The 72,089-nt window shown below is 38.4% G+C and overlaps 2 protein-coding genes across 3 annotated transcripts; one reads left to right on the top strand and one right to left on the bottom strand.

Annotated features, from left to right (window-relative positions):
• The first annotated feature begins 27,755 nt into the window (after positions 1–27,755).
• CCND1 (cyclin D1) lies at positions 27,756–47,867 on the top strand. The gene is made up of 5 exons (XM_034417291.3): positions 27,756–28,575; positions 30,179–30,394; positions 31,253–31,412; positions 37,661–37,809; positions 46,959–47,867. Exons 1-5 carry the CDS (start codon positions 28,378–28,380, stop codon positions 47,112–47,114), a joined length of 879 nt encoding a protein of 292 aa, XP_034273182.1. The 5' UTR covers positions 27,756–28,377; the 3' UTR covers positions 47,115–47,867.
• LTO1 (LTO1 maturation factor of ABCE1) lies at positions 42,171–65,868 on the bottom strand. Of its 2 annotated transcripts, none has more exons than XM_034417293.3 (5): positions 65,662–65,868; positions 63,949–64,054; positions 63,691–63,761; positions 60,529–60,646; positions 42,171–44,931 (listed from the first exon to the last, which is right to left on the bottom strand). In XM_034417293.3, exons 1-5 carry the CDS (start codon positions 65,814–65,816, stop codon positions 44,905–44,907), a joined length of 477 nt encoding a protein of 158 aa, XP_034273184.2. In that variant the 5' UTR covers positions 65,817–65,868; the 3' UTR covers positions 42,171–44,904. The 2 variants fall into 2 exon arrangements, with proteins under 2 accessions (XP_034273184.2, XP_034273183.2); XM_034417292.3 differs by lacking the exon at positions 42,171–44,931 and adding an exon at positions 56,779–60,382.
• Positions 65,869–72,089: the final 6,221 nt, after the last annotated feature.

Genomic DNA, 72,089 nt, shown 5'->3' with positions numbered 1-72,089 from the left:
ATAAATGAGAAAGCCTAACTATATTAAATGAGATACTGAGATACTAATATACTGAGATACTAATATACTAAATGAGATACTATATACTGAGATACAGTATATATACTATTGTTGTTGTTAGTTGCGAAGTCGTTTCCGACCCATCGCGACTTCATGGACAACGTTCTTCCAGGCCTTCCTGTCCTCTACAATCCTCTGGAGTCCATTTAAGCTCACGCCTACTGCTTCAGTGACTCCATCCAGCCATCTCATTCTCTGTCATCCCCTTCTTCTTTTGCCCTTAATATTTCCCAGCATTAGGCTCTTCTCCAGTGAGTCCTTCCTTCTCATTAGGTGGCCAAAGTATTTGAGTTTCATCTTCAGGATCTGATCTTCTAAAGAGCAGTCAGGGTTGATCACCTATAGGCAGGGGTGGATTCTACTTACCTTTACTACCGGTTCGCATGTGCCCATGTGCTCTCTTCTGCGCATGCACAGATCAACTTTGATGACGCCCGGATCAGTGTCAGAACCTCCCACCAGTTTTACTACCGGTTCTTGCGAACCTGTCTGAACCGGGGGCAACCCACCACTGCCTCTAGGACTGACCGGTTTGATCACCTTGCAGTCCAAGGGATTCGCAGGAGTCTTCTCCAGCACCATAGTTCAAAGGGCTCAATTCTTTGGCGCTCAGCCTTTCTTATGATCCAACTTTCACAGCCATACCTTGCAACTGGGAAAACTTGACTATACGCACTTTTGTTGGCAGGGTGATGTCTCTGCTTTTTAGTATGCTGTCTAGATTTGCCAGAGATCTGCCAAAGATTTACCATCATGAAATAATAGCATCAATCCTTAACACCTTTAGTATAGTATATATATACTATGCTAAAGGTGTTTAGGATTGATGCCGTTATTTCATGATGGTAATTAAAAAGAGACTGTGGCAAAGTGTTTGATACTGTTGTACTGGATGACATTATTTTCCATTACTTCATTCATACTCACTGCCATTAATATCCTTTGAAGTCAAGGTATGGAATGATCAATCAGTTAAAGTCTTAGAAAAGCTTGCCATAATACACTAAGCCTGTGTGTGCCACAATGGCTGAGAACAAGGCAACGGTTCCTTTCTAGATGGTCAGAAGATGGCAAAAGATGATCACATGAATACAGGCCAGCTGCCAAGTGTCCAAATTTTGATCAAGGGATTCTGCAACAGTCATGTGAAGAACAGTCATAAGTCACTTTTTTTTCAGTGCTCTTGTAACTTTGAATGATCACTAAATGAATAAGTCAAGGACTACCTATATCAGATCTACTTTGTGTGCCGATGGAAAGGAACTATCCAATCAAACTGCTCATTTCATTCCATCCTGTATCTTCAGCAAGATATAAGATAACCCTGCTAGGAATAAGAATGACCTTACTCATAGGAGGATTGCAAGAGGAAACATGTAACGAAAACTGTAAAGTATTAGTCAAAAAGAAAATACTGCATAAATTATTAAAGTACAATACAGTACCATTATTCCTCTATGTAATATTTGCCTAAGGCTATTCAATTATAATCTGAACAGTGTATAAAACTATGCATGAGAAAGCATTCTCATGGGAAAATTGCTGATATATGCTTGGAAATAATATACATTTGGGGTAGGTCAATAACATATACCTGCATGTGGCTAGTAAGTAAAACTAGTCCCAAACTTTAGCTGATAAACATTTTAAGACAGTCCAGAAACAGGAGAAAATTCTTTGATTCCCCTAGTTATTCCAATGTCCTTGGCAATCAGATAACCATAGTCCACAAAATGTGAAATATGTCATCAAAACTTTATTTTACTGCGTGATGTGCTTTGACTCTGTTGCTTCTCTCAGACTTTGCTCACCCGTGCAATATCTGCTAGAGACAATACAAGCAAAACCAAAGTCAACAAGAATTAGAGGTATCTAAACTGGAAAAAATTGAAAGAGATGTACTGTGAAAGATAAATGGTTCTTGATTCAACTTAATATTCTAAAATTGGATAATCCAAACACGTGTTTAGCCAAATGTTTTGAAGTCATCCTTCTGGGAGCACACCAAACCAAAAACAAGATACTGTTTAGCCATCAATCTGGAAAGGCACAGAGGTTCTGGAGGATTTGGGATAGGCAGACTTCTCATTAAGGTACTTGATATGGGAGGGGATAGAAGTAGTCTTGTAAAAATGAATGAATGAATGAATGAATGAATGAATGAATGAATGAATGAATATCAATTGAATAATGGAGGTTCCGTTACCAAGAATGATCAGCGCAAGATGTTTACTTTGGAATCATGGATTTTTCTAACTCATGTTTTGGAGGGCATTCATATTATATCAAATAGTTGATTTACTATGTTATTCATGGTCTAAAAGATGAATGAATTTGTACCTTAAAATAATAATCTTTTTCCCCCATGAGAGATACATTTTGATTATTGTACAATTATGTCAGATATAAGAATATATTTATTCTTTGATAAAACAAACAACTAATCCAATTGTAATGCTAGATTGATATTCCAGAGCCTTTTTAAATCCATTTCTCAAAATGTACCTTTCTTCAACTTTAGCAACATGTCTTTTTTTACTTAGAAAAATTGATTCCAATTTTAAGGTCTCAATGCAGTTTTGAGAAGCTGCAGTAATCAGTTTTTTTATGGCCCATGAGAAATGACTTACAGATCCTACTACAGGGAAGCACATAGCTTAAATACATTCCTTCTACTTCTTGAACAATGTGCTTAGTCAACAATCTGATATTTCCAGAACCTCGTATTACTAGTTGTGGCACATTCTGGGAGATTGCACCTTTTGTGTAGTGTGAGAATTTTTACTTAGGAATTGTTTATTAGAAAATACAGATACAGCTTTCAGTTTCCATTTTAAAAAATTCCCAAAAAAGTTTACAACAAAATTATACAAAAATGTTTTTTTTCAATTGTCGGCACACTGGAAATTCACTGGATCACAACAGCAAAATCAATCCACATGGTACCCTTGGTAGAAAGTGAATGGGAAAAATGATGACATCAGAAACTTAAGCAAGAGTACTAATATTATTTATTATAATCTTAAACATTTTGTTCCTTTTTCCATTATAATTGTGACTATTGGATTGGATTCAGTTGTAGTTTAGTTTCTCTAGTTGGTTCATACACTGCACCATGCTGTAACACTATTTTTTTTATTTTGCCTTCCATGCTGTACAGTCCCAAGTGTCATAGTGGCACAGTGGTTAGAATGCAGTATTACAGGCTAATTCTGTCAACTGCCAGCAGTTCGATCCTGACTGGTTCAAGGTTGATTCAGCCTTCCAACCTTTCAAAGTCAATAAAATGAGGAACCAGATTGTTGGAGCCAATATGCTGACTATGTAAACGATGAGAGCACTGTAAAGTATTGTAAAGTGGTATACAAGTCTACGTGCTATTGGAATATTACTATTCTAGTTACTGTGATTTATAAATTATGCATTATAGTTGGACAATTTGTATGGCTAATTGTAGTAACCCATGGTTAACCAAAATTGTATCTTAACAAAAGCATATGAGCTCAGACTCTGGCTTGATCTTGAACAAGTCACAATTTCATAACATAATATATGTCACAAGGTTGCTTTGCGTTAAATGGGGAAAGAATGAGATAGAACAGAAAAGTATTAATTTGTATGGATCTCCATATATTTCCCCCGCATTACTACTGGATGGTCTTGCTCTTACTCCAATAGTTCTTAACCTTGGAGGCTCTGGAGAGATTTCAGAGGATCCAGGACAGTGATGGCTAACCTTTTTTTCCTTGAGTGCCAAAAGTGAGCGTGCTCGCACGATAGCATGCACGTGCGTGCCCACACCCATAATGCAATACCCCCCATACATGCCCTGTCCTCCTGCACAGGCGCATGTGACCCCCCATGCTGCCCCACCCCCCTGCACAGGTGCAAATGTGCCCCCCTCTGTTTTCCCAACCCCCCGCATGCACGCATGACCCCCTTGCGACCTGTTTTGGGCTTAGCAGGCCTGAAGCCTCCAGAGGCCAGAAATTGTCCGTTTCCGGACTTCCAGTAGGCCCATTTTTCACCCTCCCAGAGCCTCTGCGCAAGCTCTGTACTTACCTGGCATTCAAAACAGGTTGCGTGAAGACTCCTGGGAGAGGCGGGGCAACATCGGCATGCACACGCGTCTCCCGCATGCATGGCAGAGACCCGAAAATCAGCTGACTGGTGGAAGGCACCTGCGTACATGCACAGTGGAGCTGACTTAGGGCGACAGCTTTCCTTTGTAATAAAATCTATTAACAGACAGATTTTCTCCAGGACAATGTTCCCATTCTAGTCTTTCAAGTCTTCCAGTCTGCATTCAGTTCAATACAGTCTCTGACTTATGACTGTTCATTTAATTATGGTTCAAAGTTATGACAGCAGTGGAAAAAGTGCTTATTTACCTGAACTCGCACTTACAACCAATGCACACTCCTGTAGTAATGTGATCGCAATTTGGACGCTTGAAATTTATGACCGGTTGCAGGATCTTGCAGTCATGTGATCGTGATTTACAGCTTTTGGATAGCAAAATACATCTATTTGAATTCGCTTAACAACTATGTGATTTGTTTATGACTATGATGACTCACTTTATGACCATGGTAAAAATGGTCATAAAATTCCATCCAGTCACATGATAACTTGACTTATGACCACACCAACTGATGACCAAAATCCTAGTCCTAACTGCGGTTATGGATGGAGAAGTATTTGTAAAACACATTTGTATATATGTTTTATTTAATGCATTTAAATTCATTTTTTCTAAAAAGGGGTCCATGGATTTCATCAGACTCTCAAAGGGATCCATCACTTAAAAAATGTTTTATTCTATGAAATCCATGGCCATCAGTTTCTTCCAGTGTCTGATAAAATTCAAACTTGCTCAGTTTCGGCAAAGTCCTTACAGTACTGTGTTTTACGATAGCTAGATCCTAAACAGTTTGTTTAGTTAATTCATATTTTAACTAAACACATTTGACAAGGCTTCATGACTTTTTCCCACATCAGTTCCTATTAGATTTTTTTAAGTTCCACCTTTCTCTCTCTCTCCTTAGGGCATATTAAGATATTCAAGCTTGGAAAATTCAGGCCCCACCATCACCATGGGATTCTTTGTGACTGAGTTATCTGCATTCTCTCATGAAAGAAAATTGCTTTACAAACACATTGAAACAAGTTGCCTGAACTCTAGATGATTGTAATTCCATTATAAGGTAAAGACAGATCTAGCATCTACTCAAAACTATTTCAAATCTTTATATGCTCATTCAAAAGGAGTGCAACCCAGGGGTGAAATGCTCCTGGTTTGGACCGGATCACCCGATCCAGTAGTGATGGCGGTGGGTGATTCAGAGAACCAGTAGCAAAATCCCTGCCCCCCCACCATGCCCAGCTGAGCTGCGCGATCATCAGAAGCTTTTTTTTTTTACTTTTAAAAGCATTTTTTCTTTGGCCGAAAAAATGCTTTTAAAATTATTTTTTAAAAAGCCTCTGATGATCGTGCGGCTCAGCTGGGATCGTCAGAGCCTTTTAAAAGCATTTTTTTTACAACCTCTTCGGCCAAAGAGGTTGTTAAAAAAATGCTTTTAAAAGGCTCTGACGATCCCAGCTGAGCTGCCTGATCATCAGAGGCTCTTTTTTCTTTTAAAAGCAAAAAAAAAAATGCTTTTAAAAGAAAACAAAAGCCTTTGACGATCAGGCAACTCAGCTGGGATCGTCAGAGCCTTTTAAAAGCATTTTTTTAACAACCTCTTCGGCCGAAAAGTTTGTAGAAAAAATGCTTTTAAAAGTAAAAAAAAAAAAAGTTGGCCATGCTCACCCAATCACATTACCCCCCACCAAGCCACACCCACAGAACCAGTAGTAACAAATTTTACATTTCACCACTGGTCCAACCTATATCAAATCTCAGGATAAGCAAACTGCCTGAGCTTTCAAAATACCTGATGAACTTTTCTATCTTGTAACTTTACTATCTTGTAAAGGACTACGCCAGCTTCTTTACAGATATGTCAATAAAAGAAACCTTGAACAGGTAGTTCTCAGCTTACAACCATAATTAAGGCCAAAATTTATGTTGCTAAATGAGAAATTTGTTAAGTGAATCACTGCAGTTGTTAAATTAGTAACGTGGTTGTTAAGTGAATCTGGCTTCCTCATTGACTTTGCTTGTCAGAATGTCACAAAAGGTGATCACATGACCCTGGGACACTGAAATAAATATTTTTGTACTTTCCAGAGGAGTTGGACTTTAACTTCTTCAATCAGCATGGCCAACATATCTACCTTATCAGGGGCCCAACAATGGCATTGATATTGGCATTGGTGGTTAACATATATATATGTTTGTGTTAACTTTCTAAGCAGTTCAGAGAACCGGTTATTGGAAGAAATCTTATTTTGTTTTTTTCCACTTTACAGGGCTAATCCTGTAAGGAAGGCAGGAAGGAAACATTCTGGTGTTGTTTCTAGCCTAATCTTTATTGCCTTGCTTACAGAAACTGCCTCTCTGGCTAACCCTTATTACATTGTAACAGCTAAGGCAAAGCGCCCATCGACATGAGTGACATTGAGTTGGCCATGCCCACATAGTCACATGACCACCGAGCCACACCTACCCAGCTGGTAATTAGGGCAGAGAACCGGTTGTTAAATTATTTGAATCCCACCACTATATATATCTCACCTCAGTCTACCCCAAGGTAAGATGGTTTTCTGCCTCAAATGATACCTAAAATTTAGGATACCTAAAATTTGCATACAATATATATGTTAAAAGTGTGTACACAAGCACAATTAAAGAAGCCCAAATCAAAATCATAAAGATGGAATAAGTCCCTAGAGCTTGCTACTGTTGACAGGCATATCAGCAGTGGCATGATTATTTTAAATAAGCAAATTGTGAAGAATTCAAGCTTAGATGGTATGAGAAGAACACAGTATGTACAGATAAAAAAAAAAAAGCCTCATGTTCTAACCTTCACCTGTCAAAAAAGAGATGAATTACAGTACTGTCAATACAAATTGATTTATGAGCCAAGCACTGAAGAAACAATTAGGTAATTGCTTTGTGCTCTACCAGTCACAGATCAAATCTTACTGCTGAACTACTTTGGTGCTTTGGGTTCTCTGACAGGTTAACCATCCATCAAAGTATATGATAATCTATGTTTCATGATTTTTGTCCAAACTGTTGTGCCCCCCCAAAAAAGCATCATTTTTGTTTTCAATAACTCACTGATATTCCCAAAGATCATCTTCTTCTTCTTCTTCTTCTTCTTCTTCTTCTTCTTCTTCTTCTTCTTCTCCTTCTCCTTCTCCTTCTTCTTCCTCCTCCTCCTCCTCCTCTTCTTCTTCTTCTTCCTCTTTCTCTTCCTCTTCTTCTTCTTCTTCCTCCTTCTCTTCCTCTTCTTCTTCTTCTTCCTCCTCCTCCTCTTCCTCTTCTTCTTTTTCTTCTTCCTCCTCCTCCTCTTCCTCTTCTTGAAAATGATTCATTTCTCATCCAGGAAAATTCAAGGAATTCTCAAGGAAATCCAATGAATTTTCAAGGAAAAAAAGCAAGAAAGTCCAGTTGCCTTTTGAAAAGCACCTTTGGAACAACCATTAGCTGGATGATTGAGGATCTCCATAGACAACTGACTGATCCAATAAATATAAAAATTGCACCTACATATAGAAGTTACAACATTAGCCAAAATAGCATTTTAAAACCTTTATAAGATCTGTTTTTTGTTATTAGGGCGGGGGTTGTTTTGTTTTGTTTATGGCATTATTATTATTATTATTATTATTATTATTAATATTATTTCAATTTATATGCCACCTTTCTCCGGAGACTCAGGGCGGCTACAATATCTTCTTTTCTGTTTTTTTCTCCCTGATCCTTCGTTCAGTAACTGCAGTAATTTCTCCATTTTTTTCCCTAACCAGAAATATCCCACAGGTTAAGACTATAAATCCGACCAATATAGTAAACAAGCTAATTCCAAATGAAAATTACTCAACAAAACCAATTCAATTAAGCTAAGCAGGAGGCCATTATCATACTTTACATTCCCTGCTGTCATGGCCAAATGACCAGCAAAACTCCCCAGATTGGGAAACAAAACATATCCAAGGACTGAAATGCTTGCACAACAAAAGTAGATGAAACATATAGCAACACAAAATGCACTCTTTGTGACTAGATATATTTCTGCAGAAATTCTGGTGACTGTAGATTGATCTCAGGAAAGACAGTATGGAAATAGATTGCATGGACCGGCCCTTTGCTTTTTCTGATGGATGCTAAGCTCCTTCAAATTACTTATTTCATTTGTATGCCAGTCTTTCTTCAAGAAGAGGAACAACCACATTGTTTCCAGGCACTAAATTGAACCAAACTTGATGCATCCAGTACCTTCAGGCACTGAGAAGGTGACCTGGCACCTTCTAGATATTTTGGACATCTCCATAATTCCTATTTTATAACTGGCCATGTTGATTGAGATTTGTGGCTTTATTGCTTTTTATTGTTTTTATATTGGGTTTTTTAAAACCTTTGTAAGATGTCCAGAGTCATTGAGAGTGACTAGGTGGGTGGTCAAATAAATGTTCTTAAAAGAATAAATAAGTTTCTTGTACTTTTCAGAGGTGTTGGACTTTAATTTCTTCTATCAGCATATCTGAATATTATCAATGGGAAAGCCTTTCTTACCCATTTTCTTATTCACCCTTTCAAGATTCCATCCATAGATCAAACCATGGTTATTGACAGAATAGCTCTTTAATGCCCAGCAAACCTTTTTTAAAAGGCATTCTTTTGCAAAATGGGGAGCATTTAAACTATAAAAACAAAGAAGAAAATGCCAAAAGCAAGCTCTGCATTCATGTATCTTAACAGAATGAGGCTTGGTGGTAGAAGGCTATATAAGAAAATACCTAGTTCCCAACAGATGCTGAAGAATCTTTTTTTCCATGCTCTATTATTGATACCAAAAAACCAAAACTTTCCAACTAAGCATCTGAAAACTCTTCTATAAACAGTCCCGCAGTGGCATTGCAGTACTTATTCGAAGAGATTAGCATAAAGGGAATGAGAAGAATAAAGAATCAAAGGGTACTTGATAAGACGCTGCTCTATCATGAATGGGACAACATCCAAGAACAAAGCCAAATCTAAGTTATTTATTTATACACAGTTTTTCTTCATGGCAATCCCAATCTTATCACAGTCTGATCCTCCAGAAAGTTTGCTTCTAATACAAGGCGCTGTATCCTACTCTACAAGTCATAAGTGTTTCTCACAGGAATGTAAATCCAATTTCTTATCATAACTAACAGAGGAAAATAGCATTTAAATGAAACTTGGAATTTCCCATTCATATCATGTGGATCCAACAAATTTTAAATGATAAAACATAGCCAAAGGAATGCTAAGGTGACTTCTGATGGGAATTGACATTTAAAAAATAACAGCAGTCATAATATCATAATATATTCATAATATATTCCAGCATCCTATAGTATTCTCCATAATGGCCAGGACAGTGTTTTTGAAAGACATAAAATTAATAGATCTTATCCAACCAATGGGTCAAGAGACACAAATTCACACTATGTTCTGCTGGAACAGAAGCGACAAAAGCGTGTGAGAAATTCAGAAATATCAACAATTCACAATCTTCCAGACACAGGAATAGATATAGAATGGCCCAAACTATAGGTTTTTTCTATTGAATAATGTTATTTAATCCACCCCATGCTTAGATAACTTGTCCAAGAGCAAAGTCATGATGATATGTGACACAGCAACTTTGCTGAATTTGTGAGTACCCTACCTAGAGCTCCGAGAGGAAAGTTAGGACATAAATCTACATAAATAAATTTGAAGCAAGCTCAATATTATTTTTATTTATTTATTATTTTTAACCTGTTTATTATTTTTATAAAGAACTCAAGGTGGCAACATGTACAATACTCCTTCCTTCTCCTATTTTTCCCACAGTAACCTTTTGAGGTGGATTGGGCTGAGAGAAAGTGACTGGCTCCAAAGTCACCCAGCCAACTTTCATCTCTAAGGTGAGACTAGAACTCACAGGTCTCCTGGCTTTTATGCCAGCACCTTTACCACTATACCAAACTGGCTGAATATTATTACTGTGTAAGTCCTAAAAGCCATGTATGTCTGCCTTAAGCCATATCAAACTAAGATGTAACACACATTTTAAAATATACTTAAATAGACAGCCAGTTAACCTGACCTATCAAAGCACATTTCTTTCAAAGATGAAGAAAAAACAGCATTGGAAAGAAAATGGGATGAGCAGAAGTGCAAAAAATTGTACCCTGACATTACAGTTCTCTGGAGTGCTAAACACCATAACCGTACAGTGTTGAGGAAGATAATAAATTATGATTCAGCATGGTGGGAATGCCACCAATTTCTCAGCCTTGGAATAAACAAAGTCTATGTCCCTTGGCAGATAGAACCAGGCAAGTTGTCAGATTTTTCACAGATCCTGTGCACATCCTCTCACAACAATGCCTGAAATCCGAACAATTATGATCAAGAGAAATTACTGGAACAAAGATAACAGCCTTTCGTTTTATCATAGCAAGCACCTTTGCCTCTAAAGTGTTTCCAGCTATTTAAACATTTTATAGACTAAAAATAAATATCCAGAAAAGTATCAAACTGCTTCGTCCTTTAATCCCAATACATTTTGTAAGCAACATTACCAACTAAACAGATCTGAAATCAGAGAAATCTTTATTGCATACAAGTAAATTTTATAATGCCGTCTTGGACCCCATTCAGTTACTTCAAGAGCTATAGTATATCATCTGTCGAGGCTGCTATTGATTATTACTATATTAGATGTTTATCAGATACTTTTCCAAAGATGTCTAAACAGATTTTATGATTTTCTAAGCCGAGTTAATCCTTATAAATATATCCCTATAAACCTATTTTAGGAGCAAGTTAGGGAATCACTTAAGGTTGTAGAAAAGATCTCATTGCTGAATGGGTATTTTAAATTGGGATTTCCTTGACCTCGTCAAGCACTTTCAAGTAATTTTCAAACCTAGAGGCTAGATTCAGATAAAACAGGATGCCAAACCAAGTAAACCACATTGTGATTTTAGAACATGTGTGAACCAGATCAAAGGGGCAGGAAAAAAAATATCTGTATTAAGCAGCACATTTCAAACTCTGATTGGATTAAGGAAGGGTGTTGTTCCTGTTATCTATGGCATTCCATCATATTCACGTGTTAATATTTCTTTCATTCTTTAGGGCAAAAAATGATTCTCCCTATCACTTGTAGAAGGAGCTTATAGTCTAAATAAGACCTTTATCAATCTAGATGAAGCCAAAACTTTGTTTTCTTCATTCAAATAAATGTGAGTTTGAAGTGTTCTTCAGAAGATAACAAAACCAAAGGCATTTTCCACTGTGATGTCCTTGAATGTGAGTAAGGAGTCCCTTTAACTATTAACATCCTGGCCCACATTTGTTGTTATTTACATTTGGGAGTCACAATGCAATTAATGACTCTGCAATGATGTCCAAATGCCTTCTCCTATAAAAGGCATGTCTGTCTTTTGATGCATTCATATGCTAAAGGCCTTAGCAAAAAGTGACTATTGTTCCTTTTTGGCCTGCCTTCATCTCCACTCACGCTAGTCTATTTAAATGACAACATTCAAAAGGTTAACCAAACCACCCAAGTGCCTTTCAAAAAAAGAGAGAGAGGAGGAGGAGAAAAGGAAAAAAGAAGAGGAAATACAAGTCTAGTAAAAGTAATAAAAAAAAAGCAAAGTAAATTGTAGCTGGATAAATGCCAAATAAAAATTAAGAGAGAAAATTTAAGAATTATGTGCAGCAAAGGGTTATTTTGTTTATTACTTAGAAAAAACAGGACATAACTAAAGTGTGGAGAGATGTTTTGGGGTTAGATCTACAACTATTCAAAATCTTTTTCAGAGAATAATACATTTCAATCAATTCTTTACAAATAAATATGGAACTTATCATGCATCATGTTTATTGTGATATTACTGGGAAGGATTAAAAATATGTTCTTGGAAAAAACACAGTTAAGCCATTAAAACATTGAATGGAATCTGGAAAAAAGCAGCTGAATTTACGAATGCGAAATTAAAATTACGCATTTTAATTTACGTTTAAATTAAAATGCGGTCCATTATAATTTGCAGCGACCTTGTCAGCATTCTGCTAAATTTGCTACAATGATCCATTTCTAAGGGAAAACTTACAAAGAAACAAATTGTGTTCTATGTTATATGTTCCGCATGTTGAGAGGATTCAATCTTATATACTTGTTTTGATATTGCGAGTAAAAAAAACCTACACCTACACCCAAAAAAACCTAGGATCTAGATCAGGGTATCAAACTTGCAACAACACGTTGTCGTCAGGTGACATATCGCAACTCCCCCCCCCATTCGCTAGAACGGGAGTGGGAGTGGCCAGCATGTGACCCATCTGGCCCACGAGTTTACACTCCTGATCTAGATCAAGCACATGGAAAATACATTTTGTTACAATTTTTTTCTTTAATTAAAAAATATTTTGTTTCTTATATTTTAGCTTATCCAAAAGAGCCCAGGGTCAGAATTAAATTAAGCAACTTCACATGTATTGAAATCTGACTTCTCAAAAGTTTTTTCTTCTGTGAAACAGGCTTTCCTTTACATTTTCATTATGTTTGAAATTTTATTTTGAATTGGTGGTGGTGGTGGTGGTGGTGGTGATACTACTACAGTGATGGTGGTGATGATTGTGTCTTTGAGTCAGTGTTGATTCCTGGAGATTGTCTGGAGTAATTCCTGCAGTTTTCTTGGCGAGGTTTTTTGGAAGTAGTTTGCCAGGTGAAAGATCAACCAGCTGGCTTTGTGCCTAAAAGGTAGGACTAGAACTCACTCACAATACTAGCCTGATGTCTTAACCACCACACCACACTGCTCTCAATGAAGTCTTTGAGCTAACTTTATTAAGTATTGGAAGTAGCAGGAGCATCTGAAAATGTTTCCAAACTGAACAAGCTTAATGAGAGGCGTTTACTCAGATTCTCTTCCATTGGGATTTGAGGGAAGTATGAGAAGCCAAGAAGGTTTCCAACTTTTGGAAAGGTGACTACACAATGAAAAGGCTACACTTTAATACACACACCTTGGGCACATCTCTACTAAGACATGCCAAAAACACCACTTCCCACTGATCATGTGCAGAACTTCTACATCGATTGAGCTCTTTTGCAATTAGTCTTGATTTCAGTGGCACTAAGACAGATTGTGTGTATTTTAGGAGACACTATTAACAAGCCCAAGTGAGCCACACTATCCTATTCTTTGGATTAGAGGGTGAGGACTTTTATTTAGTAGATTTACAAAATGCCCTTTCTCCAAAGCACTACCTCTTCTGATTTTTGAGATCCATAGCCCTGAATGGACTTAAATCTAGATCTCACCAGTCCTATTACACATTAAGCAGGGCTGAAATCCAGCAGGTTCCAACAGGTTCTGGAGAACCGGTAGCAGAAATTTTGAGTAGTTTGGAAAACTGGCAAATACCAGCTCTGGCTGGTCCCAGAGTGAGGTGGGAATGGAGATTTTGCAATATCCTTCCCCCAGGAGTGGGGAGGGAATGGGGATTTTGCAGTAGCCTTCCCCTGCCATGCCCAAGCCACGCCCACCAAGCCACACCATGCCCACCAAGCTACGCCCACAGAACCAGTAGTAAAAAAAAAAATGAATTTCACCACTGACATTAAGCATTATACCCAGTGGTAGGATTCAATTTTTTTAACAACCGGCTCTGTAGGCGTGGCTTAGTTGGGGGTGTAGCTTGGTGGTCATGTGACCGGGTGGGGGTGGCTATGTGCATAGGGACTACTCAGAGGGCTGAAAAAAGTCATTTCTGACTGATCCTCGCACTTATGACCATCCTCACATTTATGCCCGTTGCGGCATTCTTAACAACCATGTCAGTCATTTCACCACTACTTCTCTTACCACGGTGACAAGATAGGGCGTAAAACGTAAAATGTGAGGACAGTCGTAAGTTCAAGGACTGGTCAAAAGTGCGAGGACCGGTCAAAAATAACTTTTTCAGCCTTCTGACTAGTCCATATGCACATAGGGACTATTCAGAGGGCTGAAAAAAGTCATTTCTGACTGGTCCTCACATTTTTGACCGGTTCTCGCACTTATGACCGTCCTCACATTTATGCCCGTTGCGGCATTCTTAACAACTGTGTCAGTCATTTCACCACTACTTGTCTTCACCACAGTGACAAGACAGGGCGCAAAATGTAAAATGTGAGGACAGTTGTAAGTTCGAGGACTGGTCAAAAGTGCGAGGACCAGTCAAAAATAACTTTTTCAGCCCTCTGAGTAGTCCATATGCACAAAAGGACTACCCAGAGGGCTGAAAAAAGTGATTTCTGACAGGTCTTCGCACTTTTGACCTGTCCTCACCCTTATGACTGGTCATCATTTATGCCCATTGTAGCATTCTTAACAACCGTGTCACTCATTTCACAACTGCTTCTCTTCACCATGGTGACAAGATAGGGTGAAAAACGTAAAATGTGAGGACAGTCGTAAGTTCGAGGAGTGGTCAAAAGTGCGAGGACCAGTCAAAAATAACTTTTTCAGTCCTCTGAGTAATCCATATGCACAAAAGTATACAGCAATAGAGAGGGATGAAGGAAGGAGAAGAGAGATGGAAGAAAGAAGGAGAGAGAGGGAAGGAAGAGAAGGGAGGAAGGAAGGGAAGGGAAATTAAAGTAGGAGTGAGGGTAAGAGAGGGAGGAAGAGAGGAGGAGAAGGAGAAAGGAAGAGGAAGTAGGGAGAAGAAGCAGGGGTGGAGAAAGTAAGAAGGAAAGAAAAGAGAGAGGTGGTAGGTTTGAGGAGAAAGATTGCTGTACAGTAAAAAAGAAGAAATGGAAGAAAGGCAACCCCAAACAAATATAAAGATATTAAGATAAAGAATGAATTGTTAAACTTTAAAGAATAAAAGAGAACAAATATGAATAAATAGCAATAATTAGAAGCACACATACAAACATACAATTTATTTTCTTTGAACAGAGTATTTGGCCGGTTCACAAATTTAAACAGTGTTTAGTCATTTCAATTAAATTTACAATTTCTATATTTCCTTTTTGCCATATTTATTCCATATCTATTTTTTTAAAAAAACCAATATTACCCTTCATCCTCATCTCTAATCTTAATCAAATTCAATTTTTCCCTTCTATTCTATATTATACCCCTTCCCATTGTCATCTATTTTTATACCCATCCTCACATTGGTTAATTATGTAATATTACAGTTGTTTAATATAAATTCAACATTTTAATATGAATCAATTAGTTATATAACTATCTTTTTTGTATATTAATCAATATGAACATGAATATTCCAATTATTTCCATGCAATCCAATTTCTTACAAATCAATTAATTATATTTACCAATAATAATAAACCAAATAATTTCCCACATATATTCCTCCAAACCACAACTTAACCATTTCTGCTTTCAACACAATATACAATTAATACTATCTCAATTATTAAAAATTCCCTAGTTAAATAGAGCTTTTTTTCTTTTGTGGTTTAAAATCTTGAACTCTCCTCTTCTGCCCTAAATTTCCCATTGTTTGCACCTACCTTTTTTGATGAAGAAAAAGAAAAGAAATCTGCCTGCCTAATTTTCCAACGTTGCAGCAACAGCAAAGCCAACAGCCTGCTTTATTTTCAGTTTCGTTTTTCAGCATAGCTAGGGGAAAAAAAATCTGCTCCAGCACTCTTTGCAAGCAAGCAGCAGAGCCCTGAGCAAAACAGCTGAGAATCGGGAGGCCAATCTAATCAACGGGCTAATTAGCCTATGCTGAAGCTCCACGGGCCAATAAAATTACAAAAAAACACCGAACCGTTTGTTAAATTGCTGGCTCGCCGGCCCCTCGCCCACCATTTATTGGCAATAAATAGTGGTGCGGAGGGGCAGGGCAAGGGGCGGGGTGAGCCAGCAATTTAACAAATGGTTCGGCCGAACCGCCTAGAACCGGCAGAATCCCACCACTGATTATACCACAGTGGCATTTTTTTTTTTTTTGCATTTCTTTATTTTATGCAAAAATTATGAAAATCTACACATACTTACCAATCGGGTATGGTAGAACTTCTCACCTCAGATTCTGGGAGGATGGAACTTAATAGGTTTAGCCGCAAGTTACTGAACGATAAGGAAGCAGTACATCTATGTCTCAAGCTTATGTTATGCTATCAAATAGCTCAGGCTAGGATACACAGACTTATCCCATTTTCTCCCTGCAACATCTCTTTAAGTTGTGCAGGCAAGTTATACTGAGGCAGTGATCTGAGTTCTTTCTATGCATAAGGAAGTCTTATGGAAGTCTTCTTCTACCTGTTGCAATCCAGGTGAAGCATTTGTGGAGCATTACAAACATCAGATTGAGAGGCTGGTTTTAGGACAGCAGTGATCATCCGGTCTCCTTCTCTTCAATTCCAAACAATGAATGAAGGCTGAAGGCCAAAACTCGCCTGGCATAATATGGTTTGCTACTGAACAAATGGCAATTAGCTTGTATTATGCAACCTGTTAAACTAACCTTGGCTCGTAAGGGACACTGGTTTGGGCTCATATAACATGGAAAGCCAAAACCAAATCAAATTATATTATAGCTTAGTATAATGCATGATCCAGGACAATTACTGCTAAATAAATAATCAAACAAGAGCAACTGCAGTAAATATACGTTAAGAAGCTTAGAAAATTACATATCTGCATCTACATTTTTAATCTAGAAACTATAAGCCTAAATCAGATGCCTTTAAAAATACTGATGTTATCTTCTGGAACAGCTGAGTCACAGCACAATGCTTGGCTGATTGACTTTTCCTAGCTATCCAAACTATTTACAATACGTCATCAAGTTGGTTTTGCTCTTTTCTACTAAGTAGGTTCCACTTATTCTTTACTTCTAGTTTCACTCATTTCTAGTTTTTCCATCTTGTGAGTCCAATTTCACTCAGTATTGTAATGGTACTTTTTGAATATGTTGGGGGAGGAAATGGAAAGGGAGGAAGAAAAGGGAGAAAGAAAAGGGAGAATTTGTTGAATATGTGTAAATTACACCCAAACAACTTTAGCTGATCCCCAGATAGTGAAGTTGTGTCAGAAGTTAGTACATTAGATGCTAAGGAAATTCCTGAGCCATAAACAAGACTGGAAGAAAAATATTCCAGAGGAACATAGTAGCAGGTAATTTCTGCACAGTTGTTAACAGTTTGACAGGATTCAAACTCAACTTGAGGAAATCTTCATTTCATAGCTAAGAGAATTCTGAATGGAATGAAGCTGAAATCTTATGTACATTTCCTAGAAAGTTAAGTCTACTGAACACAGTGGAGTGTTAAGACCTCACTATTAACTTGAGGAACCAACTCTAGAAAAGGGAATGAACTGGGTCCACATTTTTTGGGGGAATATCTAGGAAAGGAACATTTTTAAACAAATGTGAATTTTTAAAACTACCACTTGGAAAAATGATCTCATGGGACAGGACTATGTAAGTTGTAAGTCAGTGTGTACCATCAGAACAACAACAACAACAAAGAAATTATAACCCCAATGCAACCATACTGGAAATTAGGAATATAAAAATAGAACATTTTGCATATAAACATTCAACCATAAAACAGAGGAAATTTCACCCATCCATCCCAGTAACTACTTTGCCCTCGTCCAATTAGTTTGCTAACAAGAGTCAATTTACTTCGCAACACAGAATTTGTTACCATAGAAGATACCTCTCCCCCTCCAGAGGATTCAATCTTTTGAGTTTGGTTTCTTAGGTACCTATCACTCCTGTCAATTAGCTCTGTGGTGTGAGGCTTCATTCACATGCCCTGCTTGTAAAGAACATGTCTCTCTTGTTGCCAATCTACTGCTGAGGCAGCCTGAAGTTAGTCTAAGGCAGGAGTGTCATACTCAAAGCCTGGGGGCCAGATTTGGCCAACGGAGTACTTAGATCTAGCCCGCGGTGCTGCCCTGGAAATAGCGAAGGACCGGCCCATGGTGCCTCTGCCAGCGAAAATGGAGCTTGGGAGCCCATTTTTGCTGGCAGAGTGCTCGGGCCACCATAAGCCGACACGAGTGACATCAAGTTGGTCACACCCACCCTGGCCACGCCCCCCTGCCCCCCCCCTGAGGTCAAACACAACCGTGATGCAGCATTCAATGAAATCGAGTTTGACACCCCTGGCCTAAGGTAAATTGCATGGTGGGAGAGTTTTCTCTCATCACATGACACAAGATCTGTTGTGTGGACATTCTAGAATGCATGGAGAAGGAACCTTCAAAGGTGGTAACGTGCTGAGTTCCAATTGATACAAGACTCCTCCTATGAGATTCCTGGCCATTATTTCTGTGTCTGGGAGGGAGACCAGACACTTTTAATTGTGGAACCCATTTTTTCCTAATATTGGGGAGGATAGTGGAGAAGGCAATATTGATCTCATGGTACACCAAAATAAAGATTCTGGAGGACTCATGCAGTAGCTGTCTTCTCAATTATAAGTGCTTATTTTCATTAAGTCACTTCTATTCTTCAAAAGGATGGAAATCATATACAGGCAGTCTTCATTTAGTGACTGTCTTATTTAGCGACCATTTGCAGTTACAAAAACGACGAAACTGCAATTCTTGCATTTATGACCTTTGCAGGTCTATAAAGCAAAGAAATGATGAAATACGATCATGAGCACAGCCACGGTTTCACTTATAAAGTCACCTGCTTTGTTTAATGACCAAGATGCTGGTTCCAATTGTGGTCTCTAAACAAAGACTACCTATATTGGGTGTCCCCCAGGGTGAAATGCTCCTGGTTCCGACCAGATCGCCCAATCCAGTAACGATAGTGGTGGGTGGTTCAGAGAACCGGTAGCAGAAATCCCTGCCACCCCCCATGCCCAGCTGAGCCGCGCAATCATCAGAGCCTTTTTTTTTTACATTTAAAAGCATTTTTTCTACAAATGCTTTTAAAAGTTAAAAAAAAAAGCCTCTGATGATCGTGCGGCTCATCTGGGATCATCAGAGCCTTTTAAAAGCATTTTTTCTACAACCTCTTCGGCTGAAGAGGTTGTAGAAAAAATGCTTTTAAAAGTAAAAAAAAGAAAGTTGGCCACGCCTACCCAGTCACATTACCCACCAAGCCACGCCCACAGAACCGGTAGTAACAAATTTTACATTTCACCACTGGTGTCCATTCCCCCCCCCTTAATTTCACTCCTACGTACATTGAGAAATATTCCAATGGCTATAACTTTTTGAAAACCAGTCCTAGAGGATATGAAGTGGCTATTTCAGCTGCAGTTTTCTGCTTGATGATTGGCCTGTGTAAGACAACTCTCCCAAAACAAAGCTGCTTTTTCCCACTCAGCCTTTGAAGAGGAGACATGTGGAGAGGCAGGTCACTTCTCCCAATGTGCAACATTCTGTTCAAGAGTCTGAACGCCAAAAAAAAAAAAAAAAATCAAAACCAAATGCTGAATTCACAAGTGGCAGGACAAAAACCAAGATAGTTTTTAAAAGCAGAGAGAGTGAAAGCTAGACACAATTTTCCTTTGAACAAATCCTTGGGTAGTTCCTATTAGTCACAATTTAACTTAGGGTAGAATTCCTTCAGTCTGAAGAGTTCCAATGATTCCACCTGAAATCGATGTCTTTGAATTAATACAGCAGAGAAAACAGACGGGCAATTTTGTTTTTTTTTTCTTGAGGGTTATACTATTGAAATTATAATGGAAGATAATACAGATGCTAAAGCACATTGGTTTAGATATACTAATTAATATTTAAATGAAAATTAAAATTTTGTGTAAAAGATAGGAGTAAATAATATGGAATAAGGAAAATAGAATGTAATAATTAGGAATATGTTTATATGTATGGAAATGTATGATACTCAAACATCGCACCATTCACACAATGATATGTATATTTTTTTAAAAAATAATAAAAACTTGATTATAAAAAAAAATTAATACAGCAGGCTACTTCCCTTTAGAGCTCTTAACAATGAAATTAATCTTCATAACCCTCCCTGAAAAGAAATTAATTGTAGTATATACACCACCAAACTTTTCTGGAACTGTATAGGTACACACACATAAACACATAAATACATATTCTTTGCCTAGGCCCCAGACTCAATCCTAAAGCAAGCCATCAAGATCTTCCAAATGAAGCGCACAGCAGAGCTTGGGGCTTCATTTCATATGTTTCCTAAATGAAAATGAAGTTGGAGCCTCCAAAGGCGAAAGCCATTTGTAAGCCAAAGGGTTACCCTTAAGAAAGCTTTTGGAAGTAACTGGAGCAATATCAGAATTAAACAAAATACAATCATCTCCCTAAGATGAGCCCTAGTGGCACAGTGGTTCGAATGCAGTACTGCAAGCTACTTCTGCCTGTAATTTGGCAGTTCAAATTTCATCAGGCTCAAGGTTGACTCAGCCTTCCATCCTTCCAAGGTTGGTAAAATGAGGACCCAGATTGTTGTGGGAAATATGCTGACACTGTAAACCGCTTAGCGAGGGCTGTAAAGCACCGTGATGTGGTATATAACAGGGGTCACCAACCTTTTGGACCTCAGGGACTACTAAATTCATAATTTTAAATCCCACGGACCACTAATATGAATTTTTAAAAAGATAAATAGTATTTAGCGCAATATAAAAAATGCTAATAATTTTTCTGCAGACCACCAAAATTTTCTTGTGGACCACGGACCAGTTTGGTGACCACTGGTATATAAGTCTAAGTGCTATTACTATTACTAGTGCTATTGCTATACTGAGCAGGCGTGCAGAGACTAAAGTCACTTTTCCTGGTAGTAACACACTAGTATTAGCTTGGGGTCTAAACACAGAGCTCCAAAGGACAGCAATCACTGTGCTCCACAATGTAGCTTTGGGACCTTCCTTCCCGAGGCACATCTTGCCCTTCCTCTTGGCTAACGGGACTCATGAAACAATGTGGATTTAAACTGTTATGGCAGCCATGTTCTCTTACCTCACAACATAGCACTTTCTCCCTGAACCCAATCAGCGCGAGCAATGCCCAACTCAACGCATGATCCCCTCTTTCTGTTGCTGGCCTTCCTGCTCTGAGAAGCTCACCGTGAACACTACAGAGGCTGGCGAAAGAAATACAGGTAGTCCTCAACTCACAACAATTCATTTAGCAACCGTTCAAAGTTATGATGGCACCGAAAAAAGTGACTTATGACCGTTTTTTCACACTTACAACTGTTGCAACATACCCATGGTCATGTGATCAAAATTCAGATTTTTGGCAACTGATTCATACTTGTGACAGTTGCAGTGTCTCAGGGTCATGTAGTCTCCTTTTGAGACCTTCTGACTTTAACTTCAACTTTAATGGGAAAACCAGATTCCTTTAACAATTGTGTTACTAACCTGACAACTGCAAGTGATTCACTTAACAACGGTGGCAAGAAAGATTGTAAAATGGAACAAAATTCACTTAACAAATGTCTCATTTAACAACAGAAAATTGTGGTCGTAAGTCGAGGACTACCTGTAATGACAACTCTACACCTCAATCCAACAATACATTCACAAAGGCAGTTAGCTGTTGGCCTACAGAGATTCTCAATCATCCAGGTCAGGGGTGAAATCCAGCAGGTTCTGACAGGTTCTGGAGAACTGGTAGCGGAAATTTTGAGCAGTTTGGAGAAGCGGCAAATATCACCTCTGGCTGGCCCCAGAGTGGGGTGGGAATGGAGATTTTGCAATATCCTTCCCTCAGGAGTGAGGAATTTGCAGTATCCTTCTCCTGGAGTGGGGTGGGAATGGAGATTTTGCAGTATCCTTTCCCTGCTATGCCCAGCAAGCCACACCACACCACGCCCACAGAACCAGTAGTAAAAAAATTTGGATTTCACCACTGATCCAGGTCATGGTTGTCCCAAAGGTGCTTTTCCAAAAGGCAACTGGACTTTCTAGCGTAAATATTTTCAAAGGAAAAAACCCAAGAAAGTCCAGTTGCCTTTTGAAAAAGAACCTCTGGGACAGTTAGCTGTTCAGTTTTCTCACTGGTGTAGGAGAAAGGGTAGTTGAAAATTCACCAGTGTCAATCCTGAAAGCAAATCCTGATAGGTCCTGTGCGGGCATCATCATCACTGCCCTTGTTGGCTGTGGGTGCAGTTTACCAACATAGAAGACCGCTGACTGAAGGAGGATGGACAACACATCCATGTGGCTGTGGAGAAAGAGCCCTTAGAAATGAACAAACTGAAACTGGACACCATTTGGTGCAGAGAAGCAGTGACAGAGAATGCCTCAGCAGCAAGCCAAGAACTATGATATGATTCCTAAACTGCTTGACATTTGCCCTAATTCCTATTTGTATTCTGACAATAATAATAATTCACCCACTTCCTATTCTGCACCATTAACAACTTCGTTACAGAAGCAAAGAACACAATCATGAGCATATTTACTCTGAAGCCAGGCCTCCGTGTTCAAACAATCCCAGTCCTGTTTCTATTAAGTAATAGATTTAATTTAAAATAGGGATGACACAAAGCCCAGATACTTTTTAAAAAAAAATAAAATCGAAAGGATTTATTTTTTCTTCCATGTCTCTGCACCTATGATTTTGTTCCCAGTCCAGTTCCTAAAACAATATTTTAAAAATAAATGAAATCCCATGCCCTGCCTTTTGTTTTGCCTGGAGGGAGCTAAGAAGCAGGAAGCTTCACAAAAAAAAACAAAAAAAAAAAACCATATTCAATGATGAGAACAGTAACCATTTGAGGTCTATCTTTCTCTGTTCTTGTGGGCTCGCCTCTTAGAAACATTACGGTTAGTGATGGTGATAAGAGAAACCATGTGGGCTTGTTAACTTAGGCACAGGCAAGAATGATAGGAATTCACCGCGCTTCCATTTAATGATCAGAGGAAAGAAGCCTCAATTAAAACGATATCATTCTAGATTTTTCCCAGTCTCGATTTTGATACAATCCCTGCTCACCTAGAAGGATTGGCATTAACTTTTAAAGTGCTTAGGATCTACCCCTCCCCCAGGAATTTGGCGTGGGAAAATAAGGAGACCAGGAGAATTAAACGAACAGCGTCTTTTCTCATTAAAATACAGATGCCATTCAATCCCCCCCCCTTTTAAAAAAAAAACACACACACACACACAAAAGAAGCCAACAAAAGGCTATCATCTCTTAAAATCTCAAAACGCGTTTGAGAAGTAGGTTAACATTTTCCCTCGCCCTACCCCTTCCTAGCGTTTCAAGAGTCTGGGAAATTATGGAAAAGTGCTCAGGTCCCGGAAAAAAAATCATAATTTGCATTATCCAGTTGCATTTTGATCTCCCTCTTTTATTCAGATACAATGTAGTCAATGGCCCTTACGTAAGGGGGAGCCTTTGCGATTTTGCTTTTTAAGTCAGAATGCATAATCCCATGACGATTATTGCTTCCTTTCTCGAGACCGGGAGGCTGGGAGAGAGAAAAAAGATCTAAACTCGGCTTAAACCACACCTCTCCAGCACAGCAACAGATAACTTCCAAGTTTCTGACGCCCCCTCCCTATTTCCAAGGGGTTGCATTGCATATATACTTTGTAGAAAGCGAGGCGCGCGGGGGAGGGGGTGGAATGCTGATTACATCATGAGAAACTGCCTGCAAGATTCTTCTTCACGCAGAAGTTCCAACTTCCTGATGTCGCTATTATCCAATCCACGCAAAGACAGGGGAAGCAGATCGAATATCGAATTTCTCACAGGGAGAGGGGGAAACGGGGAGGCCATGCACACACGCTCACCAAGCGGGGGAGGGGGGGGGAAAGAGAGAGAGAGAGAGAGAGAGAGAGAGAGAAAAGAAGCGAAAAAAATTAAGATTTCACGCGTTAAATACTTGGTTGGAGACAGGGACTGAGAGAAACTGGGTTGGCTAGTCGCACGATGCTTTGAAAGGCTGAAGGCTGGGAGGAAATGCGCGCGCCGCGGTGTGGTAGGCAACCTCAGGAATATACACCGCCTGTAGCCCGTTTCAAAGGTACAAGGCAGCCGATGTGCTTACATCGGTAGACAAGATCTAACAGTTTCTGAATACGTGTCCGCTTCCTCCACGTGTTGAGAAAGAGGGAGAGGTACAAGGTTGCCCGATCCCTGTCTTGGGGATCTAGATAAATAATGCTCTCCTTTTGCAGTTGGATGCTTCTTGGCTAATGAGCCCACCTAAACTCACCTAGGAGCAAGCCCCTAAGTACAGGCGCTTACTTTCCAGTAAGCATACAGGCTGAAGTTTGCAAAATAGCTTCTCAAGCAAGCAAGCCTGCTGGAATTGAGTGGCAGGGAGGATCGCTCCCAAATCCCGGCGAATTAATATCCAAGTCAATTCTCCCGAACTCTCGTTTTAGCCCTCCGAAGCGGGATCCTTACCCTTTTCGTAGTATTAAATCTGAAGTTGAGCTGTCTCCCACCCCCACCCCGTCTGGAGCTAATATTTACTGAGAGGGTCGTGTACAGTATTGAGAGAAAGGAAAAGCTCTCTCTCCCCACCCCCCCTTCCCCAGCAATGGTCGTGACCACGAGGTAGGCAATGTTGAAAAATGTCGCTGATCGGACGGAGAAGAGAAGCTAAAATCGTAATTTCCCTCCCGAGATCTGTGTGCGTGTTTTAAACCGAGGGTGAAAAATGAACTCTGTGCGTGCTTTAACCGCTCCAGGTAAAGCTGAGCGTGAACTCCGAAGGAGCTGCATACTTTTTTATGGAAAGATTTTTAACAATGGCAAACATTGATCAGCGGCGAGGGTGACGGTGGGAGAGAAAAGTAGGGGGAGAACTCCTTCAAAGTTGCCCATCAGGTATCTAGCTCAAGGTGAGATTCCACCTACACATGTGGGAAGTGGTTTGTTTAATTTACTGTGTGGCATTCTTACAAACAAAAGAAGGTTGGTTCCCATTGCTGGGGATCGAGGCAAAAGTGCATGTCTTCCAAGTAGCAGAGATTCCCTGGATCGGCATAGAATTTGCTGGTTGCTCTTTCTCCCGAAATGGAAAAATAGCCCAAGGAAGAAAAAAAAATCGGGGGAGCGGGGAAAAATAGCACAGTATGTGTAATCCTATTTCGGAACACTCCCGCGATGATTCTCTACATAAGAGTTAAGGGACAATACGAATTGGTAAATTTCTGGGATAGTTGCAGAAAGATAGGTGGCCGCCGCATCACGCAGGGACTAAGAAGCCAAATGTTCCACTTCGGTCCCCGAACGACCTTTAAAGCTGCACCCAGACAGACCTTGGCACCATTTACAAAAAGCACGGCAAATGTGTCTTGGTTAAAAAAAAAAAAGCCTGTCTCGACCCATGTTTCTCTTTTGATCTTTTAACAAAGAATAGGAGAAAGAGACAAATTCAGCAGCGGAATGAGCGTTTCAGCGAAGTTTTCCCCAATCTTCGCTTTTACGCTTTTCGGTAATTCCGGCACTTTTGACCAAATCCCTTTCGTCTTGTCAGAGAGAAATCAAACAAGTTCCTAGTTCAGATCTGCCTGATCCGCCTGGTAACAGATCTATTCCCCTATTGGTTTATGCTAATTCCAGTTTCCTCTTGTATTGGAGCCCAGTTGGGGAGGGGGGGGAGTTCCCTCCAGGAATTAGAGCCAATTTTGTTTTAAGTGGGCGATCTCGCCCCTGCAATATTGCCACACGCAGCAGAAGGCAATCTTCCTGGGCAGGCGTCTCAGCTGGAGGGCGATGGTATGAGGGGGGCTCCGGAAAAGCTGTAGCTGATACCACTCCGTCTCAAAAATCCAGGTCTCCTGCCACACCGATGCACATTTTTATGAATGAAGAAACAACATTGCTCTCACCGTGTTCCTTTTCCAAAAAACAAACAAAAAAAAACCACTGGAAAGGGAGCTGATTTTACAAAGCAAATATTGTTTGGGAGAGAGAAAGTGCACGTAGCTGGTTATTGACTGACTATTATTTACTAAAAGTAAATTAAGAAATAAAAGTTGGAGACGCAAACGCTTGGATCGAGAGCAGAGGTAGCTAGCTTCCTTTCCCAACGCGAATGCTTCAATGGGGAGGGGCAGAGGTCAGGAATTATGCAGAGATATCCTTTATGTTTATATGTCAAGGCGTCTAGCATTTGCGGGGCGTTTATTTAACATTTCTAAAGGCGAGGCTGAGCTTCCCTTAGAATGGTGAAACAAAAGTGCACACAGACAAAAATAAGGCATATAGACATAGATCTAAAGGCATACATGCGCACAACCAGCTTGAAGGAAGGTCAGGCTGAGTTCTGGTTTTGGGAGGGAGAAAGCTCCACCACAAAGTGGAACTTACTGCTGAGTAACATAGGATCCGAATCCACTTACCTCTTAACAAAGTCATAAAACAGCCTTGCCTGAGAATTGCATTTGTGCCCTTTTATTCTGGATTAAACCTCATTGAGACTTGGCGTAGAAGTAGACACGAGGAGGGTAAGGCACCACATGGGCAAAGGTTATAATATACACAAAGAAAGGAGCAGCACGAACCCAGCCCTCGAAGTATGAATTACATTTGGAGGTTGAAGATTTGCGATTTCAAATGAATACTGGGTATGCAGGGTCTCCCAAGGCGGTTTTGCTAACAAAAATATTAAGCATGGCATGCTTGGGACTTCTAATTGATTGCTTGGAATTGCCACTCCCAGGGGTTATTGCACACCTTTTATTCCCTGAAGGTAATACAGTTTTATTAATTTGCGTGCTTGAAACCCCGGGGACATGAACATTTTTAAATGCAAAGAGCTGAAGCTTGCTCCACCACCGGCTTGCGAACCCACTTGCCACGTGCTTTCTAAAAAATGTTTGCGGAATGCATCCGCCTGTATAATTCATGGTAGAAGTAAAACCAAACCGTCCTATTGAAAAGAATGAATGAGAACTTCTCCCTGGGTTTTTGCATGGGACTTAAACCCAGGGGCAAAATGACTGCACTTCGTCTTCCTCTCTCGTGTCCAACTCTGTGCCCTGGAAGAAACTTGTAGCCACCATCTTGCTTAAATACGCTTGGATTTTCACTGGGTAGTACTTGGGTGGGGGGAGGCTGAATGCCCCCCTTCTCCTACTCTCTCACCAAGCCAGTGCCCTTCCTGGGTCCATAATGCTGCTTTTCTGGCCACCGCGGACGAGATGGCATACAGTAGTGACATCCTGTAGCTCGAGCCCAGCCTCGTGCAGACTCGGTCCCCAACACCTCGGAGGGTCGCCCTTAAGAACAGGGTGGTCTCCTTCAACATTAAAAGATACCAAGCAGAGAGATAAGGACAGGCTTTTTTAAGGCGTATATTTTGGATCACTAGGAAGTCCTTAATCCATGGGGGCGGGGGGGGCGTTTGACAACTACCGCCCTTTTATTCCGAACTCTTTTCTGAAAATGGCGGGGTTCTCATTAAAAAAAAAATGGGGGGAAAATAAAAAATCAACACTCAGCTATCTAGATCCTGGTGCTCTGGCGAAACCGGGGCGGCGGTGTGCCTTTTCTTGAAGAAAAAAAGAAAAGAAAAGCACCCGGAGCCCGTCTTCCAGCCCATATTCTGCCCCAACATGCCTGTGTGTGGCCTAGCCTCATTCATCATTCGCCTCGCGGAGCCCTCTCCATTTTTAAGAAATTCTGCCTGATCGGGGAGTGGGGGGGGGGGGAGAAGGAAAGACCATTTGGGCTTCCCCCACCACTTCGCTCCTTCCCCCTAGAAAAAAAAAGAGAGAGAGAGAGAGAGGGAGGTGGGGGGGAGAAAAGAAAGCGAGCCCTTGTCCTCATTTGCATTTGCATTAAAATTTAGCCCTGCGTCTGTTCAGCTAAGCAAAGGGGAAGGACTTGAAGCCTATGGGATGGCTTTACGGCTCGGCCCCCTGCTTTTGGCTTCGCTCCTTTCCCCCTCTCTTTCGCATTCTCTCTTGGCGCTTTGATCTCTGCTTAACAACAGTAACGTCACACGGGGACTCATACAGGAGAGTTTTGTTGGAAGTTAGAAAGTTTTGCAGCCTCCAGAGGGCTGTAGCAGTAGCAGCGGCAGCGGCAGCAGCAGCCACAGCAGCGAGCAGCATCTGAGGGACTCAGGGGGAGCGCCAGAACATACTGACTCAGCCCTTGGAGTCCGCAGAAGAAGAAGAAGAAGAGGAAGAAGAAGAAGAAGAAGAACAACGGCGGCGGCGGCGTTGGTGGAGGCGGCAGCGGCGGTGGCAGAAGACATGGAACATCAGCTGCTCTGCTGTGAAGTCGAGACCATCCGGAGAGCCTATCAAGATGCCAACCTCCTCAATGACAGGGTCTTGCAGACTATGCTGAAAGCGGAGGAGACTTGTTCGCCCTCCGTCTCCTACTTCAAGTGCGTGCAAAAGGAGATCTTACCATATATGAGGAAAATAGTGGCCACTTGGATGTTGGAGGTAAACGCGCTTCGCAAAAGTTTCGGGCTTTCTAGAAATAAAGCGATCCTTGTGTCCTAGGCGTTTTTCTTTCATCTCTTTTAAGCCCCGAGCCCCGCTTCCTGCACCCTAAAACAACTTGCCGAGAGGTCTCCGTCGCCCCCCTCCCAGCGGTCGGGCTTGTCCTTCTTGGGCTGCATGGATTCGGGCGAGAGATCGCGGAATGCCGATCGCGCGCCCTGTCAGCCCGATTCAGACCTTTGGGAACCCCTGTAGCAGGAATCCGGGCAGAAGCCGGGGTGCCCGAGTAAGTTTTGGAAGTTTGCGAAGTCGCCCTCCCCCAACGCACACACCCCTCTTGTAGGTCTATGGATTCCCAAGGCGGTATCGTTAGAGCCCGCGAACCCAGAATGTCGCCCCCGGGTTCTTCGGTGGCCCCTCAAGCTGGCCATGCATTTGATGGGGATTTTATTTTAAATTAATATCCGTGGACACGTATGCAAGTGCTCCTGGTGCCAGTATTATGCGCCATCTTTGTTCTTTTATTGCAAAGGCCAAGTGTTTATTAATAATTAGAAAGGGGAAAAGCTCGGCGGAGAAAAGTGGGGTCCCCGCGGGGCCACCGGGCTGAGGGATCAAGATCTTGGCTTGCAAATCTCGGGGAGCTGCTGGTTGAAACTTTCCTTTGTTCAGAGCATAGGGTGGTTTTAGTCTCTTCCTTTCCCTCCCCCCCCCCTTTGGAAGACATGCTTTTGCTACAGAAACTTGTCGGCAAGGTCGCCCGGCAAAAAATAGTGTGGGTTTCGTGTTTTTCCCTTGAGACATGTTTCAAAGGAGTCCTACCAGAATCAGGACAGACTGGGCTATATTTTAAGTCCTTTCCCGAAGCTCTGGGTGCTTGCGAACTATTTTTAATTAATTTTTGAAACCCTGGGTGCAAGCAAATGTCGCACGTTGCTTCTCTAGGAAGGGAGGGAAGAGGAATGGGGGGTCTTGGAGTTTGATTTCGGGGAGGTCTTTTTGGAAGCCCCCCCTTTTCTATCACAACGGGGATCAGTAAAGGATCCCCTCGTGGTTGTTTTCAGCCAATTTGCGGGGCTCTGGTGATTTTTTAAATATTTTTAAATATTTTTTGAAAAGATGACGTCTGGGGAAAAAGCTTGCAGCTGCCTCTCGACGCCACCTTTGTGTCTCGAGGAAAGGGGGGGGGAATCAGCCACACTCAAGCCAAATGGAACCAATAGGGGGCACCAAGGCATATGCCCCCCAACATTTTGAAGTCCAGATTGCTTTCTTGAGGTTGCCTGTTGGTAAATCTTGGGGTTTCAGACACCCTATTTTGGTCTTTTCGTCCAAATGTCCGCCCGCATTTCGGAAAAGCACATTTTCTTCTCTTGCGACTTTCTCTTTCACTTCTTCTACACATTACAGATTTCATAGTTTTTTTAAAAAAACAAAAACTAAATAAAGGATGCTGAATTATTTGTGGATTATTTTATTTTCTTTTGCTTTCTTTCTCCAAAATATATTTGTTATCAGAAAGAAAAGAGACCAGCTTAATTCAGGGAGTAAAAGCTTTCTAGCATGTCTCTCTTTTTCCCCCCATTTTCCCCCTTCCTTACAGGTTTGTGAGGAACAGAAATGTGAAGAAGAAGTATTCCCCTTGGCAATGAATTATTTGGACCGATACCTCTCTTTTGAACCCATCAAGAAAAGCCGCTTGCAACTACTCGGAGCTACTTGTATGTTCGTGGCTTCAAAAATGAAGGAAACTATTCCTCTAACAGCAGAAAAACTGTGTATTTACACTGATAACTCCATTAAACCTAATGAATTACTGGTAATTTCCTGTTTTTATTGCATTGGGGAAGCAACAAATTATAGGAAGGAACTAATTTTTTTTTTTTAGAAAAACTAATTCCATTCTCCCAGGTAATACTTTTTGTTTAAGATTATGTGGTTTTCCCATAAAATTATTTCAGTCTTTAAATATGCAAGCTATTAGACTTCCAGATGAAATAGAATATATAACAGTGTTCTCCCTATTTTTGAATGGAAGCTGAATTGCAATGTTTTAACCACACTATAGAAAGACATGTGCCATCGAACTCAACCACGTTTATTCTCAAGTGAATATGCATCAGAATCAGAATCAAACCATTTTCTTGTGGGAATGGGGAAGCCAGTGGATGCATTTAGTCTTGGGATATTTGTCAACCCCTGGGCAGCTGCAGCCCACATGGTGCAGTAGATTAATTGAATGAAAATTTCCTAATATGTTAAATCCATATTATTCACTCTAGGAAAAATACAGTAACAAGATAGGGGGATAAAATGAGTGGCTAGCGCCCTCTTGTGTTAAATTTGAACAATTTGCCTAGTTAATGCACATTAGTTCAAAACAGCTGGGTGATGATAGTGTCTGGAAATGGTGGGGGAAGGGAACAGAATTATGTAATTTTCATCTAGAAAGGCACCCACCTTGCCTATTTATGTTCTTCTCTGTAGCACAATGGTTGCTGCTAAATTTGGCAAGGGTTCAGAAATTGATGAAGCAGAAGGCCTAAACTGAAGTGATGTAGAACAGGGTGAGAAGACAACAAAACAACTTGTCTGCCTAACTATTTATAAACAGAGAACTTCATAACCACATATTTTTTTTCTTGTTCCTTCTTCTCTTCTGTTCATTCCAACCCAGCAAATGGAACTGCTTCTGGTGAATAAGCTGAAATGGAATCTGGCTGCCACGACTCCTCATGATTTTATTGAACATTTTCTAAATAAAATGCCTGTGGCTGAGGACAGCAAGCAGATCATCCGTAAACACGCCCAGACTTTTGTGGCTCTCTGTGCAACAGGTATGAGCCTTGCACTCTCCGAAGGCGTGTTATGTTTCTATGTGCCCCAGCAAATGCACCCGCTTCCCTTTTCCACTGTCCAGAATTCTTACAGGGGCACACTATAAAATGGGTGGCAGTAGCTCAGCAAAGCTAATGCTTGCAAAGAACATGAGCTTGCTCCCAGAACCTGGATTACTTTGCTAAAGGTGAGTTGGCCTCTGCAAGTGGCATTTCTGGATGGCTTCAAGGCTGAAATTGGTGCTTTTAGATCTGTAGTGTCAGAGTAGGACGTTGCCAGCTCAGCTAGCAGGAATGGCTAAATGGCTGCAAGGTCATTAGGCTCTTAGGACTTGAAAGCTGTTGCATTACTGTTTAAAAAGAATTCAGAGTTACAAACATATGTTAGGTTTTCCCTGGAACCTCTGATTTCATTCTTGTTCTTCCCCAGACTGTCTTTCCCAACTGAATTCTTTATAACTCTGTTTCTCCTTTCCAGGAGAAACAAGAAGAGGGTACTGTAAAAGGTTCCTGGCTAAGGGTTGAGTCTGACCACGTGCTTGGCTGCAGCCATGTGCACTTAAAGCCTCAGGAGGAGCTAGAGACACTGACTAAGCTCCAGGATTTCACAGAGAGGCCTGGTGTTGGGTTTCAAGGGCAATCTGTGTGTCTGCGCATGCTTGCATTCTCAAACTCCTCCAAACTTTGCCTGCTGTTGTTTCATTTCCTTGATTGCTGCTGCCACACCCATTCAAACAAGCAGGAGCATGGGGTCAGAAATGCAGCCCTGCATTCCCGTTGTCCAGGTAGACTAGCTGCTGCTTTTTTTAATAAAAAAAAATTAAAATAAAAATTAAAGGTGGGAATAGGCCAGAGAGGAGAAAATGCCAAAGCAGAGTAATTAGGAAGAACAAGACAATATGGACGCATGTTCTTTCAAACACTTGTAAGGTTGATTAGCAAGGATATCGTACAACCTGTTCCAAACTGAATTGGGGTCTTCTAGATGTATCCAGTTGAATGTTTTAAAGTCGCGCATACCAGGATCGCTTAGATTGATTTGTATGTATATGACTCATCTGATCCCAGATGGGCACAAGAAAACAAGGATTTATCTGAGATTGAAAACCTGAAAGGCATATAAATTCCAAGGGTCAAGTTGGTGCCAGAGGTAACACTCAGCAGTGTTTGTGATGTCACACCTGAAATGGAATTGGTGGGAATATCCAAGAAAAATAGCAAACCATCAAAAAGAATATGCCATTTTAAATGGTTTCTCCACTGCAGTCTGGTTTGGAAAGCTGGCCACAGAAAATATGTAAATATTAGGTATTTTTCAAGCTTACCTTTCTTCTAAGCCTAGTTACCAAAGAGAGATGGCAGTTTAAGATTTTCTGGAAAATGGATTCTTTGCCAAGCTGCTAAAATCCTTAGAACATTTTAGAATAGTTCTAAAAAATATAATCATCTATTTTTTTTAAGTAAAAGCTTTTTTTTAATCACCCTCTTTTGCCGCCACGATGTTCGTTTAATAGACTCTTTCTTTCAAATGCCTGCCCAGCCTTTTCTTTAGGGTATGGGGATGTTTAACCTGGATTGTGGCGCTGGCAGAAAGAGTCCCACAATGATGAAAACAAGAATAGTTCAAAGGTTGGAGGCTTGCAAAGGGCCAAGTACTTTGATCTGCTGTCAGCGTTGTTATGTTTCTCTTTAGAAGGCAGGTCTTGAGGCCTATCTTAAACATTGTTCTAAATGGCCATACGTAGAACCGGAAAATGAATTGATGAATGCAAACCTTGTCTAGAAACGTTTTACACAAGCTTAAAGGAAGTGTGGAGGTCAACAAGGGAGCCCCCAACCCCAAGGAAGTCAGTGTGAATTTTGCCTAAATCAACATTAGTTAATAGGGTTTTATCTTGGCAAATTTATCTTTAGCAGTCATTAGATTAATTGGGAATACCTAGACCAAGATGTGGATGTTTGTCTTTCTGTTGCACACTGAGGACTTTCTATGTCCGTGTTGCTCTTTTGCCGAGTTTTCATCTGGATGAATAACAAACTCCTGCAACGAATGGAAGTTTCATTCAAAGTTCATTGTAGGAATTACCTATTTGCCCGATTCGTGATTCTTTAAAGCACAGATATGTAAGGTAGAGAGGCCCCCTGGAGAAAGATCCAACACAACATCTCTCAAGTTTAATACTGGAAGAAAATGGTTTAGATGAAATGGAGGTAGGGGAAGAGAAAAAGAGATTGAAGATTAGGGTGAGCATGCCTTTGTGTTAGATACAGAGAAAATTTTTCTAAAAGTAAAAATGATGATGAAAAGAATTTTGTCTCTTCTTTCCATTGTATCCCTGGCCCAAATGGATTATTTTGCAGTGCTTTGTTTTGTTATATGTTTTTACCAAAGATAATATTTTCTGCTCATATGAGGATTGGGTTGCAAAAAGCGGGAGTCATGAGTAGTTTCACTTAAAACGAATAAAGACTTGCAAATCAGAACAGGAATATAATGGAGTAAAAGCGATGCTGAGGCCATTGCTAAGGAGAAGCTCTTGCACATAAAAGCCAAATGATTAATAGGAATAAATATCAGGCATGACCGTTTTTCATTGTGTTCATCTGGTTGCCTAGGCATAATCAAGATCATTACTATTAATTATTACTATTGCTATTATTGATTTCCCCCGATAAAAGTCATTCTCTTTTAAAACCTTGCTTGCCCTAGTTGTTCCATTCTCAAGGCTTTTAAAAATTTGAAGTCTCAAGGTATGTGACCAGTTGGAACTTGTTGAATCTTGCAGCCGGTGATTTATGTTCAGAGTTTTGATTTGGCTCAATGAAAAGATTTTCATTCATAGCCCCCGGCTCTCCAGACAGATGGAATTGCTGCTCCATTGAAAAAGGAAAAGGGGGTGACTTGCCTTGTTAGGAATTTTTTTTTAAAGCGCCACAGTGCCTAGATGCCTGCTTTGTCTTCCCTTCAGGGTGGCTGGCATTCTTCTCCCTCCGCCACCCCTCCTTTTTTTTTTTTTTTTAACCACACTGAAGTTGTTTATTCTTTTTGGATGAAGTCTCAGATAGGCTGCTGGGGATGTGTGCTTCAATTGAGGGGGCCTCTTCCCCATTGTAGCTATGTCAGGTCTAATTCATCTCACCGAAGCCCCCTTGTTCTGGAGCGTTCAATAGTGCAAGATGAGGCGATGAAGGCTGACAATGATGCCACGCTCTTCACTTGCGGGCATCCAATTACAGCCAAGAGGGGCCCCCTGATTAATATGCTGAAATTAGTGGTCTCTGCCACAAATAATTCCTTGTTGGGTCGCAACAAAAAAAGTCTGTCCATGCGGCTTGTTATGGGAACATGGGGTGGTTATGGGGACAGACACAAACTGGTCATTTAAACTTCATTAACACTTTTCCCATCTCAGAAAGAAAGACTGGGACCAGGAATTCATGTTCTCGTTTATTGCCATCTTGAAAGGAAGGTGTTTTTTTAATGGATTCCCAAAAGTCCCTGTGGGATCATCTTAATATGATCTATGATAGATCTGGCTCTTAAATATTTTTTTTTTAATTCAAAAGGGGGAAAAATACTACGAACAATTCTTCATAAGTGGGGAAATGATGTTTGATTAATAAAATGTCTCTTGTAATTTGTTCAATAAGCAGCCATTTTTCAAATGCTTGTAATAAATAAAAGTGGAACTTAAACTCTTACAAAGTCTGCATAATGCACACTAGCAGCAGTTCAGACCTCTCCAAAATAAAAACCTCAAATATTAAACAGTATTTAACAAATATTATATATTGGCTATGAATATTGCCTGTATGTGAATTCTGGGACTTGTAAAGCATCAGAGTGGAAAAACTGCCTGAAGGAATCTTTGCATACCTTATAGGCTGCTGTGTTGGAAGCCACAACTGGTTCAGAAGGCCACATTTAATGTTCCCAAACATGATGCCATCTGCACTACTTTGTGAGCTGCATTGGCCTCCAGCAGGCTTCCAGATTCAATTCAAGATGTTGGTTACCACAAAAATCACTCATCAAGGCATAGAGCTATGTTATTTTTGGAGCCACCCATCTGATTATCTCTGTTTGTCCTATAAAGATCTATTGGGATGAATAGGTGTGCTTTTGATCCATCTATGAAAGTGTCATCTGATGGGACCTCTGGGTGGGCCTATCCTGTGGAACAGCATCAACTTCCCCTCCCCATACACAATTTGAATGGCCCCACCCCTGTGGAATAAATGGTTCTTTTCCTAGGACCAGGATATTAAATGAATCTTTTTTTTTTTTTTGCAAAGGTTCAGAAAATATGGTTGGTCTTTGATGTATTATATCTATTTTGTTTTGGTCATTTTTTGTTTGCTTGAATTTGAACTGATATTAATTACCCAGAGTAACAGTTGTAAATTGGGCAGGCAAACAAATTGATTAAATAAATTTAGTATGTAATTTGACACCTTCAGACTGTGCAATTGCATGTTACGCTTGTAAATATTACTGCATTATGAATTGCCTTCACTCTTCAGGTAAAGGACCAATATTAAGTGTAGATTATCCCTCAGTCAAAATGTTAATTTGGAATTGTTGCTTTTGTTGACTGGCCTAAAATTAATTCCTACTATTGATGGAATAGATCTTTCTTTTTCTTTCTTTCTTTCTCTCCCTCCCTCTCCCTCTCCCCCTCCGTCTCTCTCTCACACACATATGTGAATGAATGAAATGGAAAATCCTTAGTTTACCTAATTAATAGATAAATTGGGGGTGGAATGTTGGAAAGAAGTTCATTGTAGGTTTGCCATTTTGGATCTGTCCTATTCAAAAGAAAAATAATTACCGTGATGCAATGTGATAAAATGCTGACATGAATCTTTAAGTGACATATGCTATTTCAAAAGTCATAAAAATTTATATATCAAAACTATTCCAAACACAGCTCTTCAGATCATTTGGAGGATTCTCAGCAGCATAGAGCTGCATTGAAATAATTAAGGAATTGTCCAGATACAGGTTGCTAAGAATATTTCTTAAGCTGATGCCGATAGGATAGCATATATTAATTAGATATTAAAGCTTGTTCCACTTCTTAGCCCTAGTCAGATGTGTGAATCAAATCCTCCTCCTTAGAAGGAATTTTAGCCTAAAAGTGCAAATGATTACTTTTGTTGTTGTAAGAAGGAATAACATTTTTGATGGCAGTTACAGCCAATCAATCAGAGGAGTGGTTTTATACCAAGACCTACAGCAATGCAGCTTGGAAATTGGCCCAGGTTCTTGTCAGCAGGGTGTTACATCAGAATGTAACTGATTATCTGCCAATTTGTGGGACCCCCTTCACTTAGCTACACCATCCCTATTGCCAAGGCTAGCAGGCACTTGCTGATAAGGGAAAAGTGTGAAACAAAGCCTTTGCAGAAGGGAATGTTTAAACATATATATTTACTTACAGATTGGAGAGTATTGCAATTTGATGGGGTGCGTTTGCCTTTTTCTAAGAGATAACTAAGATTATGTGATGAGGATACCTCATCACGTACCAACAGGATATGTTGGGCTGCAAGAATAAACTTTACCAAGTTCTTTTATTCTGAGTAAATATATAATTGGTCTGGCAGACGATGCGTTGCATTGCACTCACAAAGAAAAGTATGCTTGATTAGAAAACAGGAGAACATTTAGAAAGTGTGGCCAACGTTATGATCTGCACATTGTCCTAGTTTCACCAGCAAACCTATCATCAAAAGATAAATGATGCTCAACAGTTAGAGGAGGATTTTCAATAGAAAACCTTTTATTCAAGTTTCAACCCACCTTTCAGGTTTGGTGCAATAAGGCCTAACCACAATCCCCATTCTATCTTGTTGGAGGCTGTCAAATATAGGCTGCAGAATTCCACACAACCACTGGGTGGCAGCAACAGTTTATTTACTGCCATCTAGTGTTCTAGGTTTTTTTTTTTTTTGTTACCAGATCTGTTAGTCCTAACATAGATACCAAATGCTTTGTCATTGATAGACATAATTAATGTAAATTTCCCTTAACTCTTGGCTGATTTACTTGGGAATGTTTATAGGAGACCAGAAATAATCCAGGGATGTGTTCTAGGAATAACCATATGCATAAATGCCTGTGAATATTGGAATAGGGTCTTCTGTGTTTTATCCAGGCTGCACCTTTACATTGTTTACCATTTCAGTGTTAACTTATACACAATGGTTTATACGGTAATGTCTTTCTTTTTGTTTTCCAACAGATGTTAAATTTATTTCAAACCCACCTTCCATGATTGCAGCCGGTAGTGTGGTAGCAGCAGTGCAAGGTCTTCACCTTGGAAACACTAATTCTTTTCTCTCTTATCAATGCCTCACACCTTTCCTATCAAAAGTTATCAAATGTGATCCGGTAAGTGATTCTTGATCCTCAAGTGAATCTATTTTGCTGTCACTGAATTCTGATTTGTATTTAAATTGATAACTGTGTACCTCCACATGGTGTTCGTTCTATTTTTATTTATTTATTTATTTCTCCTGAGACTCAGGGCGGCTTACAATGTGTTAAGCAATAGCCTTCATACTTTTGTCAGCTTATTGCCCCCACAATCCGGGTCCTCATTTTACCTACCTTAGAAAGGATGGAAGGCTGAGTCAACCTATTTGTGAATTCCGGTCCTGAAAAAACTGAAAGGTTGCTTTATTTATTTATTTAATCATTCATTCATTTGTATGGCTGCTCATTTTAGCAATTGACTCCAGGAGGCAAACAATTTTAAAATGAATTTTAAAACATTTCCATTATAAATACAAAAATGAAAAAAAAGTCAAGGAGAATGCTTCACAGCAAGACACCTTGTCTTCTGCTGTGTTTTTCAAATACATTAATAACCAGATATATTACCATATGATATGGGCTAAAAAACGCCACTAGTCTAAGCAAAGGGAATCAAAGCTACATTGGTTTGGTTTAAAGGTAATTGCACTGCAGAAGAAAGCAGCACTTAAAATAGGAGGAACGTAGTTATTGCAATGAGCAAATTTAATAGTATTTTTAATTCTATGTAATTACGGTGAAGATTCTCTACTACTAAATGGTTAAAAGGGAGAAGACTGCCATCCTAAGAGCATTCTAATTATATAATTGGTTTACTATTTGAGACTACAGAAAATAATGCTGAATTACTTCTTCCTCAGCCTCCCTCTATTAAAATGCCCAAAAATATATGTCCCATAATTTTGTGAAAACCTGGATGGTTCTTTTCCTGCTTCCCCACCCCAAAGCTTCCTGGAGATGCTCATCAGTAACTGGTGAGCAATAAACCTTTCATGAATGAATGGGCAGGAAAGGCGCCTACAAGGGAGACCTAAAGTCAATGATCCATGCTATAATGGTGTGTGAACTTAAGACAAAGTTTAGCTTTGTTTTGGAACAATGTGAAAACCCAGTAAATAGATGCTTGAAATAAGTTCTTGTGAGGTCTCCAAATGCCAACAATGTATCAAATAAAATCAGCCTTATGGTTTTGCATCCAAATCCTGAGCACACAGCCAAAACCATCCTATATCCTTAAAATATTGCTACAATCCAGCTATAGCGGTTGTCCCTAAGTGTCTTTCTTGCCAACAGTAAGAGCATTTTTAAATAAAAATGCAGTATATATAATTTAAAACCAAATTTTGAAGATCCTTCTCACAGGACAGCTAGTAATGGCATTGTGTGGCGTGGAGGAGACCAACTAAGAAACCCTTACCTCTCTTTTCCAGGAGCTTTCTCTTCTAAGCAGGTTCTGAGGTGCCCATTGTGTGTTTCCCCCAACCTCCTCTCAGGGTCTTTCCCTGAGAATTGTGGATAGAGAACAATCACAGACCCTCTTAAACATTTTAAGGTCTCACAAGGAATAATATATTGAGGCATTTTGATGGCCAGTTTTGTTTATTATAGTATTTCTCAAACAATTCTCTTTCATGTACACACATCCTTAATTTTTTGACATAGATTGAGGGAAATTTTTTATCAGAATTAAGAGCATTTAGTGTAAAAAACCAGGAACCGCAACGCTCCTGAATTCATCACTTAAGTGCAGCAAAAGAGTGGCTAAATAGAGTTAAACTAGGGCAAGCAGCGTGTACAATTCAAAATGCCATTTTTGGGACAAGCTTCTGCTACCTTGTAGGCCTTCAACATGTTTCCCAATTGGGACCAAATAAGTTTCATAAAGATGTGTTTAGTTTAATAGAAATTGCATTCCACTGAGAGCAAGGCAATATATTTTGGGGTCATGTTTAAGATCCTTCAGACCAGGCTTTGTTAATAGTCACCTTGTTCTGATATACTCATAATTTTCTCTATTTGAAGGCTGTCCTGTCCTCCATAGTCTCCATTACAAGGATGAAAAATAATCAAGCATGGAAAAATATGTTTTAGTGCTACTATAGTACAAGTATTATTATTATTATTATTATTATTATTATTATTATTATTATTATTATTATTATTATTATTATTATTATTTATTGAATTTATATCCCGCCCTATAGTATAGGGTATAGATAATAATGCTAAGAATCAGGGTCACTGCTAACATACAAGGCACCTTATGCAGAATTCCACAATTGATTTTTTTCATATTCAAAAAAATATTAAATGTAGTTATGTCATGGCATAGATTCTGTCTCCGTGGTCAATTGTACATGTTCAGGATTAGTGAACATTTCTCTCTTCCTCCGTCCCCCCTTTTGCAACTGGCATCCCACCCCACCCCACGTGGCACTTTTATGCATTGCACAGTTTCCACACTGGATTATGGCAGCCTTGCCAAGAGTGTTCTGTCTAAAAGCCTACATGTGTTCAAGATGTTATGATGCAATTTAGCCAAAACTTATGTTTATTCAGTTCCTTTTATCAAAGCCTTTGCAGGACTTCTGAATTAAGCAGTTATGTTTGATGATGTGCAAAGATAGTGCTTAGTATATAGAGGTCTTCATCTGCAACTTCATCAGCTATTCTCAAATTTCATATATTTTAATAGAATGGGGTTTTTTGGGGGAAAGACATCTTTAAAATGTTCATTTTTCAACTGTGAATTTGCTGTGGAAATCTTGGGCTGCCTGAAATGTTCAGATAAGAGAGCAGAATTGTTCTAGCAACTCACAAGCAGTTTAGTTTAGTTCTTTCCTGGAAAATTAGCAGAACTGATTTACTATATTGGTAATAGCACAACATGGTAGGCAACGTGGTGCATGCAGGGACCACTGTTACTCCTGGAGTCTGAAATAATGCCTGTTAAAATCCTTTCCAAGGTGACTTTTTAAAAATGTTTTTCTAGTAAAATATAATGAGAAGCTAGCCTATTGAGAAGTGCTGTGGAGTTATGATGATGATGTTACAAAGTGTCAGTGGGATGGTAGAGAGCATCTTGCAGGAGTCTAATTTACTTTCTGAGCGGTGACTGTTTTGGGCTTGGCCATGCCTACCATATGGCAGCCATTTTGTGAACAGCCATGTCTTCAGTAGAAGCCATTTTGCCCCGACGCATATTCTCAAAATTCCATCTGAGCTTTCAGCCACTTATCTTGAATTCAAAAGAAAATCATATTTAAGCATGCTTGATTTCTAAGTTTGTGTTAGACCCTGTCGCATGACATGTTTCTGACCAGGTGTAACAGTGCCTTTCCATATAACGTGATCAAGGGCAAAGCTACCTTTTCAAAGAGGAGCTTTATCACTGAGAACAAAGGGCCTCAGTCTATGGATTTCATTCGTCCTGAGGAAGGTGTTTTCCACTTTACCTGGAAAGGTGTGCTACTCACAGAAGAGCTGTTTTAATTTTAGGCTAGAATGCCATATTATTCTTATAAAAAGAGAAAAAATAAATCTAGTGATGTTTTACTTCTTAACTAAACTCTTACGCAGGCACATGAGAACTGCCTTTGAACAGCCTTCCACAACCTGGTGCACACAGATGTGTTAGATTTCAAGCCCCACAATCCCTTCAGTTATCACAATGCTGTGCAAATCTGCTAATCTAGACCCAAGCATTTATACAAAGCAACAGCAGTTTTCTCAACATTCAGACATTTTTGTACCTAGCTCATGATAATTTGAAGTCATGTGACAGGACTTTAAAGGAGCTGTGACCCACATCACTTCTTGTATTCACAGTAATTCACTATTTTTTTCCTTTTTTACCAAAACAATGACAGGATGATCTCATTTGTTTCTTGATGATTTTGTTGCGATTCCTATAGGATGAATTAGGAATGGTAGAATATGAGTTAATATAGTCTCTAAAACATGTATGTATATGTGTGAGGGGGAGGGGTATTTATTTCTGGCATAACATTTAGGCAATCTTTATTTTGGTCTTTAACCAGTATAATACAGTTATCGTATAGCTGTGCCATAAAAAGTCTGAGTAGGAACTTCAGAATGTAAAAAATGCTGCATTCCTCAAGTAATTCCATTTGAACAATTTGAAATATATTTCCAGTTATTATCTAGGATAGATGGCTAAGGATTTGAAGGTTTTGTAATTAAACATTTTCTTTTAATTACAAAAAATGCACTATGTAATAGCATCTGATTGGAATTCCTTCATGATTCATATTTATATTGTTAGGACTCCAGTTTCCCCATTTTGCTTTTATCTGAGGTAATTAGAAGTCTGCTAACCATAATAAGGTCTCTTGAAATGTCTCCCATTAATTTGGCTTCTCACCTCATTATTAGACCATTTTCACACCTTCAGATAAATGTCAGGCAAAAGTCAGTTTTATCAGGTTTCTGTGTTGTTTATTAATAAATTGGAGTTTGTCAGCCCTCCTCATCCATAGAACATTTTGTTTGTATTCCAAATAGACAATAAATGTTAAAGCTGCCTCCCTTTTTGATTTTTACTGTTTTTACCTAAGCATGTTCATCTTTTAAACTAGTAAAAGTAGCAAACTAATTTGATGTCAACTCAGGACTGGCTTAGAAAAGCTTTAAGCCTACAAATGTTTTAAATTACTGTATGATATTGCTGCTTGAAATCTCTCCTTTCATGTACGGAGTATGGAGGAAGAAGCATGAAAGTACAGCCACTCTTTCTGTGCTCCATCCTCATGTTCTTTATCAGATATGATGGTCATGAAGGTTGGAGAGTGAAATTGAAGTCTATTTTATAGTTATTTTACTGGAGTTCTTGAGACTTTGGGCAACTTAGACAAATTAAAAACAAAACTAATTGTTAACACAAACACATAATAAAACAATGTAAAAATAATGAGTACACAGAACTGATAACACAATACAGTTATAGAAGAGCCCTCTAATAAATTATGATCCCAAAGCCTAGTGAAAGAGAATTATTGTTGCACTACATCATTTATACAATTTAACAGGTAAAATATTTTAACAGTTAGAAATTCGTTAAAATGTGATCTTTCAAAAAACTGTTTTCGGTTAGAATAGTATACTCTCATATATTGCTTTATTAGCAGAAGCAGAGATTACCAATTTTAATGATAGCAGTAGCACTTAAATTTATATATTCCTTCCTAGTGCTTTATAGCCCTAAGTGATTTACAGAGTCAGCATTTTGCCCAACAATCTGGGTCCTCATTTTACTGACCTCAGAAGGATGGAAGATTAAGTCAACTTTGAGAATTGAACTGCTGAATTACTGGTAGCTAGCAGTCAGCAGAATTAGCTTGCAGTACTGCATTCTACCCACTGCGTCACCACGGCGTTTGTGGTAGCACAGTGGTTATTATATTGGTTATTATATTATTGCCTTAATATAGCTCTGGTTCAACCTAATATAATATATAAAAGAGGATTCCATGACATAGCTTCTGAAGTTGCCACTGCCAGCCAATAATTTGTATTCTGTCATCTGATACCCAATATCTTTTCCAGATGTGTGCATTACATAAAACTTTTAGAGTGCTGTATCCCAGATATGGCCCTCTACCACCCTTGTTCTCCATGTTTTCTGATACATAGAAAAATTCAGAGGCATCTTGTGTTTTACTTTATGATGGCTTGAGAGAAAATAAGTTGCAGTGTTAACTTGCTACTTCCAAAAATCCTTATTGGGTTAAATGCAGATTTAAGCTATAAGTAAAAGGAACAAAGTTTGAACTAATCTTTCTCTCATCCCCAACTCAAATTCCAAAGGCAGATTGGAATTTATCAACATTGCAGGTAGTCCTTGCTTAAAAATGGTAATTGGGACCAGAATTTCTGTAGCTAAGCAAAATGGTTATAAACTGTGGTGACTGAATCACTTAGCAACAGCTGTCCCCAGTTACTCTTTTAAGTGAGACCCACACTAGTTATTAAGCAAGAACCTCACATAATTGCAATTTTCAACTTTCTTCCAGCTTTCCATAGACTGCTTGTGGGAAGTTGGCATGGAACCTCACAAATGGCAATCATATCACTGTAGGATGCTGTGACATCACAATCATGAGATGGATGCCGAGCACCCAAGTTGTAATCATGGCATTTCAACAGCCAGAAATTACTTGTTCACCTCCCCCACTCCATTGCAAGTTCAGATGGTCCTGACAAGGGTTATTAAATGGGAGCCACCTCTATAGACTGCTATTTTCTTCTTTCCTAGCTCAAGGATAGGTAGGAATGCTTCCTGAAGTGCAGTGGCATAGAAATGAATTTCAGTTTGACTACTAAGAGCAGAACCAAAAAGGGACAGTTTACTTCTTGATAGTGTATTGAACTGTGAAACATACCACAAAAGCGATAAGGCCTTGGACACCCTATTATTTTACTTATAGAGTTGGCAGCTGGTCTTTAGGTTTGGGAATTTTTTCTTCATTGTCAATCAAATGGATATATATTCATCTTAGACAGTCTACTGAATTCCAACAGAGAACTTAGGAAGATAACATTTCACACTTGATTAGTCAAGAATAGAACCATGAGAGAAATATGTATCCCATTTTCCCCCAAATGGAATTGCTGAATATGGCGTATAGTTACGGTTGAGGCAACCTCGGAACTTTCCCAGACTGTGAAAGCGAAAAGAAGTGTGGAGAGGGGGAAGGGAGGAGAGAAGACAAATATGGTGGAAGTCTTCCCTTTACACTTTCTTTGGAGTTGAAATTTATTGGTATTTAATGGAGAATATGTATGATCAAAAGTGTTATTTCATATAATGGACATCCCATCTTCATGTCTTTATTCGGAAAAGCCAACAGCAGAGAAATAATGTATGGCACAAAAACTTACAAGATATGGGATGTTTCTTTTTGCTAGTTAAAATAGTCTCTGTCAAGAGGAAATATTACACTAGAGTTTAAATCAGTAAAGGTCAAGGGTTATTTGTTTTCAGTGAGCTGTAACTGATGGTCTGATCTGCTTAGAGGTAGGATTAACCTCCCTCTCTCTCAGAAGAGCCTTGCAGGGAATTGTAAGCTTGGGTTTTTAATCTTATTTTATCCCAATGCTATGTGGTAGAGAAAGTTCTTGTGGCAGTAGAATCAGTGAAAAGCTGGTAGATCACCCAAGAAGCCTCTGAAGGCAGAACTGAAACAGAAAAGAAAGAAAACAGCAGGCAGGTCACCATCTCAGGAAAGCAACATTCATTTTCAGTCATGCACATCCTAACACTTTTGACGGCAATTTATCATGGAAGACTGGGTTCGCCACAAGGGCTAGTGCATGTCATAGGTTAAATCAGAAAAGGCAATCCCAAAAGAAAACTTCAAAGTTCTTAATGCACAGTGTTATACATGTTGAGACAATGTTTGTTAGAGACAGGAGTAAACAGGGAGCTAAGGAAGTTGAGCAAACTACTGTGGAATTGTTTATTTTGTGCATTTTAAGGTAACTATTATCACAATAGTTGTAACAGAGAAAGGTATTACACCAGAACATGAGTATACCTGGTGGTGGCTGTTTGCTATGTTTAATTTCTAATTGATAATGCATATTTCTATCAGAGAAATTCCAGATCTGCTATAGAAACCAGGAATCAACTTATGCCATCAAATGTATACAATGAAATACATAGATGATTCTTTGAGGAAGATACTTGGGAGCTTTGTTTGTTTTGTCCTTTCAGGATTTCCAGGAACCTTAATATACTTTATAGAAACCCGCCTGATTACCTCCAATTTCATTTTTCTATAAATGAGTATCTCTGGTCATCTTGTTACACAAATCCATTTGAAATCTTGAGGGTAGGTTGTAGACAACCTCACCAAATGGCTGCTGGAGTGCGTGTTACTGCCTAAGGTGACAAAATATCTTGCCGCTGCTTCTCTATTATTCCTTTTTATATTTCATCTATTTTCTAGACAGACATTTGAAGCCCAGAGGCTGTAATTTTCTTTGGAATATTCAAGTGATCTGTTTTTTTTAATGATTTTTTTTTAAAATGTTGAGAATCGGATAGATTGAAGGACCTTAGTGGAGATGTTCTATAGGCCCATTGGTGCTTCTGAATCTCGGTTTGGTTCCCCAGGTCTATAGCATCCATGATCTTCAATAGTCGTAATTCTTCCCCATGCTTTGGGAGGATATCAAACATTGTAATCCAATATACCTAAAATATATTGGATCAGGAGACAGCTTTGAAGTCACAATGCAAGTAGTCGTTATTCAGCAACTATAGTCGAGACTGGCAACTTGATTGTTAAGCAAAATGTTTGCTAAGTGAAACCATGGCTGTGCTTATAATCTTACTTCAATTTTCCTTTGCTTTACACACCTATGAAGGTTGTAGATGTGAAGATTGGTTGCAAAATTACTTTACATCCTTTTTCTTCTTTTGAAATTATGTTATTAGTATGTCTGATTTAAAATACTTTGTATATTTTTACTTTACTTTGAGATAGGATGGTTTAGATAATTATCTCAGTATTTTACATTGGTTCCTCCTGTGCCCTATCCCAACCTCCACCTTTTTTGTTTTTTAAGGTAAATCTTCTGGAAGCCTGAAAACCTGTCCATGCTGCTAATATTTTTTATTTACACCAGAAAAAAACACAACCGATATAGCTTTTTTTCAAGATAGGAAGTAACCATTTTGCAATGAAGACAAGCATTGTTCCTTTATTTAGAATGGTAGCAAGCAACTGCTAGAGTTGCTTGCAAGGTCTGCTGATTAAATAAATTTCTTAACTTTTATGTCTTCGGCTTTGAGTCAATGTCTCCAAATCATATATACATATGTATGGCCGAACTCTTCCTATAGTCAAATATCATGGATGGACTGAAAGACAGACAGGTACTTTTACATACCATCTTCAACCAATAGGTCCAAAGTTTTTGAAGAAAGATAGTATCAATAACTATTGAAAACTGTCTCAAGTGAAATTGGCCTTTGAGTTAGGAGAATGGAGATTGGTATCCTTTGATGCCAGAATGAGATTTGCCAATGGAATGAATTCCTCTTTCCTCATTAACAGAAGAGAGCAAGAAAAAATGCCATTGTGTAGATGGAAGCCATGGTATTTAACCCCTTTGTTTGGAAGAATATGATAGTTCCCTGTATTTCTAAAGAAAATTTTATTGTCCTTCCCCTGCCCCTTTCTCTTAAACATCTACAGGATTGTTTACGAGCCTGCCAAGAACAGATTGAATCTCTCCTTGAATCTAGTCTTCGCCAGGCACAACAACACAACGTATCTTCAGAAACAAAGACTGTTGAAGAGGAAGCTGATCTTTCCTGCACACCCACTGATGTTAGAGATGTGAATATTTAAGGAGGACTTCAGTGATTGGATTTACTTGGCTGTTCCAGCAAATGACGAAAGGGCATCTGAGAAGGAATTGGTATCAAGATCTCCCCAGAAAACCTTTTCTCCAGAACTTTTTATACCAGAAGGGAAAATGTTATTCATTCTTTTTCCTTGCTATTCCTTCCTTCCCTTTATCAGTTTAGCAGGCAACCCACCCTCCCTAATTCCCCAACTGTCTTAAAAAAAGAAAAATAAAGTAGTATCTGCATGATCTCTCTAGGAACTTTGCTGCATACATATGTGTATGTATGCATGCATATATGTTACAGACTAGGCATTACAAGCAACACACGTCGCCAGGGGAGTATTAGATTTGTTTCTTGCATATTAAAAAGCCAACCATTTTTAAAGTAGAAGAGGGTGTTTTTAGATAGATTTTATGTGTTTTGGGTTTGTGTGTGCGTTTTCCATTTTAAAAAGCATAGCTTTAATGCAGTTCTAGGCTTTTCTCTATCTTGCTTGCTTATGCATTTAGTCACTTTATAAGTCATCTGCAAATGTTTATTTTATTCTCTTAGGTTTAGCCTCTTCACCTTATAAATGGTTAATGTAATCTTTACATTAGTATATGTTAGCATACATCATTATTATATGTTAATCTTCTCTGCCTGTGGATTGCCTGTGCATAAGCCTTCTAGAGTTCCACCTTAGCATGGCCAGAGAAAGGCGTTAACATATGTTCCAACAATAAAGAGAAATTGCAATAGTGACATAATATATTTTTGTAACCTTCCTATTTTTTATAGTTACCTGTGTATACATAAAACATACTAGTTTTAACCCAAAAGATACACAGCCTACTTATGTCCAGGTTGAATCCACAGCTTATCTCTTTAAAAAAGTTGTAAAACCATTCCATTTCAAAGCACTTTCAGTTCATTAGGTATAGGAAATACTTCCTTTTTTTGTGTGTGGGAATTTTTTCTTCAAATGGAATGGTTTGGAAATTATATATAAATATATATATAAATATATATATATATATAAAGTGCTTGTGTGCAAACTTGGAATTGCAAAGCAAGTGCATTTAACTATGGTGTTGAGGAAAGGTGTGTTTTTTGGTCTTTTTTTTTCACCTGAAGGTTGTATTCCAGTCAGAGAAATTGCATTCACAAAATTGCCAGGATATCTTCCTAACCTTTTTGATAGAAAAGATATTTAGATGATTTTTTGGTGCCAATTCATTTTGTTAATATAAATTTAGGGACCTAAAAGGTTTACCTATAGAACGCATATTTTGAGAGTGGTCTCTAGATGTTGTACAACTGAAGGCTTTTAAACACTAAAATGTATAATTTATAGTTGAGGCTAAAAAGAATATTTATTGCAGAGGATGTTCAGAAAGGCCAGTATAATTTGTAAAATAAATCGCCCCCTTGATTCTAACAAAATAAACAATTTCTTTTTACCCTCAATATTACAGTTTAAGTTCATATTCCCGAGGATTTAAGACATTTTAAGATAGTTACACATTTGGCCTAGATATTTTCAAAATAGCATTAACCACGAGAAAGGACCATAGTTAAAACTGTACAATTGGTGTACTTGAAAAAAAAAAGATCTTAATCCAGTGTATTTCCCCTTCCTTTTTTAAAATTTAGCTACAAATAGAAAATTTGCACATCTTGGCTATGTATCTATTATTGTAGAAGGTAGCTGAAGGGACGTGGACATAGCTGTTGAAGTTGATGCTTGAGGAGAATGTGATGGCAAAATGTATGTGAGAAACTGCCGCTAAGGTGTTGATTGTAAAAAAAAGAAAAAAGGAAAAAAAAAAGAAAAGTTTTAAAAAGGAGAAAAAAAAGGAGCATACGCTCCCACATTTTCTGTTGAGCTGCTATGGATAAATTCCCAGCATGAATTGAAAAAAAAAAAATTAACATTGCTTTTCTGTATCTTTGTCATTGTGTTTTGCTGCTATTTTGTGGTCATTTTTTGTTTATACAATGTCATTATACTGCCATGTTATAGGTTTTAAATTTTCTCATAGAAAATTATATTATTGACATCATTTTTTTTGGTAGATTTTTTTTATGTGATCAATTTTACTTAATGTGATTACTGCTCTATTCCAAAAAAGGTTCCTGTTTCACAATACCTCATACTTCAGTTAACCATGTTTAGATCAGGTTTTAATGTTTGTTCACAATGCCTCATAGTTTACTGCAAACAGAAATGCATTGGACATTATTCTGAATGGGTCTCGGCGATTTGCAACTAATTTGTGCTTATTTTAAAACAGCAAACATTTCAGAAGATTGAGTAATGTCAGGTTCTTTTGTTAATGCGTTTTTATAAAGTGGATTCCTTTTCTGATCTGGGGTTTATTATCATAGTAGTTTTAAGCTGTGTTATTAGCCACATTTGCTATATGAAAGGTGCATTATAATATAACTCTTATATGCCTTTTGATGTTTTCCACCAGAAAGGATTCATCATGCGGTATGATAGGTTATCTTCTGGAATTAAGTATTTTGTGTGTTTAATCTGTTATGATATATTAGGGTTTTTTGTTGATGATGTTAATTATAGCATAATGCTAATTTAAAACAAAAACAGAAAGCAACACCTCTATATCTCAGCTAACCAAGTTGTACGGTGAAGAATAATCTAGTTGCCTGTATGCTGCTAAACCAAAACAGAATTAGAACTTCATTTTGAGGGCAATTGCAGTTAAGATCCTACCTAAAGACAACAGCCGTGTAATGCTACTAGCAGTCGCAGGACCCAGGAGGACTGGATAGATTCTGTCCACATTTCAGGAACATTTCTTACTGCTTACCTCATAGACACTTCTGTTTGTGGCATCTCTGTGTCTCTGAACCAACCAAGAAAATTGATGAGTTAATGGTTGTTAAGTTTTATGACATGTTTCACTGAGAAGTGGCAGCGTGTACTGCAGATTTTTAAAGTATTGTACGTACTAAAAGGCCAAATGCTGACAAGCAGGTTCACGTGCCAACAGAGATGCTTTATTTGTCACATTGATATAACAATCTATAGAAAGCCAAGCAATTCAGAATTGTACTTTTTATATATATATATCTATATATATGTATATTGTACTTATTGTCACCATTGGTCTGAAATGCACAGTCACCAACAGACCTGTAACGTAAGTTTCCAGCAAACAAGAAAAACCTCCCCTAAATGACTAGAAATAAATTTGTAAAACCCACTGCTGGTTTTCTGTTTTGTTGTTCACTATTAACAATCCCCATGATTTGCCGTGTTCCTTAGATTATTATTTATACTTAGTGTTCGGCATCCAATGTATACAATCTGGTATTCTTTTGGGATGACATTTGGGATATTGAATAAAAGTTACAGAAATAATTTACAGTTGACTTAAATACAGATCTATTGAGAATACTGGAGCACAATGTTTCCCAACCAGTACAAAGCTCCTACATTAACTTTAATTTCATATAGTAGCCAATGTTGCTACTGGTTAAATGTTACTATTCCCTACGTCATTTACAATGCATAACAGCAAAAATATACTAAAATGAAAGTTCCATGTGATGGAACTGAACTTAAAATACTATTTCTTCTCTTGTGCTCCAACAGAGCTTCCTTTCTGAAAACACTCACATTTTCTTTTTGTTTGTGCTTTTGGATTCAATTTATACAGCTTCCTAATGGAAGAAGAGACGAACCACATATGAGCTTTTGTATCTCCATAAATGTAATTTTGCCCCATGGTCAAAAAGGACAGGTGATCTAACAGCAGAGCACCCAGGAGATCAGGTGGGAGAATGCTCTGACAAAGGCTACTGATGAGCATAGATCCAAGTCTAGATCTATCTGTCCATACAGATTATAACTGGTCTACTTTCTGATCCAGTACTTAACATTTTCTTACATAAGAGTTGCAGACAAACCTAATTTCAACAGCCAACATAGTTTTGAAGCCATATAATATGAATACAGCAGAATGTGTCCTTTTCCCATCTTAATGAAGAAGCCAGATAATTCCTTTAAAACTTGTGGTTCCAAAAGGACCAAAACATGAAACAAATTCAAATGAATTAATTTTTGGCTATAAATTAGGATTGTTATGAATAGACAGAAGATTAAGAAGCATATTGGTAAGATACGTTTATATGATGAGTCACTAGAAATCATGTTTGCGGAATAGTACTGTATATTTTGTTATCTCTACAGAGGCCTTTAAAGTTTAGGGTGCACTTTGTTCATAATTATGTAGTCCACATATTTAGAGGTTAATAGGAGTTCTAAACCAATGGCGGTCATTAGTTATATAAGTTGACTTGATCTTAAAAACAGAATTTCAGATAAAAGCAGGAACATTGAAATAAATGGTCATGCTAATTTGTATTACTAAGCAACTAAAATTTCTCTGTGTTAGATAAAAATATAAGGTTCATTAGCTTTTGGCTCTGTAAATCAAGCCATTTTGCTTTAAACCACAAATTACAGCTTAACTACGGTATGCAATCAAGTGATTAAACAAACTGGTTTAAAACAAATCTTAATTCAGCCTGATGTATAAACAGCATTAGACTCTTGTTCCTACTCTTAAATTTATTAAACTCGTCTGGAGCATTTTTTTCAGAAAACTTTGTGAAAGAAAAACTTAATGAACAGGGCTGAACCTGGATCAAGTAAAATGCCAGTAGCACTCAGATGCAGCACTTTCTCTGTTCAAGCATAACAAGATCTGTTCAGTTTTGGAACCACAAAGTACATGAGCCAGCAATGTACTGCAGCTGCCAAAAAAGGCAACACAGTTTTAGGCTGCATAAACGGATAGAAACAAGATCACATGTAGTTTTAATACCCCTTTATAATGCCTTGGTAAGGTCACACTTGGAATACTGCATCGAGTTTTGATTGTCACAATGTAAAAAAGATGTTAAGACTCTAGAAAGAGAGAAGAGCAACAAAGATAATTAGGAGACTGGACACTAAAATATAACGGTTGCTGGAATTGGGTATGCCTAGTTTAATGAAAAGAAGGACTGGGGTGACATAGCAGTGTTCCAATATCTCAGGGGTTGCCACAAAGAAGAGGGAGACAAGCTATTCTCCAAAGTACCTGAGGGCAGAAGAAGCAATGGGTGGAAACTAAACCAGGAGAAAAGCAACCTAGAACTAAGGAGTAATTTCTTGACAGAACAATCAATGGAACAACTTGCCTCCAGAAGTTGTGAATGCTCCAACACGGGGAGTTTTTAAGAAGATATTGGATAACCATTTGTTTGAAATGGTATAGACTTTCCTGCCTAAGTAGGGAGTTGGACTAGAAGACCTCCAAGGTCTCTCCCAACTCTGTTACTCCATTTCTAACATGGGATTGCTGTATAGAAGTATCTATACCACACTTTCCCTGCCTCTACCAGCTGCAGACCTGGTATCAGTAACAGAGACTTTTATTTCACCTGCTCACTCATCCAGGCTAACATTTGTAGAGAAAGGCAGGAGGAAGCAGTTACCACAGATGCAAGAACAGAAGCAGCACTGTCACTGACTAAAAATGGGGACCAGGAAATGTTTCTAGACTCATGCACTGTAGTACCTCTGGTCTTGGATAGTAACTTGCAGCCCAGTTAATTTTTAAAAGTCCAGCTGTCTATATCTGCCCCGAAAATACAGTTTGAAATTGTGACTAAAATAATGGAAACCAAGTGATATTCCGTATTTGCAATCAGTATTTGATCTGTACATTTCACTGCCAATATTTTGTCTGACCAATCTGAAACCAAATCATTTGCATTTAAATCAAATGTAAAGAACTAACACAAATATTTGTATAAATCTGTTCAGCCTTTCCTGGATTCAATTTAAAACACTCCCACGTATTCAAAAGGAAGATACGAAGACTTTCTACGTGTGGTAATCATCTTGCATCTTTACGTGCATAAGCCAAATGCTCACTGCAAAACTGACACATGAATGGCAGAGTACATTCCATCCCAAGCTTGGGTAGCTCAGCTTCAACTTCAAAATACGCGTCTGGAACTTGAATTGAAACACATGGAGAATGATTGGAACAGCATCAAAACATTTTTAGTAAAGTCAGAACACATTCAGACTTGAAACTACTGTTTCAAATTACACATCTCCACTTATTATCAGCAAAACAGCATTATTAACATAATTATTATCATTAGGAATGGGTCATTTTCTATATTTCTGTCCTTAGCAGTTTTTATAACTAGAAAAATCTTTTGAAACTGCACACAAGACTTATTTATTCCATGTCACAGGAACTGTCCAAGGAATTCCAACTAGCGCACCCAAGGAAAAAGCTCATCTTCCTAGATCAAGCCTTTATTTTTATAGGTTCATCCTAATGGGTTGGATTACAGTTTCAACATTTCCAGCCAGCACAACAATGGTCAGTCTAAGAATTATGAGTTATAGTTCAACAGTCATTAGTAAGAAAGCTTTACCTATGTTGGACACCTAATGCAAAGATTATAGTCATTAAAGATGACACTGATGTCTTCTTTACATCAGTGTGGGGGGGGGGAATTAAAGACTCCAACAGAAAACAAGATGGATAGTTACTATAACCAATGACACAAACATGTGCTTATAATTCAAAGAGTTACTGACAAACAATCCTGGTGAAATGACAGTCAAGGTTTTGGAAACAACTGAATGACTGAACAAGTCTAACAATAACAGGGCAGAAAACTGGGAGAAAATGCTTTAGTAACAATTACATCCAATGAAGGTCAGCAGAAATCTTCCTAGGCATTACACAGGCAATTTTCTCCACATTTCCTATAGGACACATTTCCTATAGGCTGTGAGGATAATAATAACACCAAAACACCAGAAAGGGATTTTAACATTACTCCCAATTCCCATTCCAACATTTTTCTTCGCTCCTTTTCCAACCAGACACATGAAAATATTTTGCATTTAAATGCTACATTCTGTTGCAAGCTGCTTCAGAATCATTGAAATGAAATCAGGGTTTTAAAAAAATGGCATTATCAAATTGAATACATGAATGTATAGTTTAATAATCATTCACTATTTCTATTTTGATTTTACTGTATGGAGTTGCATTCGTAGAAACAATCATTAAAAGGAAGACAGATAAGAGAGATATAGATGTATGCATATAAAATAGCACATTAAGTCTTTATTTTTTTAAGTGTGTCTAAATCTAAATTTGTTGTCCTTTTTTAAAAAAGAAAAAAGAAATAGCTTGTTAGAGAACAATGTGGGCATGTGTTTTTAAGCTACTGTTCATGCAGTCTGGTCAGGACTGTGTGACACAGTATACAGTGTTTTGTCATCCAAGGAATGTCTTTGATCAAGCATTTATGCAAGAAGGGGGAAGAAACCATGAAACCCTAATCCGTTCCCACAGTCCAGTAAACGTGAGCTGGACAAACACTGGACAATAGGAGTAAAGCTTGCTGTTGGAACAATAGCACCAACTAAAAAAATTAAAGACCTGCTGATTCACATTCAAAAAAGATTCCGTGCAATATTGATTAGGCCCCAGCTCCTGAATTATAAACTTCATTTATCTTCCACATATTTCTAAAAAGCATCCGTGTTTCAAATGCAAGAAAAAGCCACAGTTAATTTTCCCATTTTGTAGAACTATTAAGAGAGTATATTCCTAAGCATCATGCATTGCATTTATTCATATTCTTAAAAACAGGAAGACCCACTGCAACTATCATTGTTTCATTTGGTGTTAACTTGATTGAAAATCATTATGAAATAAATCAAAATTCTGTTTCACTGGAGGAAAGAGTCAGGACAAAGATTCTAGCTATTGTTTCCCAGAGACATTAAAACGAGCTTATATTTCCTGGATTCTAGACTTGCCTTAATGGAAAAAAAGTTACATACTCCAAATAAAAATAAATAAATAGGACATTGTATCTTTCATAGATATGTTCAGTCTCACAAACTCTTCATGATAATGTCACCAAAAACGGACAGAGATTATCTACAAGATCAATGGTATTGGATTTACAAAGGGATTTTCACCAAGGTATCACGAGATTCAAGAGTAGACCTAGAAGTCAAATTAGTTATTAAGCTAATTTAATTACAAAGACTGGGTGGGGGAAATAGTCAACTTTTGCAAAAAGAAGGATCAGGGCATTGCTGGGATTAATGATTTTTTAAATTTACAGTATTCATAAATTATTTGCAATTGAGATAAATAATGAGGTGGCTGAGTTTGCTGAAGATTGCTATTTAATGAAAGAATGAATTCAATTTTGACACTGGCCAAATATGGACCAACTCTGGGCAGTTCACATTATAAATAAATAAATATATCAGGATAAATGCAAGACACAAAGAGAAATCAACAAAAAGGCAAATCTGGAACACCAATATCAAAATGTACAACAAATGCATCTTAACAAGGCATTCCATCCAACCTATTACAAAGCCTAGGCCCTAGGACATTCTTTAAGTTGTTCTGGAATGCCATCAGGATGAGAGAGCCATTTGAATTCAGGTGTGCTTCCTAAGTCCCCAAAAATTGTTTGATCAAGAAAGAGTTTGGGATTATAATTGATAGCTCTATGAAAACTATCTAGATTGCAATTGCTAAGAAAAAGGCAAATTCAGGAGGAAAAAAATAAAAAAGAATATTGCCAGAAGCATCATGCCTATACAGATGCAGGTTCTGAATCTGACCATTCCTGACTCCTGCTGGAATGTCATGTATAGTTAAGGCCCCCCAGTTTAAGCAATTTAGAGAAGATGCGGGAAAGGACAACATGAATCATATACAGTAGTAGTGAAAATGATTCCTATGCTGGATGCAATAAAAATTCCATAAATAAAATTAGTTCTGCCCTTTTCCATCTTGTTAGGTGGGTTGGGGCAGAAAAGATGTGACACTATGTACAGAAAGAAAATACTGAAAATACTAGAAAGAACATTGTACAGTATTAAGTTACATGAATCCCACCAGAATGGGTATCTTATATTCATGTCAATAGCCATACTGATAATGGGACTTCTGCTACAATATGTATGGGAACTGCAGTCCAACAGATCATAAAGACATAGATTGGAAAAAACTAAGCGTTATCAACAGATTGATTTACCAAGTCCCTCTTTTGAGGCCTAACATCCTGCTATCACTTCTATCAGTAACTTCTCCTTTGCAGCCTTAGCATACATATGAGAAGATAATTTGGAAACTTAATTAATTTAAATAAAACTGCACGTTTATGAACTAGAATTAAGTGATATGACCACTCTGTCAATCCTTTGATAGCAGTCTATTAACTTACAGGTCCACATTGATATTGTGGTCCTGACATTAAAGCCTTTGGTAGCAAGCTAGAAAATCTTAAGCAAAGCCCCCTGTCCTGATGAGGCCTGTTTATGGAATGCTTTCTTCAGGACAATATAGGCTAAATGAAAACATTACTTTTTGAGTGGCTTTTCTAGAGTTTGAAAAAAGTCTGAATGCCTACTGTTCAATGAAGTGTTTTATATTTTTCACATACTATCTATATATTCATTGCATTTGACTATTTTCATTGTCTTTTGTAAATGTTTTGATAATGTTTCAAAGGCTTCAGGTGTTGGGCAGAGAAAGAACATAATAAATTCAATACAAAAACGAGATATGCTACACCAAGTCAAGCAAAGCATCACATTTAGGTTTTAAAAAAAAAATTTATTCTAAATCTCAATAAATACTCAAACATTTCCTCCAAATACATTCAAACAGCTATCTGACTAAATGTACTGCATAGTAGATAGGAAAACAAAAGGCAATAATACACTACTTAGGATCAAAGCAGAAGGGTCATTTTTGTCTGTGTCAAACATCACTGCAAATTTTTAAACAAGGGAGTAATTTCTTATACATGTTAATGATCTGGGTTGTGTTACTCCCTGCACAGTCTTTGATATAATTAAATCTTTACCTTAAAAGTGCCGCCTGGAAAAAGACATTATGCACTTGGCATAGTGTATATTTAATTTGGTAGCATGAAGAACAATGGGGTAGATATAAAAGCATTTATGGATCTTAGGTTTCAGAAACCTTTCAAACTGAGATTAATCTCTGTTGTATAAATCAAGTTCATATAAGGCAACTAACAATGCCTTTCCTAAGCAATTTTTGCAGGTGGATTTGTTACTAATTTTTCTTCTTTCCACCAAAATGAGGTACTTACATTGAATGTAACAGGGTTTTAAAAACTTTTTTTTAAAGTTTTATCTTTTAAAAAAATAATGATTAGGTTTTTGTATTTAATAGTGGGTAATTTGATGTAAAAACCTAAATCACATACTTTGGAAACCCACATCAATTATGTGTTATAATTTGATTAGTAACAGTGTTGATGTATAAAAAGTCATATTCTAAAAATTGACATTTCAAAATGACATTTGTTCTAGTGTCACAAATTTTTCTTACCCTAGTATTTAAACAAAGAACTATTTGCACACCATAGTATTTGAACAAAGAATTATTTGCACACAGTACTCTATCTTTTGCTTCCTCCTTGTATTATCCAAAAGTGTTTCTGGATAATTTAGAAGAACTGTTGAAAAGCATATTTTGATTGCAAATCAACCATATTATCAACTGCTTTTCCAGACTCTCCTTACACAGATATATGATTAAGGGTTTTCACAGGATTCATTTTCTTTTATGCTTCCATATTAGTGTTTTAATTAATTTTCTTTTTCCCTGAAGTAAAAACATTGTCAATAAACGGGTTAAAACAGAGCACTTTCACAGATGGCTACTTTAAGTAACAGACTGAATTACAGTAAGAATCACTTTGAAGAAAGTAATATTTTAGTACAAATATCAGAATATAACACATAATAGGCAGTGAATTTGGCCAACCTTACAATCAATACAACAGATAATACTAACAGTACAATTATTAATATATCTTCAGTTATGGGTAAAATGTCCATTGAATATATAAATGAAGAGCATTCAGCTGTTTCAGTAAATACTGTCTCAGTTATTGCACTTCCATTTTTTAAAACAAAAACTTTCTTCTTAAAGCCAATTTAGTTAAAACTGTTTACCATTTCTAACAAAAACATTGGAATTTTAAATTTGAAAGCTGATATAATTATTTTTCCCACTAGGTGGCCCTAATCAGTGGTTTCTAACATCTCAATAATTTAAAGTTAATCTTGATCATACAGGTACAGCATGAAGGAATGTAATAGGATTTTAACACAATTCAGTTTTATCCTGATCTTTCTCAGCCCAAAGCAGCAAATACAACCAGCACAACAATGAAGTGCAAGGAATGGGAAATCTTGTAAACCCCACCCCCCCCAAAAATGATTTAGTTACTATAATGTTGTTCATAAGCAAAGATAAATACACTAAACTTTTTATTTAAAAAAGCAAATACAGCATATTGAAGATAGGGGCTTAGATTTTTAGGCTTTAAAGCAAGAAGAAAAATGCTGCCACTTCAAAACAAAATTTTAACCTTGCTCCTCTTCAGCTGCCTTTGTTTTCAGTGCCAGGCAAAAGAGCTTTTAGCTTTAGGATTTGGTAAGTATATGCTGCATTGGAACTCATACTACTTGATTACTGCATTGATTGTATTATTATATTTTAATTATTATTCTTGTATGGTGTCTCTAGGCGCTGTAAACCATCCCAGGAAAACCTGGGCCTGAGATGTGACATGCATGCTTTAAAAATGAATAAATACATACATATGCTATTCCTTGTGCAATTTCAAATGATGGCATAAAAGGAAAGAACTCATACGACAGCCTGAATTTGGACTGGCAAGTTTGCCACTTATTTCCTCTAAACTGCCAAAGGGTAGGAAAATGATAAGAGAGAAACAGGACATAATAGAACATGGCCACAAGCCAAATGTCTATTAAAATTATTTACAAAATGTGCAGCAAGAGAGTGCCAGATTGGCTTCCGAAAGCACTTTCTGCAAGCTACAAAAATCTCTACTGGTCCTCATCTGTGTTTTTTCCAAATAAACTTTATTTTCAGAATATACCTTAGCACTTTCATAATAATAATGGTGATTACTACTGTTCCTAAAAAGAAAGCTACTGACAGAAAAATCGGTTTATCTGGGAGCCTCCAAAATTAATTTACAAATAAAGCACACATCCCATCTGAGATACACTTATAAAACTACAGATACACTGATAACATGTTTCAAATTCGTGGTTTTTGCACTAATATAGTGAAATATGTATTTTACTCACTTCCTAAAATGCCAATTTTAGGAAGACACTCTTCAGTGTTTACAAAATCTGCTTAAAATCCTTAAGATGCTTTATGGGTAATCCTCATCTTACAACCATTCATTTGGTGACTGTCTGTAGTTACAACAGCACTGAAAAAAGTTATATTACAACCACTACAGCACCCCCCGTCATGTGATCCAAATTAGAGCGCTTGGCAACCAGCATGTACTTACAACAGCAGGTCACGATTGCCATTTGCAATCTTTCCAATCAATTTCCCATAAGCAAAGTCAATGGGGAAAGATGGATTCATTTAACTACTGATTTACTTATTGACTGTAGCAAAAAAAAGATTGTAAAATCAGGTGTTTATCGTTTAAAAAACACATCTCCTAGTGACAGAAGTTCCAGTCCCAATTGTAATTGTAAGTCGAGGACTACTTGCAGTCACCTTTTCAATATAAACGGTGGCAATAGGTTATTAATGAGTCAAAATTAGTATAATGGTTAAGGCTTCAGGTTAAAAACCAGAAGATCATTAGATCTAGTCCCATCTTGGGCACAAAGCCAGCTGGATGACCTTGAGCCAGCCACTTTTCTCAGTCTTAGAAATAGGCAAGGCAAATCACTTCTGAAAAATTATTGCCAAGAAAACTGCAGAGACTTTTCCAGTCTGACTCCAAGAATTGGACACAATTGAAGAAAAAAAAAGTAACACTATTTAGTTGATGTTCCACAGACCAATTTTCTTCTCTAATAATGTAATATTAATTTTTGGAACAGTATGTTAACCAACAGGCTGAAGCCACCGTTGAGCTTGAATGTGCAAACTGAAACAATGATACAGTGATACAATTCAAGTACAATAAAATCAAGTTATTATCTTTGTAGTTTTCTGCTCAGTGGATAGAAAAGAAAAGATGATCACTCTGTGTGAGATGTAACCATTTTTTATATCCAACAGCAATTTTCTTTTTATGTTGCTTTCAAAATGAAAATGAAATTCCCTCAGAACCAAGTCTTAAATCAGATGGAATGTGCAATAATGAGCAAATCTAAAAAGAAAAGAAATTTAGAAATGTTAATATTTTAATTAAATATTAAATATCCTCCTCTGTTCCTGTAATGTTCCATTCCAATAATGTTATTTGTTTTGAACACAATTACAGTTTGTATTCCAACAATGAAATTGGGCACATACTTGTTTAAACCGTCCCCTAATTTTCTCCAAGTCATCTTGAAGTTTGTCATAAACTGGATCTTCCAAAGGAAAGTTTTGAATCATCTCTATTAACTGCTCCAGGACTTTTATCTTTTTACTGAAATAAAATTGATTTAATAATGTCACACACTGTTATTTTCAAAGTCCATCTACATACCACCCTGTTTTAATATATTTTACTACTTCCGTTCATTCTAACATCACACTCACAAGATGGGTAACTCAGAAAACCAAGCCTATTGATTACTATCATTAATAAAAATAATAATTAATTATTATAATAGAGGCTCAAATAATGCCCTGACATTACAGCATTTAGAATCAATGGTGTCTATGAAGACCAATTATACAGCTTGGTATAAAAACACTCGACTATTTAGAATTATGGATCAATTCCAACCGTTTCCTTCTTTACATCCATTAATAGAGCAGCAGGTGCTATGTGTTTATAATTCAGAATATTTGCTCACTGTATCAAATCTATCATTTCAATCCTTCTCCAAATCCACATCTTCTAGTCAGCATTGTCACCAGGTAATGGAAGTCACTGTAGAAAATGTCCCTATTATTTGTTTTGTAGCATTTCATCATATATGAATGAACGATTTTGGAACAATCTGCCTCTTCTTTTAAGATGATAACTTTATAAAGCAGTAAGACTTTGAGAAAAATGAGGTAAAACTTAAACCACCCTCCCCAAACACAAAACTGAAAATGACAAATTCCAAATAATAAAGCATATTCTTCTACATTTGATTTCTTCTCTCAGATCTTTAGTAGATTATTGCCTATTAAAAATCACCTCTTTAACAGAAAAATGGAAACTGCATTCGCACGATCTAAATAATTCACCAGTTCCAGTGTGCTACAATAATACAGCGCAGGCTGCAGTGACTGGGCTGCAATCTAGTGGTATGATCCAAGATGAGTTTGAGATGGTGAATCCTGAAAAAATAAACAGGCCTCTCTCTACTATCAACTCAGCCACTTATTTCCTGCATCCAAGTTCCTCCCAGATTATGAAAGCAGCAAGGAAAGTGATTCGCATTTGTGTCCATGCAGTAGCGTCAATCTTCTTGATGAAGGGGACGGTGTTTGTCCCCAGTCTTGAAAGAGGCAGCGGTGTGCCCCCTTCTCAAGAAGTCATCCATGGACCAATGGTTTTCAATAACTATTCACCAGTCTCCAACCTTCCCTCCTTGGGGAAGATTGCTCAAAAGGTAGTCTGCAGCTAAGGAATGGATTATCTGGAGGAAATGGATTATCTATTCTAGACACATTTCAGTCAAGTTTCAAGCTGGGATTTAGTACTGAGACAGCTTTGGTCACCCTTATGGTCCTTGACCTCTTGGTGGCTTTTGAGACCATCAACCACAGTATCCTTCTGAGCCAGCTCCATGGGTTGGGGGATGGGGGCATTGGGGACACCATTTTATGGTGAATCTCTTCCTTTCTCCGGGGCTAGTCCAGTCAGTGTTACTTGGTGGTGAGAGATTGTTCCCTAAGCCTCTCATTTGTGGAGTACCTCAGGTGTTATTTTCTCTCCCCTCTTTTTCAACATTTACATGAGACCTCTGGTTGAGGTCACCAGCCAGTTTGGGTTTGATATCATCAAGACTTTGATGACATTTGTTATGTATTTTGATTCTGAGGCAGCCAAGTTGAGGTTCTGTTCCAGTATCTGGAGGCAGTAGGTGTTTTTACTTCCCAGATCTGAGGATATTCACTTTGATCTTGGATGGGGTTGCTCTTCCCCATTCAAGGATTGTGCACAATTTTGGAGGGTCTCCTGGACTCACAATTCTACTCAGTGAGATGTGGCAGCTGTGACCAAAAAGGCTTTTACCCAAGTTCATATACAGTACCAATTACACCCTTTCCTACCACATGGGGCCCTTCAGAGAGATGGTCATACACTGTCACCTCACAGTTTGATTATTGCAACATGTTCTAAGTAAGGCTAGCCTGAAAAACCACCTGGTCCACAATGCAGTAGCACAGAAAGTGGTAGGCATGCCTTTGTATGTCCATGTAACACATCTTTACAAACTGCACTGGTTGCCAGTTTGCTTCCAGGTGGGATTCAAGGTACAGGATGTTACCTATAAAATACTACATGGCATAGGATCAGGTTATTTGAGGGATCTCCTGCCTCCTATAGTATTTAACCAACTGGTTCAACCTGGCAGGTTGTATGCTCCAGCTTCAATCAATTAAACAGTGCTACTTATCAGGACTTTGTTCTTTGCTATGCTTGTATTTTTTGCACTGTTCCGTTTTTTAAATGTTTTAACAACTGTAAACCACCCAGAGTCACTAGAGTTGGGCATATACATTTAATAAATGTATGTGTTATTATTACACAGCTAAATCAAAATGAAAAGTGTAGTAATTTTAAACAGCTACATCCAGTAAAACTGACGACAATATCAGTTCCAGCAAACACCATAGGTTGTTGCACTTGGAAACATCTGAAAACTGAAAGCTATAATGTTTCTGCTTAACTTTGCTGATACACCGCTGAAGTCATATCCAATTAATTTCATCCTGGTACAATTGCTGATATACTTTTTCAATACTATTTCAATTAATGTAATTCCATCACCACACACACGCACAATCTAATTTCACCAGGTACTCTGATGTATATTTTAGGCTGTCACCAATTTCCTCTTCATTTACACTTGTGATATTTTCTTCCTTACCATACTAGGCTTTTTTTTTTTTAAGCAGAAAAAGAAGTTCTTTTTCTGGAAATTAATTAAATCCACAAGAAAAGTATTTGAATATAAAATGACCTTCTAGCAACAATAATATACTGAACAGAGATCTGTTGAGAATGCTGCCACTGATAGAAAGGAAAAAAAGGTGGGGGAGTATTTTACTGATTTTCTCCTTTCTCTGTTGCTACCAATTCTACATATTTTACAATGACAGCAACTGCTCAATGCACCTGGAAACAAATTTCCAGCAGAGAGAGAGAAATAACAAAAATCTTTCTCCCAAATCAGCCTTCCTCCCATGAGAATTCCTAACTGGATCAAATAACTTCCTTGATAGTAAGAAGCTGTTCCATATTCAAGATGCAAAATTTGATTCAACCCAGTGGGTAACAACAGTTCCCCCTCCCCCTAAATTTACCTGCATTTTTCATCTGATGTTTTCTGAAGCAACTGTTGCCACGTCAGTGCAAAACCAAGGTATGACCCTATCTGTAAATTTGAGAAGTGATTATTTTATTTTGTTTTAAAATCACTAACATTATTGCTCATATGTTTATAGTTACAGAGCTATAAAAACTACAAAGTTCACTTAGTGTTTAATGTACATGTCAGCGTATACACACTGAAGAGAATACTGTTTTAAATCAAAAAACTAATTTTAACTTTTAAAACATACTTCTGAACCAATTCTGGCACCCTGCTGTATTCCATATTGTCTTCCTTCAACACCACCAGCATGGACTCCTTCAGCATAACCATCTTGATAGCCTTCACCATAAAATCTGTTAAAAGATTTTGAAAGAACAAGCCATATAAGCCATATAAATACATATAAATATATCCTTTCATTTAACTGTCATGCATGTTTATTCCACATAATCCAGTACATTCCAATTAATTTCAAAAGGATTTAAGCAATTGTTATATAATATGCTGTTTGAATGTAAATTCATTTAGCTTGTAATCCCATATAAACTATGGCATACATACTTGCTTGGATGCAAGTCTTACTGAATTCTGTAAGGTTTATCTCTGATTCATCATTTTTATCTGTATTCTGTCTTTAATATTATTCTTACAAAAAAGTCAAGGCAGCAAACATATCCAACATCCTTCCTCCTCCTATTTTCCGCACAATAACTCTCTGAATTGAGTCAGGTTCAGAATGGTGACTGACTCAAGGTTACCCAGCTAGCTTTCATAGCTAAGGTGGGACTAGAACTCATAATCTCCCAATTTCTAGTTTGGTGCCTTAAGCATACTTAGAACTCCAGTCTTGATTTTATTATGTTCTATTAAAATGTAATTACATTTGTACATTCATAAGAGTTTAAAATTGGGACTTTCATAAATTACAGTAGCAAATAATGTTCTCTTCTCTTGAGGTTCTTCTTTCAATAAATTGTACAAGAATGAATTCCATTAATGTACAATATTTATCTCATTTCATTTGTAATCTACAGTAAAAAAAGAATCGCTTTAGTAATTTTCAATACTCTAAAAAATTTACACCAACATTGAAGTTCTATGGCACTATATATACTTTTATATTACCTCACCAATATGATTGGCCTCTGTAATAGAGTGAAATGTCAGATTCAATCTAAATTTGTTAAGATGCAAGGCTAACAAATTGTAAAAATGATGTGGGCCAGCATTGCCATCTTACGAGTATTTATTTTCCTTTTTCTAAGCATGTAACTTAATTATGGCTTTTGCCATTCAACAGAACTGAAACGAATCGCATCTCAGTCACAATGTTACTGAACCTGTAATATATCCTATTATATCTTGTAATAATTCTTTCACTGCAGACTATTTTATGCCTATTTTTTTTTAAAAAAAATAGGCAAACTATGTTCCACTGATTAATTGTTCTAAGTGTCAGGAAATTTCTCCTTAGTTCGTTTGCTTCTCTCCTTGATTAGTTTCCACCCATTGCTTCTTTTCCTGCCCTCAGGTGCTTTGGAGAATAGGTTGACTCCCTCCTCTTTGTGGCAGCCCCTGAGATATTGGAACATTGCTATCATATCTCCCCTAATCCTTCTTTTCATTAAACTAGACATAGCCAATTCCTGCAACCGTTTTTGTATGTTTTAGCCTCCAGTCCCCTCATCCTCTTAACTGCTCTTCTCTGCACTCTTTCTAGAGCGACCCTTCACCAAACCGAATCGTACCGGAGTGGCACGAAAACCTCAGCGTAGTCTCAGCAACGAAGACATTAAAGCAGAGGAAGGAGCCGAAGGGAGGATGCCGCTACTCGGCCCCGTTTGGCCTTCCCCGCGGTTAGAGACGCGCCTTTCCCATCCCGTTCAGTGCCAAAACGAAAGGAGGGGAAAGTTCTTCGTCGAGAAGCGGCGGCGCCAACAACGTGACGAACAGGCCCTACCTCGTTTCTGCCATGACGATAGCATCGAAGGCGTCGCTCTCCCCCTCAACGGCCGCCATGGCTTTCGCCGAGTCCCCAACCGTCGCGCCGCGCCGCTCGTCTCTTCCACCGACGGCAAGCCGCAAGGACCAAACCAACGCGGCCTCCTTGCGCATGCTCCGAAAGGGCGCCGACTCGCACGTTCACAAGCCGAAGGCTCTTTCGGGGGAGGTTGGGAAAAGTCTCTCGGCGCGCCTCCGTTTTTCCCACGTTAGCCGCTAGAGGGAGCAAGTCTCCTTCGGAAAAACAGACGGGAGTTTGTTTTGGAAAGTGCATCTGTTTGTTTTGGAAAGTGCAGACTTCCTCGGGCTCTTTCCCAGGTGGCGCTTATTGCGGCACGGATTTGGTTGCTGGATGCATTTTTTTCCCCCCGAATTCTGCTTGACGGAGATGATACGATATTGCCATGATCATAGGTGACTCCGTTTTGAAAGCTTTTGTCCTTAAATTGTTCTTACTAGGGCCAAATTAGAGGATCGGTAAGTACATTGGTTTAATAACAGAAAAAAAATGTCTTCTGTGGCTTGGTTTCTTTCTTTACTATTTGAGCAAATGTATTGTTGTAAAGCAGTTCTGATAATTAAATAGGCCAGTTGGTTTTTTTTAAAAAAAAATCTTTTCTTTCAACAGGATTACAGTGCAATTTACAAAAATTGAAATAATATAATCAACTTGAAAGTGATTGCCCAGTTATGTGCCATCAAATCACATAGCTTTTCTCCTTGGTGATCTGGCCATTGACCATTTTAGCCAGTTGCAACTGAATAATGCAGCAACTGGGTCCTTATTGAGATCTTACAGCTGGTCATCCTCTTCTTTTTCCTTCCACCTTTCTCCACCTTCTCCAGAAAATGTTATCTTTGTAGCTTGGCTGGAATGTTTTTACTGCTGTCATCACCACTACAAAGCATCACTTTGATTCCTTGAAGCTGCTCATAGCTTTTCTCTGTCTGAATTAAAATGGAGCTCGGATAAGCACCTCAAATTATCTTAGGTTTTTTTTTTCCCAAGGGGGGGGGTTCCTATTCCCATCAATATTGTTTTTGGTGCTCTCAGGTTTGCTTCAGAGGGAAACAAATTACTTTTACAGGCCATGATTGGAAAAGAGTAACTATTTCCAAACACAACTGGGTCCCAGGCCATAAATTCATTATCTAGAACCTCATGTCAATTTCCCCCTCTGCAATCTACCTTATATTTGTTTGGGAAATAGCAGAACGGAAAGTTATGTACATCATCAAGAGCCCTTGAACAAAGGTGGTATATAGGCAGTCCTCAACTTACAACCACAATTGAGCCCAAAACTTCTATTAAGCGAGACATTTGTTAAGTGAGTTTTGGCCTGTTTTACGACCTTTCTTGCCACCATAGAGTCATGTGATTCACCAAGTGAATCACATGACTCTAGGATACAGCAGCAGTCATAAAGTATGAATCAGTTGCCAAGCATCTGAATTTTGATCACGTGATCAACGTGGGGATGCTGCAAAAGTCGTAAGTGTGCAAAAAATGATCATGTCACATTTTTAGTGCCGTCGTAACTTTGAATGGTCACTAAATGAACTGCTGTTAAGTCTAGGACTAATAAACAGGGACAGCGGGAATCTGTGCCATATCCATTATTACAGCCTCCAACTTTCAAAAGTCTTCAATCTCACAAAGATTCTGAAATTCATATTTGTTCCCCAAGGACTTACTGTATTTTTCGGAGTATAAGACGCACCTTTCCCCTCCAAAAAAGAGGGTGAAAATCTGGGTGCGTCTTTATACTCCGAATAGAGGTTTCAGAGGCTGAAAAAAGCATCAGAAAAGAAGCTTCAGAAAAGAAGCCCCCAAACAGAGTTTCAGAGGTTTTTTTTCTGAAGCTCTGTTTTGGAGGCTTTCAGAGGCAGGAAAAAAAGTTTTTTCTGAAACAGATTTTCAGAAATTTCAGAGGCAAAAAAAAAAAAAAGCAAGGCACAGAGCTCACAACCAAGGAACCTGTTCAGGGGTGGGTTCTAAAATTTTTTGCTACTGGTTCTGTGGGTGTGGCTTATTTTGTGGGCATGGCTTGGTGGGGGTAATGTGACGGTTGGCATGGCCAACTTTTTTTTTTGTAACTTTTAAAAGCATTTTTTCTATAACCTTAAGAGGTTGCAGAAAAAAATGCTTTCAGGAGCCTCTGATGATCAGGCAACTCAGCTGGGATCGCCAGAGGCTTTTAAAGGGATTTTTTTTTTCCTACAACCACTTTGGCTGAAGAGATTGCAGAAAAAATGCTTTCAGAAGCCTCTGACGATCCCAGCTGAGCCGCACTATCATCAGAGGCTTTTTTTTTTTCTTTTTTACTTTTTTACTTTTTTAAAAAAAGCATTTTTTCGGCCGAAGAGGTAGAAAAAATGCTTTTAAAAGTAAAAAAAAAAAGCCTCTGATGAGGTGGGTGAGGTAAGCGAGTGGCGACCGGGCCGGGGACCGGTTCAGGGGCGTGGCCAGCCAATGTTATTACTGGTTCTCTGAACTACTACAAATTTTTATTACCGGTTCTTGCGAACCGGTAGCAACCCACCACTGAACCTCTTGCTAAAATTCACCTCTGGGAACAGCTGATTGGGGGTATTCTGGGTGGCCCAATCAGCTTTTTTCTTATTTTCCTCCCCAAAAACTAAGGTGCATCTTATACTCCAGTGCGTCTTATACTCTGAAAAATACTGTGCATTGGTTTACAAATAACAATATATCTATGATCGAATGACACATAAAACCTATGTCAGGTTAAGGAAAGAAATATGATTATCTTTGGATTACCTAATGAATTCCATGTCTAAACTGGAATTTGAATCTGCATCTAAATCCAACCCCTCAATATTACATCATCCTGGCTTCAGTTTTCCTTCCTTCCTTCCCTCCCTCCCTCCCTCCTCCTTTTTCTTTCTTTCCCTCCCTCTTTCTCTTTCTTTCTTTCTTTCTTTCTTTCTTTCTTTCTTTCTTTCTTCTCAAAGATTCTGTAAACACTCAAGACATAACCATTAAAGTGCCTTGGTCAGATACACAGATAACCTCATCTCTTGAAACAAGAAAGAGTAATCCTTTTAATGTTATCAGTCAGGCCTTCCCTTCTGTAAACACCCACTTCAGCTACTTGTAATTGTTTATAGGAAAATTGAAAGAATGTCCGGTATAACTTTCACCTGGAAAGCTAAATAAGGTTTGGGCTACTGTATTGCTTTTGCTCATTGAATACAAACACTAATGTTCAATGTAGTAATCTATAGTCAAAAATAAATAAATCAACCAATCTGATAGCACATTTTCAGACCAGCAAATATTATTAAAAGGCATAAATTTTGTGAGCTCCAGTTAACTTGATTCGATATGTGAAGCTTACTGCAGCTCCTAAAAGCTTGGTATATATTAAAACGTGCAATATGCACTGTTTGGCATTCAAATTGGGGAAAATGTTTGTTAATATTTTCATATCTGAATTTACAAACTGCATTAAAGTTTGCTTCTGAAAGTTGTTCTACTGATTTTTTATTTATTTATTTATTTATTTATTTATTTGGTGGGGAGGGAGAACCATGCTTACCAGCAGAAGCAACATGCATCCTTGATCTTTTGTGATCTATGATTATTTCTGGTGTACGGTTCTGATGTTTTAACATTTGTGTGGAGAACAGACCATGTGTTAGGTCAAATTAGGCAGAAATATTGAACATTCAAAAGGGTTCAAAACTTTTAAACATCGATGTATGTTGTAATAGCTTTGGAGGTTTTGTTTTGTTTTGGGGGTTTCTTTTCTTTTCTTTTTTGCTGTTATAGGATCTGCTTAGGCAATTTATTTTCAAAAATAAAGAGCAATTTTAAATAATTGAATGAGTGCCCTGTACCATTTAAGTTTAAAATAATGTTGAGCAACTCTAGTCTGTAGTTTATATGTAGTGTCCGGGAACTTTGGGGGAGGGGGGCATCAGTGGGCACTCCCCAAAAAAACTGAACACAAAAGAAAAAGACTTGGTGGCACAATTCTCATTTTAAAAGCCCTAGCAATTCCTTAATGCTACCTGCAAAATTTGAGATAATGAACTGAATGTTTATTCTTACTTGCATTGTGGATTTCATAAGGTTATCACCATGCTCTTGGAGGCTGAATTTTAGCTGCAGAAACATGGTCTGCCTCTTCTTTTACAGTTCGTATGTTCAGCTTGGACTTTATGTTTACTTGCCTGAAGTTAATCACTACACAGTGAACTGTCTGTTGAACAAACATGCTTAAGAATTGTGCCTTAAGCACTTAACATTCATTCTAGTAGCAAAGTCAGATGGTGACTGTCAACAGAATTGAACCCAAATTCTCTGCAATGCCTTCCTCTGTTTAGAATATCATTCTCTTGGAAATAAGGTTGGCCCCCATTTGTGCTGCTTTTCTGGAAAGTCCCAAAGACATACTTCTGTCAACAGGCCTGGGGATCCCAGGTTGGTACAGAGCTGATCCTGTGGCTTGTACAATTGGGTTTGTTACGATCAAGGTGGGTGGATGAGTTTTATAGTGTTGTGTTGTTTTATATGTGTGAGTTAGGCAGCCATATAAATCTATTGAATAAATAAGTAAAATATATAAAGTGTGATCACTTAGAAGCAAATTGGATAAATAAATAAATAGCAAGGAACTGCAGTTACAGTATAGAATCCTACTTAACGTTTACATGTTAACATTTATATGCCACTAAGGAAAGTAACGTGGCAGTTCAGGGTAAGCTATCATTAATAAACCGATAGTACCTAGTTGTATATTTATTTGTTTATTTAAAACAGGGATGTCAAACTCAAGGGCCGTCAGCTGGATCTGGCCCACAGGGTGCTTAAATCTGGTCTGCGGGGCAGGCCTTGAAATATCAAAGGACTGGTCCACAGTGCCTCTGCCAGCTAAAACAGCCTGCATGCAGCCCCCCCCCCCCCGCATCCCCTGTGCCTTGTTTTCGCCCTCCATGGCCTCCTGCAGCACTCTGCTGGCCGCAAACGGGCCATGCAGGGCCCCTGCACAGCCTTTTTTTTTAAATTTTTGGCCTCCCTGGCCTCCAGTAGCATTCTGCCAGCCAAAAACGGGTCACATCGCGGCCTCTGCACGGCCTGTTTTGGCTGGCAGAGGGCTGCAGGAGGCCATGGAGGGCGAAAATGAGGCATTGGAGGGGCTGTCTGCAGACCACTCTGTGCCCTGTTTTGGCCAGCAGGGTGTTGCAGGAGGGGTCCATCCGGTCTCCCCACCCCCCACCCCCATCTCTGGCCCACAGAAGAGAACTACAATGCTGATCCAGCTCTCAAAGAAATCCAGTTTGACACCCCTGATTTTAAACATTTATGCCACTACCTATCTTATGCCAAATTCTAGGTGGTTCCCAATACAGGTCATCCTCGTCATACAACAGTTCATTTAGTGACCATTAAAAGTTGCAACGGCACTGAAAAAAAGTGACTTACGACTATTTTTTCCCAAGTTACGACTGTTACAATATTGTCACGTGATCAAAATTCGGATGCTTGGCAACTGACTCATATTTATGACAGTTGCAGTGTCCCAGGGTCACCTTGGGTGACTTCCTTGCAAGCAGAGTCAATGGGGAAGCCAGATTCACTTCACAGCTGTGTTACTAATTTAACAACTGCAGTGATTCATTTTACAACTGTGGCACGAAAGGTCGTAAAATGGGGAGAAATTCACTTAATGAATGTTTCACTTAGCGACAAACTTTTGGCCTCAATTGTGGTCGTAAGACAAGAACTAGCCGCAGTACTAGGAGTCAGGATCCGAGGTCTTGATCCACATCTTTTAGTGTCTTGGATACCCAAGCAAGACTCAACCCAAGCAAGACAAAGCAGCTATTTATTTAAAAGCTTATTGATTCTGGGGTTGTACCAATATTGGTTTTTCAGGGGGTTGCACTTCCCTATGGATAGCAATCCCTTCATTTTTGGAGTCCTGAGCTCTCGCAGCTGCTCTCAGAAAAAGAGGATCTGGATCTGGAGTCCATGGTCTGGAAAGTCTTTGCCCAGGTCCATCCAGTGCACAATTTATGGCCTTCTTTCCATAGAAGACGTACTACACTGACGATAATCACCCGTATGCCTGGATTACTGTAATTTGCTTTACATAAAGATGCTCTTGATAACCACCCAGAAACTCCAGCTGAGGTAAAATAGCATGGCCCTGGTGCTTACTGGGCAACTTTATTATTGCCATGTAACACCACTCCTGTGGGAATCGCATTGGCTAGCAATAGCTTTCTGAATGCAATTCTAAGATGTTGGTTATCACCTATAAAGCCCTTTATGGCTCAGGGATTTGGTATCTATAAGACTGCTTAACCCACCCATTCTGAGTAAACAGAATGCCTGTGGAGGATCCCCACCCACTG

The sequence above is a fragment of the Pantherophis guttatus genome, chromosome 1 (genome assembly GCF_059756535.1).
Source record: "Pantherophis guttatus breed Tessera chromosome 1, ASM5975653v1, whole genome shotgun sequence".
Classification (NCBI taxonomy): Eukaryota; Metazoa; Chordata; class Lepidosauria; order Squamata; family Colubridae; genus Pantherophis; species Pantherophis guttatus.
This window is presented reverse-complemented; position numbering and strand designations above follow the sequence as displayed.

Excerpts from the sequence above, each read along its gene's own strand:
- CCND1 (XM_034417291.3), top strand. The coding sequence starts at position 28,378 with ATGGAACATCAGCTGCTCTGCTGTGAAGTCGAGACCATCCGGAGAGCC. Across the intron at positions 30,395-31,252 it reads TTAAACCTAATGAATTACTG|CAAATGGAACTGCTTCTGGT; the intron begins GTAATTTCCTGT and ends ATTCCAACCCAG. Across the intron at positions 31,413-37,660 it reads TGTGGCTCTCTGTGCAACAG|ATGTTAAATTTATTTCAAAC; the intron begins GTATGAGCCTTG and ends GTTTTCCAACAG.
- LTO1 (XM_034417292.3), bottom strand. The coding sequence starts at position 65,816 with ATGCGCAAGGAGGCCGCGTTGGTTTGGTCCTTGCGGCTTGCCGTCGGT. Across the intron at positions 63,762-63,948 it reads GTGCCAGAATTGGTTCAGAA|ATAGGGTCATACCTTGGTTT; the intron begins GTATGTTTTAAA and ends TCAAATTTACAG. Across the intron at positions 60,383-60,528 it reads TTAGGGGACGGTTTAAACAA|ATTTGCTCATTATTGCACAT; the intron begins GTATGTGCCCAA and ends TTTTCTTTTTAG.